Here is a 72,089-nt window from a genome sequence, read left to right as displayed (position 1 = left end):
CGTCCTCACAGTGGTCTGTTATCTGTCTTACAATCGATCTTGGGCCAATTCCTGTATTGGGCCACCTTCCAAACAAAATCTCAAACGTCCTAAGATTTACTCTTCCTCTCCTTCATATACATTAGCACAATTGGAAATTCCTTTGTCCATGTCACCTCCAGTTCCTCACAACATTTTGCCAATTTATTTTTAAGGGTAATTTTCTCTCTTTCCACTACCCCACCGGTCGCTGGGTGGTAGGCACAATGTTGCCTCACCTTTATTTCCAAGTAATTACTGATCTGCTGTAGGGCAATATTTATAAATGGCTTTCCATTGTCGCTGCTTAGCCTTTCAGGGATGCCCCATCTAGGAATTATTTCAGTTAGCAAAGCCTTGGCTACTGCACTGGCATCCTGTTTAGACGTGGGAGCACTTCTACCCCTTGGGAAAACATCAACTATTACCAGGCAATGCCTTTTCCCTTCGCTGGGTGTTAGTTCAATAAAATCCATCTGTAAATGTTCAAAGGGTTTTTGGGATTGGGGGTGTTCTGCCTGATTCATTTGTATTCCCCTCCCACATTATTAGTGGCACAGATAACACATTATTCACATTATTTTAATGAGTAATGAGTAAATCCCTTTCTGTACCAGCGTGCTGAAATATTGTCGTACATCTCCACTTTTGACACATGGTCCTTACCGTGTGTTACATTGGCATAGAAAGGGAATAAAGATAGAGGTAGACAGGGTTTACAATTGGGGCCACACCACACCCATTCCCTCATTCTGCACCCTGCCCTTGTCCATTCACGCTTCTCCTTCGATGTGGCCTGCGACTGTAACTCCCATAAGTCTGCGTTGGATTACAAATATTTGACATACACATGTCAAACTCATCACTTGGTGGCTTATTGGCTGCCGTCCTTGCCGCTCAGTCTACATTTTCATTGCCTTGAGAAATTGAATCATAATTTTTCCTGTGGGCTTCACCTGTACACATAGTGATTGATTTAAGCAATCGGACTGCTTTCAGGAGGTCAGAGATCAGGCAATGTTATGTGATTGGCTTTCCAGTGGATGTCAAGAAGCCCTTGTTTTTCCACAGGGATCCAAAATTATGTACAACCCCGAATGCATATCTGCTGTCGAAGTAAATATTCACTGTTCTTCCTTCGGCCAATTTACATGCCTCAATCAAGGCAATCAGCTCTGCTGCTTGCGCTGACAGATGAGAAGGAAGTGATCCCGCTTTGACTACCTCGTGGGTAGTTGCTACAACATACCAGCCACTGGCCTATCTCTTCGCTTCTGAATGCTGACCTAACCACAATAAAACGCCGTATCCAGATTCTAAATTGGTGAATCCTACACGTCTGGTCTCGGGCTTCAAATGTCATTAATTCCAGCGACACAGTCATGTGGGTCTCCGTCTCCTTATGTGGGGAGAAGACAAGCAGCATTAAGGACGTTACATCGCTTTATTGTCATGTTAGGATTCTGCAATAGCATAGCATTGTATGTGAGCAACGTGCTGCCGATATGTGTGCTGTGTTTTGCTGAGAAAGCAGGAAGGATACTGCATGTGGGACCAGTCGGTTTAATTTAACAAAGCGGACTATGTCCCTGGAAGCTGCAACAGCCATTTCAAATGCAGGCACGACACGGCGGCATTTATGCAATCCTGCCGTAACGGGATCTAAGTTGAGGTGAAAAATAAGCTAATGGCCTCAATTTTCCACACGTAATTCTGCATCAGCACAGATGTCATGCAGGCAAGCTTCTCATCCACTGTACAAAAGGCTTGTTTGGATTTGGAATCCCAGTGTCGGTGTAGTTTGGAGTGCCATTTCAATTTAAAAAAAGCACTCTCGGCCTCAGAGGTCAATGCAACGGACTCTCGCTCTGCAAACCTGAACCATGAGCTATGCCACTTTTGGGCACCTAAACGGTTGCGTAATGCGGGTTAAACATTCTAAGTCGGATCGCATGACCAAAAAGGATAGCAATTGTTTCTTCATGTGAGGCTTTGAATTTTGCTGGTTTGCTTGAACTCTGTCTTGACCAATGACCTTTCCTTGTTCAGATATTAAGTGACCTAAGAACTTCAACTGTTGTTCCACAAGTTGTAGTTTTGCGAGACTAGATGGCAGAGCATCGCAAGCCTACCTTTCTCACTTTGTTTTTAAGTTGATGCTGCGATTAAGCATTCGCTTACATTCTGCAGAAGGGCTGACCCCCCCGGTTAAAACAAGAGTCTCCAGACTCCTGTGTAGAGCCTGTTTCATTATGCTGGGGACTCACAGTAATCTTGAAAATGTCACGTGAAAGTATACTATTTGCCTTTGAATGGAAAAGTGAACCAGAATTGACTGTCGGCGTGTAACGGTACACAAAACAAGGCATTTGCTAAATCTACAATAGAGAGCCATTTACATCCGGTGGAATTTGAGGCAATATAATATAGGGGTTGGGAACATTTGGGGTGTGTGGAACAACAGCGTTCTTGATAACCTGCAGGTCATGAACAAACCTCCATTCCCCCGATTCACCTGGAATGTTTGCCTTTTTGAACGAAAAAAATGGGTGTTCTCACCAGTGATTATTCACGGGGGATTATCACTCCAGCCAATAAGAGAGATTCAAAGACTGGGGTAATTCCTTGCACAGCCTCGGGTTTTAACGGCTCTTTTGCTTTGCAATGACGATATTCAGACTTCGCGGTTATTCTTAAGGGTTCGTATGAGCCCCACATCGTGTTTGCCTTTAGCCCTGAAATCAGTTGGTACCCTTCTTAATCTTGGATCCGAGGCATCTACCATAGGTAAACGCCAGACGACACTCCTGGCGGGGATTACCTGGACTGCCCTGTCTGCCTGAGTTAGCCAATTTAGTTTCTTCCTATATGTCCTTATAACTGCATTGAAGCAGATAACCACACCAACCCTGAAGATACAATCTTTCGTTTTTTGTGCCTGTCGTACCCATGGTCCCAAATTCTGACACCTGACGCTGGATGCCTTCACCAATGATCCGTGAGGAAAAGAGCCTTCCACATAAAAAAAGGGTCTACTTACCGTCACAGATACTTAAAAAAGTTTAAAGTGACAGTTCATCTGTGATCATTCCAATAAAATTCGCACAAAAACAACTGATCTGATTTAACCAATCTCCTGAACCATTCCTTCTCTTATGATTTGTCAGGACCATCGCGGTGTATGTGTGCTGTGCAGTGCAGCATATCTCCAGCAAGAAAATCGGTGTTAATGGGATTAACATGGCTACTTGCTTCCTGGTGAGTGAATCACTCAAGGAACCTATCGTTCTCTGACATGCATCACGGGTCGTGATTCGTATTTTCCAGCCTGCCCTGTTAAATCTTCTTTTTGTATTACCTGCAAGCCCGTCGGGGTACTGCGTAAATCCGACCGCAGTCTCACTATGAGATCCCGAGACATCAGATGTACAGAACAGGATTCCGATAACATAAATGAGAATTGGAATGTTTCCCCATTACTGGTTTCGCACAATAGGGGTGCGGTAAATCTCTCTCGTGTCACGAATCCTGACGCACCCATTAAGTTCAGGAAGCTTCCATTCATCTTTATTTGCGTCGACTCTCTGAACTACCTTGATTTATGACCTGAATACGTTGCCCTTGTATCTTCCAAAAAAGTAAGAGGTGCACCTTCCACATATAACATAGATGTAAACATTGACTTATATGCATGATCGTTGTACTGAAAATATAGTTCACGCTTCGCAAACTCAGTGCTCAGTATTGGGGTGGGACATGTTTCAGTGCCCATAAGGTTAGCAGTAGAGATGAGCATAAGCGAGTATTTGTTGCCAAGCATAAGGCAAAGAGACATACCTGTAACTTTGGGGCTGCCCACCTCCACCTCAGCCTTCCTCCATTAGTCACCCTGCTGCCCAGCCTCCAGAGCCGATTCAGGCTGTCTGGGCGTGCACTGCCTCACTCACTGGTCCATTGCTCTGCAAACAAAGCACCCGCCAGATTTACCTCTGCCAGCCCTTCTTTTCACGCACCACCTCCTTCCAACGGCTGGGCGACCATTTGCATCATAGTAAGCTGAGCTTTATGTGTTTGCTGTTCCATCTTTAATTTCCGTTTTTCCTTCTCTTGGGCTAGAAAGTTTTCAGCATGTAGCGCGCGGAGTCCCATCAAATTCAGGTTTCCCGTGTCCCAGGTAATACATTGGCAAGACGCCTCATGTAATGGGTGCCTGATAGCATTCACATATTCCCTTTAAAGTACAATTCGCTTCTTCTTAACAACACTTCAAGGTCAGTGGCCTGAAACATTTGAGTTCCTTTCCAGATATGGAGTTGTTTTTTTTTCTAATTCCTTGGCTGTTGATATGGTAGTTTACTGGCCTTGTAAGTCTGCTATTAGTTTGGTTTAAATACACATAGATTCTCTTTCTGTCTGCATCACTGGCCCTCTTTAAAGCAAGGCCCTTACTTCTTTTGTTTCCCTGTGCTTTTATTGGTTTCAAAAGAAATGTTAATTTTCCATTGTAATGGACATCACATTATTTTCTCAGGTCGGTGCATAATCGAGGGCCGAAGTGCCTGTAGTGCACCGTAACGTTCTATGTTGTAAGATACATTTCCTGCTGATTTCCGCTGTCTCTCCTCACTGTGGTAACTTCCAGACACATCTTCCAGTGATTTGTCTGCACTTCATTCAATCCAGAAAACTGTAGTTCCTGCTAAGAATGTGATCTCTCTGCAATGGAGAGAGGAAAACAGAGTCGGTGACAAACCTGAGATCACTTTCGTTCAGTCCGGAATCAACAAAAATTACCCCCGTCTTCCAGTGTCCTGTCACTTTAACATTGCATTGTGTACCCAAGCCATCATACCAGTCTCTGGTCTGCTGCAGTTCTTCTTCCAGGCACAGCGCAAGCTGGAAGATCGTCAACTCATTTTCTACTGAAAGACCATGCAGATTTCAGGACCCAACATCGAGGTCAATCATTTTGGATCCTGTCCGCCCTCTTCCACATTTTTCACACACCCATACATCCCATCAGTTCCGAACACGAATCATTGGACTCGAAGCGTTCACTGTCCTTTCTCATCATAGAGGGACAAGAGCTGCTGATTTTGTTCAGACGTTTTGGCATTTCTTCAAAGAACATTTATTTTTCCGTTGTAATCGCAAGACTGCAGGAACCGTCTGTTTGCAGGAGGAGAAGTTCACAGGAGATGAAAATAATGCCAAGGGCTGGACCATTCCCATTGTGAAGGTAGATGAGCTAAGCTGGGGCTATGTAACTAAGCACAGAGAAGGCTGAGTGAGAAACTGATTAACATATTATGAAGAGGATAGATATGTATGAAATGAATAAGGCTTTTCGGGAAGGAATAATAACCAGTGACATAGATGAAAAGCAGGAGAAAAGCGGTTGAGAGGAGATTTAGGAAGAACGCTTTCACCCATAGAGTGTTGTTCGTCTGGAATTTCCTATTTGAACGTGTGGTAACGCTAAGTGTTATGAGGACATTTCAGCAGTAAGTAGCCGAACACTTGAAGATCCAGAGCACACGTGGATAAGGACCAGATTCTGGAAAATGTGACGAGGTCAGACAGACATGAGATGGGTGTCCCGAACGAAATTGTTCTAAGGCAAACTTTTGTGCTGAAAACTGGGTGCGGCCGCGACTCTGTGGTGCAATGGAAAGCGCGTTGAATTTCTACGCCTTTCTTAAGACTGCCATTCAAAAGTTGTGGATGCAAATCTCGTCAGAGTCGAGTTTTAGTTTATGGTTTGAAAGGTGTTCAGACCAGACTCGGCTGCTCATCTGCAAAACCAATAAAATTCATGCAGAAACCCAACTGTCTCAAAATGCAACATTTTCCTCTCAGCGATGAATAACTTCGATGTCTTTTTATGGTAGAGATCGATAAATATGTGTTAGCCACTTGGCAACACGATGATATGGATACGCTGGAAAAAGAGATAAAAGTGCTGTGTGAGCTATGATGGTACATAATGGCGTGGCGGGGCAGAAGCGGTGTTAAGAATGGCCTACTTCTACTCCTTTCTGCTTGAGTCTTTTCTGGCTCAGGTTTTTAAACAATCACAATGAGAACAATGTGAATCTATACCAATCAATATTTTCTGTCTCACCTCCATTTCGCTACCCTCCAAGCTGGAATAGATAGCTCCTGTTTCAGCTTTAGGTCAGACAGTGGAGGATTCTCACAAGTTCTCTCTTAGGCTGAACATCCCTTCACATAGGTTTCCAAGTGGACACATGGAGCAAGCGATTACGTGGATGCTGGGGATTGAGGGACAGATTTCCCTCTTGCTGGGCTAGAATTCTGGCCAAGGTAATGAACGTGAATTTCTGACATTTTGAAACTTACTCTGTATTCTTGCGACTTTACTAATTAAACTAAAATTCAATTTGTCCTTACATAATATGATTATTTTTTCACTATTTATAAAATAAAACCATGCCACGTGCCCTTGGATGTAGTAATGCAGAAGATTGTTGACGTTGTGTACAGTGTGGGTCATTGTGCCGTATGAACATTCCAAAGGATGCTGGTGAAGTACCAGTGAATCGAATTCTCTGACGAATTGATCCCGATAGAATGAAAATCCCGCTACAGTGGCGACATAACATTGCCTGTGATCAACGCAGGAAGCCACGGTAAACGAACACAGAATTCAATTATGCCTATTTTCACCACATTTTACTATGTCATTTTCCTGAACCTGATGCTCCATAATCGATGATCCATCATCAGTATAATCTCCTCTACGCTGTGTTTCATTTCAGACCTTCAGCAAAAAAGGAGTAATTGGTTTGAGGGGCCCAGTGGTAAGATCAGTAGCCATTGGTCATCAGTACACGGCAGCTCCAGTGGTGCAATTCGTCAGTTTGATGTAATTGCACGACAGACTGGAAGTTCGTAAGGTGCCAAAGTTGCACGTTCGGTTCTGGCCAGGTGTTGGTTTTACTGATAGTGACCAGAGATGATTGCAACTTCAAGCTGAAGAACAGTTCAAACACAGAATATTACACCACAATAAAGTTCATTTTGGCCCTAACGTTGCACCGTTGTGATACCAATCTGACTAGTATTTTACCATCATAATCCGCAAGTTTATACAATGACCGTTTCATTGCCCTGAAAGTTGCTGAGTCTACGAGTGTTGAAGGCAAGATGTTCAACACCCTTACTACTCACTGATAAAGGAACCTACCTCGGTATCTATCACCTTCAATTTACATCGATGTGCCCTTGTTCCAAAATGACCATTTGAAGAAAAATGCCTTCACTGTCCACCTTATGGCAACCTCTGATCATCTTCTATGTCTCTCTAAGTTCACCCCTCAAACTTCTTGTCACTATCAAAAACCGCCTCAAGTCCCTCAACCTTTCCTGGTAAGACCATCTCTCCATAGAAGGCAACATCCTAGAAAATGTCCTCTGCAACCTTTCCAATGCTTTCACATCCAGCGTATAATGTGGTGACCAGAAGTGCACGCAACTCTACTAGTGCGGCCACACCAGTTAATTTCTGGAGCTGCAAAGTGATCATTTCGATCTGAAACTGAATCACTCTCCCAAGAAAACCTAACACACCGTACTCCTTGCAAACAAACCTGTCAACGTGGGTGGTAACTTTCCGAGTTTAATATACATGGGCACCGAGATCGCTCTGCACATCTACACTTCCAAGTATATTGCAATTAGCCAAGAACTCTTTATTCTTGTTGCTCCTTCCAAAGTAAATTATCTCACACTTCTCCACATTAAAATCCATTTGCCACTTCTGAGGTCAGCTCTGCAGATTATCCATGCCCTTCTGTAACCATCAGCAGATATTGGCACTATTGGCAACATCGTCGATCTTAATGTTATCTGCAAATTTACGGATCCATCATTCCATGCCCTGATCCCGGTCATTTATAAAAATGACAAACCAACAGCGGACAGGAAAAGGAACCTTGTAGTACACTATCAGTTACTGAACTCCAGGATTATCATTTCCCATGAACTGCCACACTCTGTCTTCTTTCAGCGAGCCAATTTCTGATTCAAACCGCCAAACCATCCTCAATCCCATGACTCTGTATTTCATGCAACAACCGACAGTGCCTTACTGAAAACCATATCCACCACATCAACCACTTTACTCTCATCCACCTGTTTGCTCACCTTCTCAAAGACCTCAATGATGTTTGTGAGGCACAACCTGATATTCATAAAATCGTACTCACTATCCCGAATCAACGTCTTCCTTTTTCGATGATCATAATTCCTATCTCTCATAATCTGTTCCAAAACGTTAGCTGCAAGAAAGCTAAGGATCACTGTTCTATAATTACCAGCGTTGACTCTACTCCCCTTCGTGAATAAGGGGACAATGTTTGCTAAACTCGGGTCTTCTAGCACTAATGACATAAACACTGACGCAATAAAGCTTATAGCCAAAACGTTCTGCAATCTCCTCCCACGATCGGATACATCCCATGAAGTCCAGGGGACAAACCTATTTTTAGACTTTCATGAATTGCTACCAACTCCTCTTTATGAATGTCAATTTTGTTTATTCTAATAGATTGCATCTCAATATTCACTTCGACAACATTGTCTTTTTTATTTTTGATATGATAAAAAAATCCATTCAGCGTCTCTGCTATCCTTGGACCCCGCTGACAACTTCGTACTTCTGATCTTGACAGGCCATAATCATATCCTCGACATTCTTTTATTCTTGAACTATCAATTGAAAGCTTCAGGATTCTTCCTGCCAGACCAAGACTTCTCATGCATCCTCTTCGCTCGAAGTAGCTCTCTCTTTCGGCCCTTCCTGGTTAGCTTTTAATTCCCAAGCGTCCTACCTAAGCCTTCATATCTCATGTTTACATACGCCTCCTTCTCCTTCTTCTCAAGAGATTCAACTTTTTCAGTAAACCCAGCTCCCTGTGTCGACCTCATATTCCCTGCATGACGCATACATATTTACCAAGGACATGCAGTAGCTTTTCCCTGAACAAGCTCCATATTTCAGGTGTGCACAACCCTGGAAGTTACTTTCCACATGCGGTGCATTTTAACTCTTGCCACATCGAATCATAATGGTCTTTCTCCCCGCGATACCTCATGCTCTGCAATACATACCTATTCCTATCCATCACTAAATAAACATAACCGAATTGTGGTCACTATCAACAAAGTGCTCACTTACCTCCAAAGAGAACAGCTGGCTGAGTTCATTACCCATAAGCAAATCCAATGTGGCTTTGCTTCTTGTTGGCCTGTCTACATGCTGCGTCAGGAAACCCTCCTACATACATTGGACAAAAATTGACTGGTTCGAGGTGCTGAACCAATAACATTTCCAATCAATATTTGGAAAGTTAAAGCTCCCCATAACTACTACCATGTCACTTTTGTTCCTATCCAGAATCATCTTTGCAATCTTTTCCTCCATATATCTAGAACATTTTTGTGGTGACCTCTACATTCCTGATTCTAATCTCAGTCCATTCTACCTCAGCAGATTCAGTCACGTCCTCACCAATATCCTTTTTGCTACCAAAACACTGTCCTTGACGAATAATGCCACATCTCCCCCTCTGAAACGACCCTCCTGTTCTGACTGAAAAATCGAAACTGAGGTACCAGGAACAACCATTCTCTTCAGTCCTCCGTTCATGTCTCTGAAATGGCCACAACATCGATTTCCCAGATAACAACACATGGCACCTACCCTATCCCAGATGCTTCCGGCGTTGAAGCAAACACACTTCAAGCCACCTTTATCCTTGCCAGGTTTACACTCTTGTAAACCTGAAACCCTATTTATGACAAAACCACTCACAACTACCTGCAAACTAGAGCTACAATTCAGCTTCCCACTCCGCGGCTGAATTCGTTCAAACCCTCATGAAGAGCTTTGGCAAATTATCCCCTCAGGGTATTCTAGTTCAGATGAAGACCATTCTGTTTGTAAAGGTTCATCGACTCCAGTATGAGCCCCAACTATCCAGGTATCGGAATCTCTCCCTCCTGCACCATCCTTGCAACGACATTTTCAAATGCTGTCTCACTACACTTCACCTCACTACGATGTAGAATGGGCAACAAATCAGAGAGAACTCTGTTTGTTCTAGATTTAAGATGTCACCCTCGATCCCTGAAATTCTGCCATATATCCACATCACTTTTATTACCGATGTTGTTTGTGCATATGTGGACAATGACTTGGGGTTGCCCACCCTCTCCCTTAAGGATCCTGAAAACACGATGCGAGACATCACAAACCCTGGTAGCTGGGAGACAACACAGCAATCATGAGTCTGCCCGATATCCACAGAATCTCAATCTGTTCCCATCGATATGGAGTCCCCAATAACAAATGCTCTCCTCCTCTCTCCCACACTCTTCTGAGAAAAAGGGGCAAACTCTGTGCCAAAGACCTATAACCAATGTCTTTCCCCTCGTAAGTCATCCCGCCCAAAAATAACAAATATGGCATGCATGTTACTGAGGGGCACGGCCACAGCAGATGCCTGCACTGTCTGTCTGTTAGCGTTTCGGCTCCCGACTGTATCCCATCTATCTATTTCTTGTACCTGAAGTGTTACTGCCTCACTATAACGTCGCTCAATTCCACGCAGACTCCAAATGATCTGACATCAAGCTACAGTTCCCGAAAGCAGTTGCCGAGGAGCTGGAGTTGGGTGCACGTCCGCAGATGTGGATATCTGGGACATTATTGAAGACCCTTACCTCTCACATTCTGCAGACAGAAATTTCAAATGTCCGGCAATCCATTCCTAATATTGTCTACATACACACTCTCATATATATATATATATATATGTGTGTGTGTGTGTGTGTGTGTGTGTGTGTGTGTGTGTGTGTGTGTGTGTGTGTGTGTGTGTGTGTGTGTGTGTGTGTGTGTGTATTTTGTGTGTGTGTGTGTGTGTGTGTGTGTGTGTGTGTGTGTGTGTGTGTATATATATGTGAACATATATAAATGTATATAAAAATGTGTGTGCACTTGCATGTATGCGTGTGCATATATATATTAAAAATTTGCAAAAGAAAGTTGATTGAAACGGCATTTATTTTTTTAAAAATGATTTTGTGGAATATTCTGTCGTTGGGAAATACCTCAGTTACTTACAACCAGCAGAAATACTCCCTGAGTAAATATCCATCTCTCAATCGAGATGCAGAGGTGACGTTTGAAGATGTTGACGTTTCTCATATCGCTGATCCTGTGCTGTGTTAAATTCTGGAAAGGATGTTTAGTTCGTTTCATGTTACTTATTTTGTTGCAGCCTCGCACAGGCCATTAAAACAATCCAAAAAGTATCAGATTTATCTCATTGGACAATGTTGTCGGCAAATCTGGAATTGAAATGATGAAGATGTTTCAAGTACTGCTTTAAAGATTATAGGATTCAAACAGGAACATTTTTCGAGTCTTGTCACTGGATATACTGGGAGGAGAGGGTGAGACGCAAATGGTCTCACTCCCTTCTCTGTGATTGCAGCCAAATTACCAAGGCAAAAGATGAAAAGAAAATGGTGCATTCCATCGACAGGTCAGTTCCCACTCACTATAGTGCAATTTCGCTTTGATTGTCGCCATCGTATAAAGGGTTAGGTGAGTGGGGAGATCGGGATTCTGGTGGTAAACTGAGACATTGCGATATTTAATCCCACACTGTTGGCATCACTTTATATCTTAAACCAATTATGCAGCGGACTGAGCTTACCGCCTTCCCTTTAATGCTGAGCTAACAGAAACAGTTCAGTTCTCTTACAATTTATGGAAGTTCACGTAGAACAAGCTGCTAAACATTTCTTCACAACCAGCACTTTCTACACTTAGCCGTACTCAGTTGGAGATGATATGTGGTCTATTTCCAATTAACGGAAACCAATTAGAAATTGTGCACCTAACGCTTACCCGGCCCGGCCGACCAGACTCCCTGTCTTGGTGAAATTCACTCATTATGTTTCTGCACGCATTTTTACAAATACTTTAGAATCAGCTTCTGTCACATTTTTCCTGAAAAATAATCATTTTCGATTTCAATTACTGTAGAATGAAAAAAAAGTGCTCCAAACTTTTCCTTATCATTCATCGCTGGTTTTGAAGTTCGAAAGTCTAGTTATAGATCCATCTGAATGAAGGATTTTCCCTCCTGTTTACTCTCAGCAAATTCACATCATCAGGGAAACTTCCATATGGACGCAACTCAGTTTTACCTGGTTTCACGCCACATGATCTATTCATCTGTTCCACCATCCCATGAAACCCTGCCTTGTCTTTTCTAATGGCGTTATGCCCAGTACTTCGTTGGCTTCCTTTCCATTCTTCCTGACGTCTTTTGATTCCAGTCATCGGCATCCATGGCTTTTATCATCTCTTTTATATCCCAGGGAAGTCCATCTTGAGAAAGAATGCTGTTCCAATGCAACACATGAAAACTCGCTCGAATAATGTATACTGCCATTACCAGTAAAGGGAAGATGGGAGCTAGTTCAGTCACAGGTGAATCGGTTGGTTGTCACACAATGGATCAACCACTGACTGGGAAATGACTGTTTTACTTCACTTTTCTCCCCTCTCTGAACACGTACCAAAACAACACAGTAAGGTATCATAGAATGCCGACAGTTAAGAAACTGCCATTTGATGCAACAAATTCACACCGATCCTCCAGGGATTAACCCTCACAGAACAATTCCTTACCATATTACTCTTCATTTGTTCCTGAATAAGGCACCTTACTGACAGTCGACCCATTTGGATTCATGCCATGTCTTAGGCTCTGTGAGGCAGCAGTGCTAATCAGTGAGCCACCTTGCGGCCCTGCAGCAATATTTCAAGGCACATGCGAACGCGTGTAAAATGCGTTTCCTGTCAAAGATGCTCCGCTTTTGTTGTTGTCATTATCATGAACAATAATCCTAATTCCCTGACCAGGCAATGAAACCAAACCACAGCGGTGATAGTGCTGAATTGTAACCACTAGCTGACATTTAGGACGGCAGGTGCAATTGCATCTTCTCTTCACAGCGTAGTTTTTTTTCCAGCAATGAGACGTTTCTTCCAAAATACTATTCGTGTCACCGAGCTTTTACAGCACAGAATAATGCATTATGTCAATGCCAGCCCATTTAACATCCATCCATTCTCATTTCCAGCTTCCAGTAGCCCGCAGCCTGACTTCTGAAGTGTTCATCTCAAAGAGACGTTCCCTGCAAAGGTTTAATCTTAAATGAAGGAGCGAATGAGACTGAAGTCAGATACCCTTAAATTTGATCATTTGCTGCGGGAGAACAGAACCGCATTTTCAACCAAAGAGGGAAATATACAGACACATCTTGTGAGAATGACTAAGGCCTTAGGAGAGGCCAACATTCAGAAAATGGGGAATTGAACTGTTTGCCTCTTCTTTCTTCACTTCGGGCTTTAAAACCCGATTCTGTTTGCATAAGCAAAGGGGTAAACAGGCAGGCGACTATTCTTCGAGGACTGGCACAGTCGTGAATAATTGGTTCATGCTAATTGTTGAATTCTCCACCTGTTGAGGCAGCCTGGCTAGCTGTGCTCTTCCAGCCTCCTACCTGTTTCATTTGGATTCCAGCAGATTCCTACCTCGACATAAGGAATGGAAGCATTCAGCCGCTTCGCTGTACGTTTTCCTCCCTCACTATTTCACCGTTACTTTACTGCTTCGACTGTATCACGTTGTTCTTCCGGCTAAACTAGGGCATTCTTGGCATCAGATGCTTGTCGTCCTTATGTTCCTCGAAGTAGAAACACAGATGGGGATTTCGAAAGTCAAGCAGATGAGGCTAGGTCCGTGGGGAAAATCACTTCACGATGTTCCCTCAGAAATAATTCCAAGCAACACGGAAAATGCTTCTGTGAATGTTTGTTGTAACAGTTGCAAACACATTTAGCAAGGCGCAAGTAAGATTCGAATACACGACCAAAGGTTGATAAGACCAATGGTCTAGCCTCTGAGGTATGGAGCCACCGGCAAAGAAAGCGTTTTTTCTGACGAACAGAAAATGATGAACTCTAGCACAGCAAATTCCGTCGTCCGAGGTTCGTGATGCAAGCTTCGATTTCTGTTTTAAAATACGACTTGAAACCCATTTCTTTGATCACTTGTTTGACATAACACTTTGTCAGCTTCCCAATATCTCATAATGTGACTGGGATCAAAATTTGTTTAAACTCCCTCCAGAGGAACAGCTTTGAAGTTTCCATTATGTGAAAGGCACAATGTAGTATTGATATCAATTAATTACCCTTAATTTCAACAAAGATTACAGCTTTTCTTCTTCCGTTGTTGACTAATTCGTTTCCTATAGCATTGTGCAATAAACGTAGTGAAGAGATTTCACAATTTATGACCTTGGTAGATGAAGTTTAGGTACCAAACGTGGAACAGTTCAAATCGAACATACTCCGGAGATTGGAATTCCAGGCTATGCAGGTATCTGAGAGTACGTTTTAAAACATAATCTTGGGTGTCGTGTTCACTGGCTGTGTTGGCATTTATTGAATAACACTAATTGCTCTTGAGTGGGCTGGAGGACATGACAGTGATAGACAGAGCGAAGACAGTCAAGAGATTTGCAGAAATGTTAAAAAAAGGTTGAATCTAGCTGCCCGGTAATGGGTGAACAACCCTGGTTGTTAATACTCCCACGTGCAACAGAGTTGTTGAAAGATCTCAGGACTACATCTTTGGGTGAATAACCCGCAATCCCTGCCCTTCCAGCATGTGGGAGCCCGTGTGGAAAGATAAAGCTGCGAAGGCCGCAGTGCACGTTTGGGAAAATGTGCAGTGGTAAAAATATCATTCAGGTCAGGAACAATGGAACACTGAACAGAACGCAAGTGCAACCTTGAATAGTGGCAGAGGGAGTTAGGCCAGAGCAGAGGGGGAATTTGAGAGGACGGATGGAAGTGTGTTACCACCGTTTAATCCAAACGAATGGATGAGAGTTTGAGCTGCAGAAGAGCGGAGACGTGGAAGAGTTAATGATGTTAATGAGGTGCAAGTAGGCTGACATGGTGACGATGGCGATATGTGGTTGAAAGCACAAAACGCGGTGAAGGATGTCACTATGGTTACGACGTGACTCGTTCCGACTCAGACAGTTGCGAGGGAGAAGGTTGAGTCAGTGGCGAGGCATTTTATCCTCGCACATGGTCAATGATGCTTTCCAGCTCATCTCATCCATTTGCCGCAACTCCACTCTCAAAACCTCTCAGACAAGGACAGAGCTCCCTTATTCATCACTTTAAATTCCAGCAACCTCCGCAGACATCATGCCATTCTCCGACATTTCCACCACCTGAAAATGAACCCCACCACCTAAGATGTGTTTCCCTCCCCACCCCTATCCGCTTTCTATAAAGATCATTCCCTCTGCGACTCCCTTGTCAAGTGCACCCCCCTCACCAAACTACCCTCCCCTCCCGCCACATTCTCATTATGGAATTTCCAAAAGGCTTTTGGCGAGGTACAGTATGATGAAAGATGAAAGAGCTCATTTTTGTTTTTAACCTCAGCAGATGGAGAGATATATAATGTTCACTTCGTGGAGAACGAAATGGACCCTACAACTAAATATTGATGTTTATAAAGTCGTTTCCATTGTAAAGGGCAAGTGCTGGAGGACTTGGAAAATATGAAAATGGATATTTCTCTGGGATTTGATCTCATGTATCCCAGAACTTTGTGGCAAGTTAGGGAATGAAACTGTTGGGCCTTTCGTAGAAATAATTGTGTAAGCTATTACTATGAGTGAGGCTCCGAAAAAATGGGGAGTGGCTAATTTTGTGCTTTTGTTAAGAAAGGGTTACATGGTGAATCCTGGAAACGATAGACCTGTGTTTCTGACCGTGGTCTTAAGTAAGATGTTGGATGAAATTATAAACGATCGGCTTTCAATGCATTTGGAGATACAAGGAATAAATGGGAATAACCAGAATGTTTTTGCGCGAGGGAAGTTGTATCTCACAAACATGACTGAGTTTTCGAGGGCAAAACTAATATGATTGATCCGGACAAAGTGGTAGATATTGCTCACTTGAACTTAATAAAAGCTTTTTCAAGGTTCCACATGTTTGCCTGATTCAAAAAAGTGAGATCACAGAGAGTTCGGTGAGATTTCCAATTCGATATAAAATTAGATTAACAGCAGGAGGCTGGGAATAGCAGTGGAAAGTAGTTTTCAGATTGGAGGACTATTACCGATGGTGTCCCACGAGGATCGATGCTTAGCCCACATTCATTTTTTCATTTAAATAAATGATTTAGGTGAGAAGATAAAAAGTGTGGTAAGTAATTTGCAAAATTTGTCGGAAAAGGGACAATAAAAAGGTGATGGAAGATTGTGAAGAGATTTTCTCGTCAGGTCAATTCCTCTCTCTGTCCTCGAGATTTAAAGCGTGGTTGGGGCGTGACAGTGAATGGCCATCCGTCCATCGTACAGACCAGGTTATCAAACGTCCATCTATTCTCGTCCCAGTTTGCAGCATTTGCCCCATAACTTTGAGTGTTCTGACTTTCCAGGGGAAATGTCAATGAGATTCGCTGTGTGACCTTAAATGACACAACGATGGTACTGACGGTTGACTGGGTTGCAACACCTTTGAGAAAAGTATTCTCATGTTCACACTCAGAGGTAGACACGCAGGCACATTCCCTGACAGTGACAAAGTCCTCATAATTATATGCACTCCATGTGCTTTACGTCCGCAAGTTTCTCTGGTGAAAGGCGGCTTTAAGTGGAATACAAGCCACTTCTCCAAAAAATGTGAACCGTTGCTGTGAGCTGCGATATGAAGTGGATACTGAGCTGAAATAGTCCCTCACGCTTCGCAAGTGTAACTTTCAGTAACACAAATCCCACCAAATCAAGGCATCTTGTTCCTGGGATATGACAGGATAGCGCCCAGCAAACATTCCTCACTAAAATTACTGACACACGGCAAACTCTAGACACTTTCACGGCTCGTCTCGTCTCGTTCTGTTTCTGTCCCTGTCACACCTCCAGATTCCTCTTCATGTCTAGTCCCGAGATCAATGAGCTGTTTGCTACAAATGCAGACACATTGAGAAAGTGATCTTTATTTCAAAAGCAGAATCAGGGAATGTAAGCTCACGGCAGGGCAATAAGGCACCACGGTTTCATGTCCTGATTATCGTATAGACTGATTCCACCAATGGGCACCGTACCAGTTATTACCAATTAAAATCTTCCCATGAATACCGTGACTAACAGAAAGTAGCTTCGACCCCTTCCTCGCCGAGGGGCATTTTGCAAACAATGTCCTGTTCCTTCACAAACTGAGTTTTTCTCAGCTGGCCATGGATGCGTCGAGCACAGAAAATGCCCTTTGGCCCACTAAGTCTGCACATTCCAATACAATCCCCTGAACCGTTCTTACCTCATTTGACAGCACTTTGCTCAAAGGCTCAAACGAATTCAGCACTGTAAGTGTTCGACTATATGGGTCTTTCATGCTTTGGAGGTTTCTGCCTTTTCAATCATGACAGGCGGTTGGTTGCAGTTTCCCAAGCTTCCTTATCTGGGTTATATGCATTTTACTTCATCCTGCGATTTGAATTTCAAATAAAAAAGCAGAGAGCAAACATACTTCTAGTTCACTCTCGACTCTCAATCACAGTCAGCAACATGCTTAACTGCATGAGGAACTCACAGTGGAATTAACGCCCATCGCCTCAATCACTTGGCCACACCTGCAGAAGTACGCTACTAAACTGGTTTCAAGTTCTCCCTCCCTGTGGAGCTGAGGGACAGACAATCATTGTTAGGTTTGTTTGAATTGAATCACCACAGCTTCGACAGGGTAAAATGTCAGGATATGTTGAGTAATCAATCTCGATATTTCAAATTATCATTCATTTAGAAGCAAAGATAGAGATTGCAAGATAAACTAAGCATGTTTGGCAGCATCTGGAGATAGAGGAACAGAGACAACGATTCAGAGATTCGTCAGGAGTTTCTCAGAACTCTGTTTTTCTCACAGGGTCTCCCATTCCTGCCGAGTTCCTTGGGCAGTATTTGTTTTAGTCAGAGATTCCCAACATCCGCAACACTTTACTAGCCATTAAACAATAACGAAACACATTTGCCGTTCCTCACTGAATAGGTTTTCCGATTGGGAGCATATTCCCGAATCTACTAAAAACACGAAACTGCACAGCAAAGGAGTCGGATGGATAAGAACAGCGATCGCTCCATGCGTGGGAACACCCTATCGGTTAACAGCCAAACGAGATAATTAATTGCTCCACAGAAACTGGGGAGTTCCTTGTAGCAAGCCCCTTGCAGGATCTCATAAAGAAGACTGTTAGCGAATTCAAGAATTCGCCTGCTCTTCGTGGAATGACAATTGCCCTCGATTGGTTTGACGTTTCCAAAATGAATCCTGGGGCATTCGTTGTGGAAAATGGGAACAGTCTGATCCAACGCCTTGCCAACACAGTCATGTCACCGGGAACCTACTCTCCTAAAACCGGGACCTACTCCCTTCGTGCCTCATGACGAACATATTCCTGACCACGGTAAAACCCCGGAACTGTGCAGCTGAAGAAAAAAGGATGGTGTGATCGTCACTCCCTTGCTGGGTCATGGGAGAACAGCATCTGTCAGTGAAGAGCCGAACGCACTGACTAACATCGCCACAGAGACTGATGAACCAACGGCGTCAATGATCTCCGAATGCAAGCTTTAGTCTGCTCCTTCCCCATGGAAAATACTCCTTAATTAGCTTTACCTTTCAAAAATGAATCCTTGGAAATTCATTCTGAAGACATGGGAATACTCTGCTCCCACCCTCTAAAGACACAACCATGACTCCAGGAACCAGTTCTCCTCCAACCGGGACCGTGTTTCTTCCAGCCTTTCAGTGTCTTGTCTGTGACCGTGTTTTCTCCTTGTCCCGGAGCTGAAATGAGATTTGATGTCCTGACGTGCTGGAACGAGAATCTTTTCAATGTCACAGATAAGTTTATGTCCGTAGAGCATGAGAGTCAAAGCACTGGCCTCCACAAGCAGGGAAAGATTTCTAACCTGTCTCTGCTCAGTCGAACAGTTCATCGTTCATTCGCCTCTGGATCCGCTTCCCAAGGAATATATAAAGATTCAAAAAACTCGATTTCTGCTTTGCTTCTTGACAGTTTCCCCACCTGCCAATTGGCAAATTTTTCCAAGAATCTCTTCACAACCCTTTGCTTTGCACTATGTCCAGAGATAAATAAATCTCACTCTGTGGAGAGATTCCTGACTCTGGGAATGTTTTGTTTGGAGCAAAGAAGTTTAATGGGAGATTTCTTGGGAATGTTTACAATGATGTAGGCGAAAGCGGTGTGGATGGGCGCGTTGATGGTCAGGAGGAACTGCTGCCCCTAACCAGGGCAATTGAAAACACAACTTGTATCAAATAAACTCAGTGAAACCTACATATACACCATGATTTTGTTATTATCTGTGAATAGAGGAACAGAGCTAACGTTTTGAGTCAGATCCGTTTCTCGTTCAGAACACAAGTTTCCTGCGTGTCAACAATTGAGCAGACCTGAGAAAATATCGAGTTGTTGAGACGGGTTTTCTCGAGTTGCAGGGATAACTCATCCAACAGGAAATCATTTAAAATCAACAGTGAGGGGAACATGTTCTGTATTGATGAGAGATAGAGTGGATGGGAAGGATCCATTTCCATGAGCAGAGAGATTAACAATACGGCAATGGTCGAGTAATAAAGATGTTCTTGTATTTTTACAACGCCTTTCAGCACCACTTCAGTCACAGGCACTGAAGTAACTTTGAAGCAGATGTATCATTGTCAAAACTAAAGTGCTAATCTGGGCAGTTTGTTCAACCAGAGGTCAAAAAAGAGCACTGAGAACTGGCCCTGGAGAGGCCAGTGAGATAATGCTTTACCTTAAGCGTTTGTTCCTCTCTGGTCTATATCCAGGATAGTGCAGGACCGGTGGTTCTAATCTCAGGGGAAGGTGTTACACACTAAGACACAGATGAGCTGAATGTTCTCACGTTCAGAGGGTAGCAAGTATGTAGAAGTATTTACAGCAGAAGTCTGGCAAGACTCAGTATATTTAAGCCTTCAATTATCTCTATTAATGGCATGGAGCAAGTGGCAGAGTGAAATGTACACAAATATGCTGACAATTCACACTCGTGGGAGCACATATTATGTTGAGAACGTGGCATTTCGCATAGACATATAGATAGGTTGAATGAATGGGGAATAACTTGTCAGATGCAGTTTCATGTCGGCATTATGAGGTCATGCACTTTGGTCGGAGAAGTCAAAACAAAGAACACTATTAAAACCGAGAGAAAGTAGAAGAAACGTGTGAGACAGAGGAATCTCATGCCTGACACAAACATGTTCAGTATCATATTCTTTCCCTAACAAAAAGGATGGTTTCCTTTCCGAATGCTCACAATGAAAGAGATGGTTTCCAAGGAAAGTAAAAAACCCTGAAACAAATAGCCTAATCGAAAACAAAGGAAAGAATTGAGTCGTTCCAATGGACAACTTTGATGCTTATGGCTCTCTAACATTTGTTTATAATGAAGCTGGAAGTGGGAATTGGGGGAGCTGGGGAGTGAAAGTCAGATCACCCATGATTACTGTCATCCTTCGTGTGTTTTCCTCATTTTATTGTCTGTTTTATTTCGCATTGTGGTTACTGTGAGTGCGCTTGTAAACCACACCGCTGGTGACTTGTTTCCCAGACAGTTCTTCAACACGACTCGTAAGAATTCAACATTATTTTCTCCTGAATCTAGGTAATCTCTAAACGCTGTGCAAATATCACCAGAACCTCGACATTTTCCACGCCTGTCTGCCTTCTTGCAATATCAATTGATTCATCACTGTGCTCCTGCTGCACAAATCAAGAACGACCCAAACCGCATCAATTGCATCGAGGCTGCGAGCGCAGATAACTGCAGCCGCTCCCCAGAGTACTGGCAACTGTGTGATCACAGAAGCACAGATTGTACAGGCAGGAAACCCAAAATAATTACAGTGCCAGAGGCCGTGCCAGGAACAGCACCTGAGAAACAACTGAAACACTCTTTTGAGCTACGGACCTGGTTATATTTCTCAATCAGCAATCGAAGTTTACATTGGTTATGTCAACTGATCCCTCACTCAAGGAATCAACAACTGCTGTAAACGGAGGAGAAAATGAGGACTTTAGATACTGGTCATCAGAGTCTAGAGTCCCGTGCTGGAAAATACAGCAGGTCAGACAGCATCTGAGGAGCAGGAGAATCGATGCTTTGGGTATGTGCCTGATGACTTGCTCATGCCAGAAACGTCCATTCTCCTGCTTCTTGGATGCTGCCTAACCTGCTGTATTTTTTCAGCAACAATGTCTCCATTGCTGCAGACTGTCATACAATCCAAGCTTCCAGGCGCAGAATCAGCAACACTCAGTGTAATGATTCAACCTCTTGAGGACCCCTGACAGTGGTGTTTAGTGTCAAGTAGATCTTCATGAATGCGTGTCGTGAATTGTCTGTCCTGTATAATGTTCCTTGCTCTCACTACGTACAATATTGTGTGACCATATTTGAATTGTACATGATGGGAATTGGGTCCAATGTTCTGGTGAGTTGTTTTCTAAATGTGGCTTTCGGTTTATATTCTCTAATAAATCCGAGTAGTCAAAGGCTCTCCGTTCCGAGACATTTTTCCTTGATGTGCTGGGTCTTAGCATGCCCTCCTAACGTTGTTTGTCTGCAAGGGATTTGCGGGAATATCTATTGTTGTAAAGCATTTCTGGAGGATCCAGAATCAGTTGTACAGAGTGACAATGCACAGACATGACGAGGTCAACAAATTCGACCAGAACAACACAACAATAATTGGACAATAGTGGGCAACCAGAGATTTTCTAGAATGACGAGACTCATCCAATGACTCCATCAAAGAACATGTTGACTTGGACGTAACATACCGGGACTTGCAATGAACGACAAGAAGCATCAACTGAAAGCAGTGGGAAGGAAATCACACCAACTCGAAACGCTACAGGACGCAGAGCTTCATAAGAGTATCATCAGACTTGAGGATGTCACCGAGAAAGGGCAAGAAACTGCTGCAAACCAACTTCCCAAAACTATCTAAAATCCACACAACATCTGCAAACTTCACTGGAACTACAGATCTTTAGACAAACCTTGAAACCCTGAAACAGTCAGGGCCGCCCCAGCGGGAAAATGAACACTTGCATCCCACGTGACAGCTGAGGATACGAAACACCATAGTCCAGTGGACGTTAGAACGAACTGCTCTTGCAAGCTACTTGTGCGTGCTCTTGTCAAAATAACTGCTTGATTATCCTCATCCAATTTTTCATCGTTTGACGTTGTGTGCTTTTAGCATTATAAATTTACATCTGAATATCTCTGAATTTTCTGAGAATTTCTGCCGTTCCAACATTTAGAGACAGTGAGTTCCAGATTCCAACCACTCGTTGTATGATAACGTTTTTTATGTGCAACTACCCAATCCTTTTTACTCTTATCTTAAATCTATGGCTCCTTGGTGATTGATCCCTCCATCACATGTTTCCTTAAGTGTACATAATCCATACCGCTCATCATTTCATACATCTCAATACTGTCTCATCTCAATTTCCCCTGCTTTCAGAAAAACAACGCCAGTCTGTCTAAACTCTTTAATAGTTGAAGTTCTTAAATCCAGATAATATATTGGTAAATCACTTCTGCATCGTTTCCACAGTTTTCATATCACTGGTATAATGTGAATTGCAAAATTACACACAATACTCTAGCGAGAGACAAATGATGACTTGAAATAAATGTGGGGAGACCAGAGACATTGGTCTTTTCCAATAAAGTCATTCCCTCGATACTGTTCTGTGCCCTTTTCATGAACCCAATGCTCCAATGATCTCTGATCCATGTAAATAAAACACTATACGTGAGGATTCAAAACCCAACCACATTGTCTGATAGCATTAAGTGGCTTAATGGTCCTGATGGTGATATTGGGTGACGTTCACCTAACAAGAGTGACAGCTACAGCACAGACTTATCGGTGTCAATGTGAAAGTGAATGTTAATTTTTGAAATGCCCCAGTGACATGGGACGAGGGATGGAAACGGGGAATAGTGATTGTTAAAGGGAGAAAAATCTCCGAGATTGGGTACTGAGAGTGGCGGCTTGAAGCATTAAAACCAACACCTGAGTGAGCATTTTCATCTTAAAATTGATTGTGTCCTTTCTGCGTTTGTTTTGCACAGGTTATGTGGAGTAACATGGAACAAATGCTCATTACAGATACTCGGATTTGAATGGAGGTTGCTTGACTACAACGCAGAGGACGAACCATTATTCGATTACATGAAAAAGCACATTACAAAAAGCCTTTAATGCAATGGCAGATATAGTCGAGGAACCGCATCACATGCACAACAGGAAAGCTCACTGAGATTGGATTGAATCGTCACCTTCGATGTCCCCAGTGGCTGTGGAGATTCCATCATTGAGAATGTTGAAGACTGAATTCGATAGATTTCAATAAAAGATTAAATGCACAGGCGAGAGTTCACAAATATTGTTGAAATATCGGTTTCAATAAACATGAAGTTTCACATCGTAACTTTACCCGTGCCGTGAAACAAGGAAGAAACTATTATTGCACACTCACATCACACCGGTTCCCAGGCCTGGACTCAGTGAAACTGTGTGCGCAGTGGCGAAGATCTGATTGGAAATTGAGAGTGGAATGAATGAGGGGATATCTACTTTGCCTGCCAGTGACAAACTCCATGAACATGCAGTCCTACTGTGAAGGTATAGAGGCGCGTGAAACGCCGAGGCTGGGAGCTCCAAACTCGCTTGGTGAAACTTCTGTTGACATGGCGCAGAGGGCATTGGGTCGTGGGAAAAGATCCTGAGCTATTTTAATCCGAATTGAAATGATCAGATTAGATTCCCTGCACGATGAAAACAGGCCCTTCTGACCAACATGTTCACTACAACCCTCAGAAGATCAACCCATCCCAACCCTATGTTTACCCCTGCCTAATGCACCTAACATTATGGACAATTTAGCATGGCCAATCCACGTGATGTGCATATCTCTTAGATTGTGGGGGGTACCGGAGTACACGGACGAAACAGATACAGACACAGGGAGAACGTGTAAACTCCACACAGTCACCCGAGGCTGGAATCGGACCTGGGAACCGGGTGCTATGAGGCAGCCGTGTGAACCAATGAGCCACCGTGCCACAAATTTGCTCACTGAATTGGCGCCCGCAGCCCTCGACAGCAACTATCTCCAAAGAATCACCACTCTCTGACTGAAGATATTCCTCCACGTCTCATTTCCAAATTGTTATCGCTTCACTTTGTCTCTGTGCCCTCGGGTTCTAGTGTGTCATAGTGGTTGAAACATCTTTGCCACATTGGCTCTGCAAAGGCCTCTCAGCACTCTGTAAATTTCAAATAACTTGAGTCACTGATTCAGGCATCATTGAAACAGACCGCTGTTCCAAACAGTCCATGCTACCATTTACCGAAACTAACGTCGTACCAACTACGTGTACTGGGCCCATATCTTTCTTAACATGTCATATTCATGCACTTATCTCAGTGTCTTTTAAATGTTGTAACTTTATCCACATTCCTACTTCCTATAGAACTTTGCATAGGAAACATACCGTGTAAAATAAAACAAAGTGAACCTCATGTCTTTCTTTCACTTTTGTCCTCACACCTTAAAAATACGCCCACTAGTCCTGAAATACCCCAAAGAAGGAAAGCACCGTTGCAGTTGAGCTAATCTGTACCCCTCAGGATTTTAAAAAGCATTTATACGGTAAACGTCAACCTCCTATGCTCCTTTGAAAGATGTCCCAGCCTATCCATCCTCCCCTTACAGCTCAATCCCTTCATTCCTAGCAACATACTGGTAAATCTCTTCTTAACTCTTTCCAGCTTAATATTCTTCTTTGTCTGACTTGGAAACCAGAACATAGACACAATACTACAGAAGATGCCTCGCCAACATCCTGTACAACCTCAGGATAACGTCGCAACTTCAACACTAAAAACTGAGCAATGCATGAAAGCGTTCTAACAGCATTTTAACGAAGCTGACGATATGTGACACGACTTCCAAAATCCATTCCGTGACCTATTCACGTGTCTATTGCGCAGGACTATTCAAAGCAGTACTTGTAATTGTGCAAGTGTTACATCCCTTTATAACTCAAACGTTATATTTGTTCAAGATAATTTCTCTTTAACATTCATTTAATCATATACCCAAATGATCAATGTCTCTTTTAATCTTCTATAACCTCAGATAACCTTCTTCTCTGTCGACTGTACCACCATGGAGAGTTGTAGCGTCCCTCAGCACAGAAACAGGTCGTTTGGTGCAAACTGGTACATACTGATCATAATGCCGGTCCACATTAACCGCATTTCTCTGCACTTGGACCATATCATTCCAATCCTTTGCTATCCATGTATTTGTCCAAAAGCCTTTTTAAATGTTCTTCGTGTACACACAAAGACTCATGCTGTCATCTCATAAAATGCATGTCGCTCATGTTGGTGTCAACCACAAACTGATGATCCCTGCCTTCCATATTGTCATCTAAAACATTTACATCAGTCACAAACAAAGGAGCCATCACTGTTCCCTGTGGAACACTGCCGGTCACAAGCCTCCAGTCTCATAAACAACACACCAAAATCTCACCCTTTCTCTTGTTGTTTATTGAATTTTGTATCCAATTTGCATACTCACTGTGAACCACATCTGATCTAACTTTACTCGTTAGTCTTCCATGTTGAATTTAGTTAAACGCTTTCCTTAAGCCTAAGTAAGCAAAGATATTTGTTCTTGCCTCATCAATCCTCTTGCCTACTTGATCAAAACCTCACAATTTTGTGAGACCCAGTTTCCACCTCACTAAACCATGCTAATGATCCCCATATATTTCCTGGATTCTGAAAATGCTATCTTCCAAAACCACCTCAAAAAACTTACGAACCGTCAATCTCAAACTCACAAGCCTGGAGATTCCAGTCTTTTCCCTGTATCCATTTTTCAACAAGGTTCGTCAATGTCAGTCATTTTAATACACACCCATACTTAGAGATGACACAATTATTTCAGCAAGGAGTCTTGCAATTTCTGCGCTTACCTCCCATAATGCTTTGGGATACAGTACAAACACAGGGTAAACCTCGATGCTAATTGAAACCAGCAGCACACAAAAATATTTACCCCGTGCTGTAACCTGTGAGAATTCGATAGTCAAAACGTTTCGCAAAGGTCACGATTTAAAGGGAAAATATCAACGTTTTTCTTTATGTCGAACAGAGAATGAAAACTAACAACTGTTTACAACTAGTTTCTCTTCAACCCATCTTTTACCTTCCACTCCGCAATAATTTTCCGATTCTAAAAGATTCCCAATAATGATTTAAAAAGTAATCATGGTTCAAAACCACTCAGCTTTTTCAAGTCTCATTTTGTGGATTTTTCTGGGAAGATTCTCTCCAGGTTTTCCTCGATGTTCTGCCATGCAAACACATTTCCAGGAAGGTACATTTGTAGGATCTCTTGACCTGGACGTCTCTGACGCAATCCTAGCTGTTGAAAATGTCCTGATTTATACCCCAAAACATCCGATTATTTCATTGGCTTTAATATTATCAAAACGTGAAGTTCACACCTGATTTTGATTTCGGATCTTGATTCATAATTTAAGCTGATGGCAATCCAGCTCTGCTGGCTGTTTCGAACAAATGCCACAATGTTCCCTTGGTCAGATCAGGTTGTTCTGTGTCCTTGCAAGCTTTTCAACTCTTTGTTTTCACACCACGTTCAAAACAATACACTAGTCCAGGGTCTGGAGCTTTATACACCTTTTACATTTTCTGACATGTCCAGCAATTATTTTCCTGTAATATGAAATGTTTATCAGTATGTATTTCCATGATTTATGTAGCCTCCTTAAGTCTAACATATCATTGGCGAACAGACTTCCCAAACTGAGTTGTTCCACCTTGCTTGAATCCCTCTAAACACTTTCTCTTCATCTAAACGTCCAAATGTCTTATAAAATAATATAACAGTACCTCCACGTACCAGTTGCTCTAGCAGTTGATTCCATGTGTGCAAGCCATCCTCTTTGTGAAAAGGATGTCTTGTCATTCGGTGTAAATCATACGAGGTCTGGACTCCCAGATCCAAGGGAAAACGAACTTTGCTGTTCGCCTTATCGAGAGCACTCTTGATTTTATGAATCTCTATAAAGTCATCTTCGACCTCCGATGCTGCAGGCAAAGGCTACACAGTCTCTGCTCGTTATATTAAAAATCCAGTCCTGAGAACATGTGGACTCTTTGTTGCATGAGGCCAGACAGACTCGAATGTAATCCAGCCGCTAGAAACATCACCGAATCTCAAATTCTTGATGCTTGGTCAAATAGTTTCGGAAAAGGTATCGTCCTCTTCACATATGGAGAGTGAACATTTGGTCCCACTGTCTCCACAATAAAAAATGACGTGAAAAATTCGTTTATTGCCTCTTCCATCTGCTGAGCTCAAAAGCAATGTCAACCTCCTTGATCTTTCAGGTAATATTTCTCGCGTTGTTCTCTTGCCAGATATGTGCTTGTAAACCCTCTTTGGATTATCTTCAGCCCTGGCAGATTAAATTATTTCATATTCCCTCTTTCCTTCCTGGTCTGCACTTTATTGAAGTCCCTACAAGAAATTCACTTGAACCCTGTTGTCTGTCTGATTTAGGATACTCTTCCGTTTTGATTTGTTCCTCAACACCTTTTTTCAACAATGGTCACGTCTTGTGAGTGTCCAGCCTGACAAATTCAGCTCAGGTTGATAGCATATCTGCCACTGGGAAAATGTTAGTCTGTTATTAAAGTTGGAATAACAGAGCATTAGAAATGCATTATAGAATAAAATGGATTCAGCATGGCTTTGTGCAGACGAAATCAGACCTAACACGTTTACAAGTATTTTCAGATCGTAACAAGCACAATACATTAAGGGGAATGCAGTAAATGGAACATATCCGAATTTCTAAAATTATTCAGAACGGTGTTTTATACGATAGCACTTCACAAGCATAGAAGCATGAACCAACACAGTTGGGGGTATGTATTAGTCAAGGATTGGGGAATGAATGGAGAGGCGAGGTAATGAGGGCATTTTCATGATATTAAACTGTAACTTGCAGATTCCCGGAGCTAACAATATTGGTGCCACAGCTGTTGACAACATGTCCTAATCACCTGCACAACATAAGTTAATGTACTGTTGCTCAGTTTGGAGATGACACAAAATAGATATGGATGCAAGTAATGAGGGCGGCACAGCAACGTTGTGGATGGACAGAATCAGGATAAACAAGTGGACAAAAACGTAGCAGCATATAACATGCAAAAAAAAAGAGGTTTATGCGTTTTGGCAGATATAAATATTAAGTGGGGAAATACACAGCACAAAGCATCAGCATACAGAGCACTTCGCTTCCTTGTACATGAAATATGAAAAGCTAGCATCCAGTTTCAGCAGGTAATCGGGAAGTCAATTAATTTTGTTTCACTTTATTTAAACGGAATGGGGACATATGTTTTTTTCAAAATACACATGGCATTAGTCAGATCAGAGCTGGATTAATCTGAACAAATTTAGTCCCCCTCTTTTAGGAATAGCAGTTCAGGGAAATTTAACACAAATCATCCCGGATATGGGAGGATATTCTCGGGAGATGAAACTGAGAATATTGCCCCTGTACTCATTGGAGTGTAGAATAATGTAACAAGACTTTACTGAGATACATTAGATTATGAGGGACATGATAGGATAATTTAGGAGAGAATAATTCGGCTTGTCTGAGAATCGAAGACCAGAGAACATAGTCTCAGAGTAAGTAGTAACCTATTTAAGAAAGATATGGAGGAATTTCTTTCTCTTCGAGCCGACTGAATATGTGGAAATATTTACTGCAGGCCGCTCTAGAAATTGGCAGCTCAGTGTATCCAAGATTACACTGAGATTAGGGAGGGTGATAAAAAAGGAGGGGGTGTGGCGTTGCTAATTAAAAAATGGTATAATGGCTGCAGAAAGGCAGTTCGAGGGGGATCTGCCTTTGGAGGTAGTACGGGCTGAAATCAGAAATAGGAAAGGAACAGTCACCTTGTTGGGTGTTTACTATAGGCCCGCCAATAGCAGCAGAGATGTGGAGAAACAGATTGGGAACCAGATTTTAGAAAAGTCCAGAAGCCACAGGGTAGTAGTCATGGGCAATTTCAACTTCCCAAATATTGATTAGAAGCTCTTTAGATCAAGTAGACTGGACTGGCCGGTGTTTGTGCAGTGCGTCCAGGAAGCTTTTCTAACTCAGTATGTACATTGGGGTCGGACGAGAGGGGAGGCCATAGAACATAGAACACAGAAGTGTACAGCGCAGTACAGGCCATTCGGCCCTCGATGTTGCGCCGATCCAAGCCCACCTAACCTACACTAGCCCACTATCCTCCATATGCCTATCCAATGCCCGCTTAAATGCCCAGAATGAGGGAGATGGAAATGTATTGCTGGAGAAGCGCAGCAGGTCAGGCAGCATCTAGGGAACAGGAGAATCGACGTTTCGGGCATTAGCCCTTCTTCAGGAATGAAGAAAGTTTGTCCAGCAGGCTAAGATAAAAGATAGGGAGGAGGGACTTGGGGGAGGGGCGTCGGAAATGTGATAGGTGGAAAAAGGTCAAGGTGAGGGTGATAGGTCAGACTGTGGTGGGGGCGGAGAGGTCGGGAAGAAGATTGCAGGTTAGGGAGGCGGTGCTGAATTTGATGGATTTGACTGAGATAGGCTGGGGGGAGGGGAAATGAGGAAACTGGTGAAATCCGAGTTCATCCCTTGTGGTTGGAGGGTTCCTAGCCTGAAGATGAGGCGTTCTTCCTCCAACCGTCGTTTCGCTGTGGTCTGACGATGGAGGAGTCCAAAGACATGCATTTCCTTGGTGGAGTGGGAGGGGGAATTGAAATGTTGAGCTACAGGGTGGTTGGGTTGGTTGTCCGGGTTTCCCAGAGGTGTTCTCTGAAACGCTCCGCAAGTAGGCGGCCTGTCTCCCCAATATAGAGGAGGCCACATCGGGTACAGAGGATGCAATAGATGATATGTGTGGAGGTACAGGCGAATCTGTGGCGGATATGGAAGTTTGCTTTGGGGCCTTGGAGGGAGGTGAGAGGGGAGGTGTGGGTGCAAGTCTTGCACCTCCTGCGGTTGCAGGGGAAGGTGCCGGGAGTGGAGGTTGGGTTGATGGGGGGTGTCGATTCTCCTGTTCCCTAGATGCTGCCTGACCTGCTGCGCTTCTCCAGCAACACATTTCCATCTCTGATCTCCAGCATCTGCAGACCTCATTTTCTCTTCAAAGATTTCAACCTACTGCAAACCCTCTTACAAGGATGCCTTCCTTGAAGAAGCTCTCTTTCTCCCTCTACAAAGGTTTCAGTGAGTCCCTTTCTCACTGCACCCTCCAGGTCATCTCCACTGCTCAGAAGCTCTTCAGCCACATTCTCAAACAGACTCACTACCACAGCCACATCTCCTTCCTCAGCACTTGCCTACGGAACCAACTTATCCCGCACGGACTCCGGACTATGTGCCGACCAACAAAACTTGGACCCAACCAGGACAACCAGTACCTACAACAAATCCGAAGCCTCCAGCAACAGACGTCCCTCCGGATACTCCGCTCCACACTTGCAGCCATGCGCCGCTACCTACATTCCCTGCAACTCGACCTACCCCAACTCAGGACAACACTCTCACAAACCTGCAAAGGACCTCTACTGTTCTTCATCCACAGAAGGATCCATAAACTAAACAAACAGTTCTTCCTGGCCATATCAGAAATCAAAGACAGTAAGTACCAAAAACTTTCATGTACTTACCCCCACACTCCAGATTCCTCACCTGTTCGAGAACCTTCCATCGGCCTCCGAAATCAGTCTGGCGCCATTACACACGCGGCCGCTACATCGCCCGCTGCAATACCTGCCGCCGCCGCCGACGATGACGTCACCTCCGCCCCCAACGACCTCGCAGCCTCCGCGATCGCCGCCAAAACAACCGCCTCCGCGATCACCATGAAGACAATCGCCGGCAGATTCGCGATCTCCGCGGCTATGGGGAATAACTCTGTCTCTGCGGTCGCCACAGCCACTACCGCCCCCACTGACGTCACTGAACTACAGGCCCACAACGCCGCATGTGTCTCCGCCCCCACGCTGATCTCCACGCCTAACCCCGCCCCCCCGGCGAGTTCCGTCACCTCGCCTAACCCCGCCCCTTCGCCGACCTCCGACTTCATGCCTAACCCCGCCCCCACGCCTATTTCCGTCACCACGTCTAACCCCGCCCCTTCGCCTATCGCCATCACCACGCCCGACCCCGCCCCCACGCCGATCTCGGTCCCCGCCCCCAGACCTAACCCCGCCCCCACACCCAGCTCCAGCCCCACACCAGGTCCGAGCTCCCATCCCTGCCGTGTTTTCACTATCCCTCCAGACCTACCCCTCTGTGAGGATGAAAGATCAGTCCTCAGCAGAGGCCTCACCTTCATTCCCCTATGCTCCCGGATTGATGAATTCAACACGCGGCGTGACATTGAACAATTCTTCCGCCGCCTTCGCCTCCGCGCCTATTTCTTTAACCAAGACTCCCGCCCACCCTCTGACGACCCCTTCTCCCGCCTCCAACACACCCCATCCACCTGGACACCCCGTGCTGGCCTCCTACCTGCCCTCGACCTGTTCATATCCAACTGCCGCCGCAATATTAACCGCCACCTGAACTCCCCCACCCCTCTCACCCACTCCAACCTCTCACCTTCGGAACGCGCAGCCCTCCACTCCCTCCGTTGCAACCCTAACCTCACTATCAAACCAGCAGACAAGGGAGGCGCGGTAGTAGTTTGGCGCACCGACCTCCACACCGCTGAGGCCAAACGCCAGCTCGCAGATACCTCCTCCTACTGCCCCCTTGATCATGACCCCACCCCCACCACCAAACCATCATCTCCCAGACCGTCCATAACCTCATCACCTCGGGGGATCTCCCATCCACCGCCTCCAACCTCATAGTCCCACAACCCCGCACCTCCCGCTTCTACCTCCTGCCCAAAATCCACAAACCTGACTGCCCCAGCCGACCCATTGTCTCCGCCTGCTCCTGCCCCACCGAACTCATCTCCGCATACCTTGACATCGTCCTGTCCCCCTTAGTCCAAGAACTCCCCACCTACGTTCAGGACACCACCGATGCCCTCCACCTGCTCCATGATTTTCGCTTCCCCGGTCCCCAACGCTTTATTTTCACCATGGACATCCAGTCCCTGTACACCTCCATCCCCCATCACGAAGGACTCAAAGCCCTCCGCTTCTTTCTTTCCCGCCGTACCGACCAGTACCCTTCCACTGACACCCTCCTTCGACTGACTGAACTGGTCCTAACCCTGAACAACTTCTCTTTCCAATCCTCCCACTTCCTCCAAACGAAAGGAGTAGCCATGGGCACCCGCATGGGCCCCAGCTATGCCTGCCTCTTCGTAGGATATGTGGAACAATCCATCTTCCGCAACTACACTGGCCCCACCCCCACCTTTTCCTCCGCTACATCGATGACTGTATCGGCGCCGCCTCGTGCTCCCTCGAGGAGGTTGAACAATTCATCCAATTCACCAACACCTTCCACCCCGACCTCAAATTCACCTGGACAGTCTCAGATTCCTCCCTCCCCTTCCTCGACCTTTCTATTTCTATCTCAGGCGACCGAATCAACACGGACATCTACTACAAACCGACCGACTCCCACAGCTACCTGGACTACACCTCCTCCCATCCTGCCCCCTGTAAAAACGCCATCCCATTCTCCCAATTCCTTCGACTCCGCCGCATCTGCTCCCAGGAGGACCAGTTCCAAAAACGCACATCCCAGATGGCCTCCTTCTTCAAGGACCGCAATTTCCCCCCCGACGTGGTCGACGATGCCCTACACCCCATCTCTTCCACTTCCCGATCCTCCGCCCTTGAACCCCGCCCCTCCAACCGCCACCAGGACAGAACCCCACTGGTCCTCACCTACCACCCCACTAACCTCCATGTACAGCGCATCATCCGCCATCATTTCCGCCACCTCCAAACGGACCCCACCACCAAGGATATATTTCCCTCCCCTCCCCTATCAGCATTCCGTAAAGACCACTCCCTCCGTGACTCCCTCGTCAGATCCACACCCCCCACTAACCCAACCTCCACTCCCGGCACCTTCCCCTGCAACCGCAGGAGGTGCAAGACTTGCGCCCACACCTCCCCCCTCACCTCCCTCCAAGGCCCCAAAGGAAACTTCCATATCCGCCACAGATTCACCTGTACCTCCACACATATCATCTATTGCATCCTGTACACCCGATGTGGCCTCCTCTATATTGGGGAGACAGGCCGCCTACTTGCGGAGCGTTTCAGAGAACACCTCTGGGACACCCGGACCAACCAACCCAACCACCCTGTAGCTCAACATTTCAATTCCCCCTCCCACTCCACCAAGGATATGCAGGTCTTTGGACTCCTCCATCGTCAGACCACAGCGAAACGACGGTTGGAGGAAGAACGCCTCATCTTCCGGCTAGGAACCCTCCAACCACAAGGGATGAACTCGGATTTCACCAGTTTCCTTATTTCCCCTCCCCCCAGCCTGTCTCAGTCAAATCCTTCAAATTCAGCACCGCCTTCCTAACTTGCAATCTTCTTCCCGACCTCTCCGCCCCCACCCCAGTCTGACCTATCACCCTCACCTTGACCTCTTTCCACCTATCACATTTCCGACGCCCCTCCCCCAAGTCCCTCCTCCCTATCTTTTATCTTAGACTGCTGGACCAACTTTCCTCATTCTGGAAGAAGGGCTAATGCCCGAAACGTCGATTCTCCTGTTTCCTAGATGCTGCCTGACCTGCTGCGCTTTTCCAGCAACACATTTCCATCTCTGATCTCCAGCATCTGCAGACCTCACTTTCTCCTTTACAGTGACCATAAGAGCTGTAGTGGTTTTACAGTGACCATAAGAGCTGCAGTGGTTTTGCAGTGACCATAAGTTCTGTAGGAGTTTTACAATGACCATAAGAACTAAAGTGTTTTTGCAGTGACCATAAGAGCTGCAATGTTTTTGCAGTGACCATAAGAGCTATAGGGGTTTTGCAGTAATCGTAAGGGCTGTAGTGTTTCATAGTGACCATTAGAGCTGTAGGGGTTTGACAGTGACCATAATAGCTGTAGTGGTTTTACAGCGACAATACGAGCTGTAGTATTTAACAGTGACCATAAGAGCTGTAATGGTTTTACAGTGACCATAAGAGGTGCAGTGTTTTACAGTGACCATAAAAGCTGCAGTGATTTTACAGTGACCGTAAGAGCTGTAGTGGTTTTACAGTGACCATAAGAGCTGTAGTTGATTTACAGTGACCAAAAGAGCTGTAGGGGTTTTACAGTGACCAAAAGAGCTGTAGTGGTTTTACAGTGACCATAAGAGCTGTAGGGGTTTTGCAGTGACCATAAGAGCTGTAGGGGTTTTGCAGTGACCTTAAGAGCTTTAGTGTTTTACAGTGACAATAAGAGCTGTCGCGGTTTTACAGTGACCTTAAGAGCTGTAGTGGTTTTACAGGGACCCTAAGAGCTGTAGGGGTTTTACAGTGACCATTAGAGCTGCTGTGGATTTACAGTGACCATAAAAGTTGTAGTAGTTTTGCGGTGACCATAATAGCTGTAGTGGTTTTACAGGGACCATGAGAGGTGTAGTGTTTTGCAGTGACCATAAGAGCTGTAGGGGTTTTGCAGTGACCATAAGGGCTGCAGTGTTTTACAGTGACCATAAGAGCAGCAGTGATTTTACAGTGACCGTAAGAGCTGTAGTGGTTTTACAGTGATCATAAGAGCTGTAGTTCATTTACAGTGACCAAAGAGATGTAGGGGTTTTACAGTGACCATAAGAGCTGCAGTGGTTTTACAGTGACCATAAATGTTGTAGTGGTTTTGCATTGACCATAATAGCTGTAGTGGTTTTACAGTGACAATAAGAGCTGTAGTATTTAACAATGACCATAAGAGCTGTTGTTGTGTTACATTGACCATAAGAGCTGCAGGGGTTTGTCAGTGACCATTGGAGCTGCAGTGATTTTACAGTGACCATAAGAGCTGTAGTGGGTTTGCAGTGACCATAAGAGCGGTAGTATTTAACAGTGACCATAAGAGCTGTAGTGGTTTTACAGTGACCATAAGAGCTGCAGTGTTTTACAGTGACCCTAAGAGATGTAGTGGTTGTACCGTGACCATAAGAGCTGCAGTGATTTTACAGTGACCGTAAGAGATGTAGGGGTTTTACAGTGTCCATAAGAGCTGTAGTGGTTTTACAGGGACCAAAGAGATGTAGGGGTTTTACAGTGACCATAAGAGCTGCAGTGGTTTTGCCGTGACAGTAAGAGCTGTAGTGGTTTTACAGTGACCATAAGAGCTGCAGTGATTTTACAGTGACCATAAGTGCTGTAGTGGTTTTACAGTGACCATAAGTACTGTAGTTGATTTAAAGTGACCATAAGAGCTGTAGGGGTTTTACAGTGACCGTAGGAGCTACAGTGGTTTTACAGTGACCATTAGAGCTGTAGATGTTTTACAGAGACCATAAGCGCTGTAAGGGTTTGACAGTGACCATAAGAGCTGTGGTGGTTTTATAGTGACCATAAGAGTTGTAGGGCCTTTACAGTGACCATAAGAGCTGTAGTGGTTTTACAGTGACCATAAGAGTTTAGATTAGATTACTTACAGTGTGGAAACAGGCCCTTCGGCCCAACAAGTCCACACTGACCCGCCGAAGCGCAACCCACCCATACCCCTACATTTACCCCTTACCTAACACTACGGGCAATTTAGCATGGCCAATTCACCTGACCTGCACATTTTTGGACTGTGGGAGGAAACCGGAGCACCTGGAGGAAACCCACGCAGACACGGGGAGAACATGCAAACTCCACACAGTCAGTTGCCTGAGGCAGGAATTGAACCCAGGTCTCTGGCGCTGTGAGGCAGCAGTGCTAACCACTGTGCCACCGTGCTGCCCAGGTATGGTCACTGCAAAACTACTACAGCTCTTTATGGTAGTGTTTTTGCAGTGATCATTAGAGCTGTAGTGGTTTTACAGTGACCATAAGAGCTGTAGTGGTTTTACAGTGACCATAAGAGCTGCAGTGGCTTTGCAGTGACCATAAGAGCTGTAGGGCCTTTACAGTGACCATAAGAGCTGCAGTGGTTTTACAGTGACCATAAGAGCTGCAGTGGTTTTGCAGTGACCATAAGATCTGTAGGGGTTTTACAATGACCATAAGAGCTGAAGTGTTTTTGCAGTGACCATAAGAGCTGCAGTGTTTTTGCAGTGACCATAAGAGCTGTAGTGGTTTTGCAGTGACCATAAGAGCTGTAGTGTTTTGCAGTGACCATAAGAGCTGTAGGGGTTTTGCAGTAACCGTAAGGGCTGTAGTGTTTCATAGTGACCATAAGAGCTGTAGGGGTTTTACAGTGATCATAAGAGCTGCAGTGGTTTTACAGTGACCATAAATGTTGTAGTGGTTTTACAGTGACAATAAGAGCTGTTGTATTTAACAGTGACCATAAGAGCTGTAATGGTTTTACAGTGACCATAAGAGCTGCAGTGATTTTACAGTGACCATAAGAGCCGTAGTGGTTTTGCAGTGACCGTAAGATCTTTAGTGTTTTACAGTGACTATAAGAGCTGTCGGGGTTTTACAGTGACCTTAAGAGCTGTAGTGGTTTTACAGGGACCCTAAGAGCTGTAGGGGTTTTACAGTGACCATAGGAGCTGCAGTGGTTTTGCAGTGACATAAGAGCTGTAGGGGTTTTGCAGTGACCGTAAGAGCTTTAGTGTTTTACAGTGACTATAAGAGCTGTAGGGGTTTTGCAGTGACCGTAAGAGCTTTAGTGTTTTACAGTGACTATAAGAGCTGTAGGGGTTTTACAGTGACCTTAAGAGCTGTAGTGGTTTTACAGGGACCCTAAGAGCTGCAGTGGTTTTACAGTGACCATAAAAGTTGTAGTGGTTTTGCGGTGACCATAATAGCTGTATTGGTTTTACAGGGACCATGAGAGGTGTAGTGTTTTGCAGTGACCATAAGAGCTGTAGGGGTTTTGCAGTGACCATAAGGGCTGCAGTGGTTTTCCAGTGAACATAACAGCTGCAGTGGTTTTAAGTGAGCATAAGAGCTGCAGTGGTTTTACAGAGACCATAGGAGCTGCAGTGGTTTTGCAGTGACCATTAGAGCTGCAGTGGTTTTACAGTGACCATAAGAGCTGTCATGGTTTTACAGTGACCATTAGACCTGTAGTAGTTTTACAGTGACCATAAGAGCTGCAGTGTTTTACAGTGACCCTAAGAGATGTAGTGGTTGTACCGTGACCATAAGAGCTGCAGTGATTTTACAGTGACCATAAGAGATGTAGGGGTTTTAGAGTGTCCATAAGAGCTGTAGTGTTTTTACAGGGACCAAAGAGATGTAGGGGTTTTACAGTGACCATAAGAGCTGCAGTGGTTTTGCCGTGACAGTAAGAGCTGTAGTGGTTTTACAGTGACCATAAGAGCTGCAGTGATTTTACAGTGACCATAAGTGCTGTAGTGGTTTTACAGTGACCATAAGAGCTGTAGTTGATTTAAAGTGACCATAAGAGCTGTAGGGGTTTTACAGTGACCATAAGAGCTGTAGATGTTTTACAGATACCATAAGCGCTGTAGGGGTTTGACAGTGACCATAAGAGCTGTGGTGGTTTTATAGTGACCATAAGAGTTGTAGTGTTTTTGCAGTGATCATTAGAGCTGTAGTGGTGTTACAGTGACGATAAGAGCTGCAGTGTTTTTGCAGTGACCATAAGAGCTGTAGTGGTTTTGCAGTGATCATTAGAGCTGTAGTGTTTTACAGTGACCATAAGAGCTGTGGTGGTTTTATTGTGACCATAAGAGTTGTAGTGTTTTTGCAGTGATCATTAGATCTGTAGGGGTTTTACAATGACCATAAGAGCTGAAGTGTTTTTGCAGTGACCATAAGAGCTGTAGTGGTTTTGCAGTGACCATAAGAGCTGTAGTGTTATTCAGTGACCATAAGAGCTGTAGTGTTTTGCAGTGACCATAAGAGCTGTAGTGTTTTGCAGTGACCATAAGAGCTGTAGGGGTTTTGCAGTAACCGTAAGGGCTGTAGTGTTTCATAGTGACCATAAGAGCTGTAGGGGTTTTACAGTGATCATAAGAGCTGCAGTGGTTTTACAGTGACCATAAATGTTGTAGTGGTTTTACAGTGACAATAAGAGCTGTAGTATTTAACAGTGACCATAAGAGCTGTAATGGTTTTACAGTGACCATAAGAGCTGCAGTGATTTTACAGTGACCATAAGAGCTGTAGTGGTTTTGCAGTGACCGTAAGAGCTTTAGTGTTTTACAGTGACTATAAGAGCTGTCGGGGTTTTACAGTGACCTTAAGAGCTGTAGTGGTTTTACAGGGACCATAAGAGCTGTAATGGTTTTACAGTGACCATAAGAGCTGCAGTGATTTTACAGTGACCATAAGAGCTGTAGGGGTTTTGCAGTGACCGTAAGAGCTTTAGTGTTTTACAGTGACTATAAGAGCTGTAGGGGTTTTACAGTGACCTTAAGAGCTGTAGTGATTTTACAGGGACGCTAAGAGCTGCAGTGGTTTTACAGTGACCATAAAAGTTGTAGTGGTTTTGCGGTGACCATAATAGCTGTATTGGTTTTACAGGGACCATGAGAGGTGTAGTGTTTTGCAGTGACCATAAGAGCTGTAGGGGTTTTGCAGTGACCATAAGGGCTGCAGTGGTTTTCCAGTAAACATAAGAGCTGCAGTGGTTTTAAGTGAGCATAAGAGCTGTAGTGGTTTTACAGAGACCATAGGAGCTGCAGTGGTTTTGCAGTGACCATTAGAGCTGCAGTGGTTTTGCAGTGACCATAAGAGCTCTGGTGCTTTTACAGTGACCATAAGAGCTGTCATGGTTTTGCAGTGACCATTAGACCTGTAGTAGCTTTACAGTGACCATAAGAGCTGCAGTGATTTTACAGTGACCATAAGAGCTGCAGTGGGTTTACAGTGACCATAACAGCTGTAGTGGTTTTACAGTAACCATAAGAGCTGCAGCGGTTTTACAGTTACCATAACAGCTGTAGTGGTTTTACAGTGACCATAACAGTTGCAGCGGTTTTACAGTTACCATAAGAGCTGTCGTGATTTTACAGTGACCATAAGAGCTGTAGGGGTTTTACAGTGACCATACGAGCTTTTGGCGTTTTCCTGTGATCATAAGAGCTGTAGGGGTTTAACAGTGACCATAAGAGCTGCAGGGGATGACTGCGCAGGTTACGAACTGGCTGCAACCAGGTAACTCTATGCACAGACGAAGGTAAGAAAATTGCTCTTTAAGTATTGCCTTGGTGGTCGGGACAAAACCTTAAGTGGTCGGGCAATGTACGAGAAGTACGGGGGAATTGGCGAGATCTAAATCAAAGTATATGTGAATGGAAATAGCCCGTGTCACAAGGGCTAGTAGCTGAAGGGCTGCTGAGGGTGCACTTTGTAATTAATTTATGGCCAGACGTCTAGCAAAATTGTAAAATGTTAGAAGACTTGTTTTCAGAATCTCGCTTCTGTGAGATACAGTGTGTGTGTGAGTTTGTGTGTGTGTGTGAGAGAGAGAAGCTGTACAGCTCGTAGAAAGTTTAACCGTCTGTGATCCGGTTTGAATGCACATTTGTTTGTTGGTGATTGAATGTTAACAGTTGAAGTCTCAAAATAAAGCATATAATTGGTCAGATTAATCGGAGGAGTACGGTGTCTAGTCAGGACCCTGAAGGGGTTGTGGAAGAAGGTGACTCATTAAGATTAATTAAATTTGCAATTTTGGGAGGCATGGGGAATTGCCTGTGTAGCGATCATCTGTAAATAATGTTAAAGGGGAGTAGATTCCGCCCGATAGTCTTTGGGGAGAATGTTGGCTAATTGGGAAAACCACTCCCGGACGCGGGAGAAAGATAAGACTACAATGGTAAAATATTGTTGTTGCGTTTGGACGAGAGGAAGTATTAAGGCGCCTGCTATTTTTTTTTGGCCCAAGTATGGGTTCGATGAGGATTGGCTGTGTCAAGATTTTAATATCTATGTCAATCGAAAAGAACCTACAGCCTAAAAGAATCTGATGAAGCGGCTAGTTGGATAGGGAGCGGGGGAGTAAAATTATGTCCCATGAATACAGAGGAATTCGTGAAAGAACGAAAGAAAAGAATGAAAAAGGGGAGCCACAATGGGATCCCTTAATGTGTTTGCGGCCCCCATATACTACTCCCCGGAATGAGCCTACAGCTGCCGAAGTAGAACCGAGTCCAGTCATAGAAAACGGAATGGACTCTGAACTAAAAGATGCAGAACCTGGGCGGGGTGGGGGGGTGGGGGGTTGCTCAGAATCACTCGAGTCTCCACACGTAAAGTAGGGACAGAGATAATGGAAAATGTAAAATTATGTCCCTTACGAGAGGTTCCGATTGGGGAAGAAACAATCGGATATGTAAATACTCCCTTAACTAGCAATGACGTTAGCGTCTTTAAAAAGGAAATGAAAGGTTTAACATAAATTCTCGAATGTTGACCCACATTGAAAAAATAATGACAGAGACGACAGGGAGTCAATGCGAGATCTCAGAGAAATGGTAATATTAGGAATTAAAGAGGCAGTACCTAGATCACAAAACTTTGTTAAGGCCTTTGAGTACGACAAGAAAAGGATGAAACCCCTTCTGCATTTCTTCAAAGGCTCAAGGAGGCCACAAGTAAGTATTCGGGAATGGATCCCGATAATCCGGTAGCACAGGGACTCTTAAAGGTCCAGTTTGTAACTAAATCACGGCCGGACATACAAAAGAAATTACAGAAATTAGATGGATGGAGTGAAAGACAGATGGAAGTACTGTTACGTGAGGCACAGAAAGTGTATGTGAAAAGGGAAGACTAGAGGCAGAAATAGAAAACCAAAATGATGGTGGCGGCAGTAGAAGAAATAACAAAAATCAAAATGGGATCAAGGGATGACAGGAAGGATAGGGAAGGATACGAAAGACAAGGGTCAGATACCTGAGAAAGGAGGCAACAGGCAGGGTGTTATCATTGCAGGAATGTAAGGCAATTTTAAACGGGAATGCCTGGAATTAGCACGAGAAAGGGAAGCCATTTCCCTAATGACCTTAGATGAAGTTTAGAGGAATCAGGGGTTCCTTCCTCTTGAGACCCACCAGGAAGCCTTGGTAAAACTAAAGATGGGATCAAAAAGGGAGGAGAAAGTATTTTTGGTAGATACGGGAGCGGCACAGTCATCCCTAAGTTTCATACCTACTGGCGTTAAATTAACTAACCAAAGAATCAGGGTTTTTAGAGTAAATAAGATGAAGCATTTTTAGTACCCATTTTTGAGCCAACTTTAATTACAGGAAGTAGTGAAGGAATACCAGGACAATTCTTATATATCCCTGACATCGGGAGCAATTTACTGGGTAGAGATTTGATTATTAAAGTAGGCCTAAAAATAGAGGTAGAAAATCGTAATGTGACTGTAAAAATGGCCATGTTAACACCGAGTGATGAAAAACAAATCCATCCTGATGTATGGGCAAAAGATGGTAATCCAGGTCGGTTAAATATTGATCCGCTAAGGATTACGCTGAAACAAGAAAATAAGATAGTTCATGTAAAACAATACCTGATATCCTTAAACGGCCGCAGAGGTCTACGACCAGTTATAGAGTCGTTGATAAAAACTGGGTTATTGGAACCATGCATGTCACCCTTTAATACTCCGATATTGCCTGTCCGCAAACCAGACGGAACCTATCGACTGGTGCAGGATCTTAGAGCAGTAAATCAATTGGTTCGAACACAGCACCCAATGGTACCCAATCCAAAACGTTTGTTAGGTAAAATACCGTGTGACTATCGCTGGTTTAGTGTGATAGATTTAAAAGATGCATTCTGGGCTTGTCCTCTTGCCACAGAAAGCCGTGACATATTTGCTTTCGAATGGGAGGATCCATACACGGGTAGAAAACAGCATTTCCGCTGGACGGTACTTTCCCAGGGATTTACAGAATCACCTAATTTATTTGGACAAGTACTGGAGCAAGTCCTTGAACAATTTACAATGCCCAAGGGGACGATACTGTTACAATATGTGGATGATCTACTTGTATCTGGACTAAAAAGAAATGAGGGAGCGAGGCTACCAAGAGACTGTTAGATTTCCTAGGGAAACAGGGTCTAAAGGTATCCAAAAATAAATTACAATGTGTAGAAAAAGAGAGGTAAAATACTTAAGGAAATCTCATCAGTGGAGGCACTAGGCGCATTAACCCCGAAAGGATTAAAGGAATAACAGAACTACCCCTACCGACCACCAAAAGAGAGTTCCGGAATTTCTTGGGGCTAGTGGGCTATTGTAGATTATGGATAGAAGCGTACGCCAAGAAAACGAAGGGGTTATATTACAAATTGACAAAATCTGAACATGAAAACCTACAATGGACAGAAAAAGAAAAGGTGGGATGACAGGAATTAAAACGAAACATGATGCAACCTCCCGTCTTAGCCCTCCCTTTCCTTGAGAAACCCTTCCACCTTTTTGTGACAGTAAATAATAGAGCAGCAGTAGGAGTGCTAACCCAGAAAACAGGAGGAAAGAAACAACCCATAGCCTTCTTGTCCAAAATTCTAGACCCTGTCTCGAGAGGTTGGCCTGAGTGCATACAGGCAGTCGCGGCCACTCCCATTCTAGTAGAGGAGAGCCGCAAACTAACCTTGGGAGGAGCGCTAGTTGTTAGCACTCCCCATCAAGTCAGAACAGTGTTAAATCAAAAGGCAGGAAGATGGTTGACAGACTCAAGAATTCTAAAATATGAAGCTATCCTCTTGGAGAGAGACGACCTGGTGTTAACAACAGACGCTTGTTTGAACTCAGCCACCTTCATGTGGAAGAGACAACCCCTAGACACGCGAGAAGTAGAACATGACTGTTGAGATATTATCGAGTATCAGACCAGAACAAGAGCAGACTTAAAGGATATTCTCCTACATGAAGGAGATAGGCTGTTTATGATGGTCGTCAAGAGTACCACAAAGAAGAAGACATAGTGGATATGCAGTAGTAGACGGTAGTGAAAACCGCACAGTTGAGGCTGACCGGTGACCTAATACGTGGTCAACCCAAACTTGCGAATTATATGCCTTAAACCAGGCCTTAAAGCGATTAGAAAATCGGGATGGGACAATTTACACTGACTCTAAGTATGCCAGTGGGATGGTCCATACCTTCGGTAAAATATGGCAAGAACATGGTCTAATCAATAGCCGGGGAAAGGAATTAATACACGAAGAGTTGATAGGACAGATGTTGAAACGTTTGGAATTACTCCGGGAAATAGCTATTGTCCATGTACCTGGGCATCAGAAGGGGAACAATCTGGAAGCAAGAGGGGTATTACCAACTGTAGAGTTCAATGATAAGTTTTTTTTAAAAGAATTATATTGTGGCGCTCGGTTTTTTATGTCTGTCCTTAGGGAGAAGGGTCTGTTGACCCAGACACCTCCACTTGAGTTTTCTGTACATCGAATACAGCCGGGTGATTGAGTCCTGATCAAAACCTGGAAAGATACCAAACTGCACCCAAGCTGGGAGGGACCATCCCGAACCCTCCTGACTACTGAAACAGCCATTCGAACTGCTGAAAAAGGGTGGAGCCATCACACTCGCGCTAAGGGTCCGGTAGACGCTCCTTCTTCCTCGGCGGAGTGGCACGTTCATCCTACAGAGGACCCTGTGAAAATCAAGCTGAGCAGAAAGACTGAACTGAAATAAGAGACTTTTAAAACTGCTGCCATTAATTGTAAGTCCTGTGTGGGTTCACCTTTCCCAGACGCGAGAGAAAGGGGTGGGTGAGTAGGGGGATATTATTATCAAATAGGTACCATGAGTAGAGTGACCAACTTCATCCTCTTGGTGTTAAGGCTTTACAAAATAGGGGTGGCATGTTCGAAACTATTAAAAATCCCTGAATCTGAATACCCGCAGGTAACAAAGAGTAATGTTTGCAGCCTAGTAGATTGTGGAGATGTAAAGGATCAGAGAGAATATAGTTCCTTTACAATCAATGAGTCTCCAGACGCAAATGCAGGAAACATTTGGTGTACAAGGATCGCCACCTGGCATCACTATTCATAGAGATCCCTTCCGCCCGTTCCCGGAATGTACTGATGAGAAATGCAACCCAATATACCTCACTATTAAAAATACCTCCTCTGAAGAATCCTTTCCTGCTCGCTTTCTTCCTCCCCGTGAAAATGGGATTCGACCCCTCATCAACAACTTTATGATCTTAAAGGAAGCTCCTGAGGTTCCGCTGAAAATATGTAGGGGTGCAGTGACTGGGAGGTACTCTGGGGAGTGTTTTGTTGGCTGCTGCTTTCAAATAATGGTAGAAAAGGGAAAGCGAAAAGAATAAGAACCTTATATCCCTGACAGTGACCTGAATCTGGTAAAAGTTATAGAGGTCAAAGAACTAAGACAGATCCTTGAAATAGAAACTGGATAGAGTGATACAAATGCCTGGGTGGAATGGGTGAATATACGGTAAAAAGCATGAACAAAAGCAATTGATATGCATGTGCCTCAGGTAGACCAGTGGATCGGGTGGTTCCCTTTCCGCTCGGGTGGAAACAAGACAGGGCCAGTATACTATGCATGATAGCCCTGTACCAGGATGAGACGGCGTGGGGAAACCCTGGTTGCCCGTCATTGCTGTCTATGTTTCCTTCCCTAAAGGGGAGAGAATTAAAAACTCCCCCTATGTTTCCGAATGTGGTTGGGAATCATACCTCCTGTGTACAGAGGAATGTAACAGACCAATCCAGATTTCTAGGAGACCGAACGCTATGCTCGGAAATTGAATCAGTTTCCCAGTGAGGAAGGAACTATTCAGCCTTAAAAATACCCACGGATTTGTGGTGGTACTGTGGTGGGAAGACTTCAAGACCCACTATGCCCTCTCGCTGGCGAGTCACTTGTGCAATTGTACAATTGGCAATTCCATTTACCTTGGCATTTGTGAAAGAGGAGAAGGTAGTGAAGGAGGATGAGCGAAGCAAGAGATCGATATTGGGGACTTTCTTTCATGACAGGATTTATCTTGACTCCATAGGGGTTCCTAGAGGGGTGCCTGACGAGTTTAAGGCTCGCAACCAGATTGCAGCAGGTTTTGAATCATCCCTATTTTGGTGGGTAACAATTAACAAAAATGTAGATTGAATAAACTACATTTTTTAATAACCAACAAATATTTATAAACTATACTAGAGATGCAGTCAAGGGAGTTGGCGAACACCTTGATACCACTAGCAGGATGGCTTGGGAAAACAGACTAGCCCTGAACATGATTCGAGCCGAAAAGGTGGTGCATGTGTAATGTTAGGGAGAAGTTGCTGTACCTTTATTCCGAATAACACAGCACCTGATGGATCCATCACTCGCGCATTGCAAGGATTGACCACCCTCTTCGAGGAATTGGCTAAGAATTCAGGAGCGGGCACGTCACTCACAGGATGGCTGGAATCATGGTTTGGGAAGTGGAAAGGGGTGGTGGTCTCCGTTCTCACATCCTTGATAATAGTGACAGTGTTAGCAACTACAGTAGGTTGTTGTAGTATACCTTGTGTACGAGGATTAGCCCAACGATTAATTGAAACAGCTTTAGTGAAACAAATGACCCTGCAGGGTAATCAAGCTGAGGGACTCCACCTCCTGAACAACAAGGGAATTTTGGAGCTGGACATAATAAATGAGGGTGCAGCGAACGAACAGCGAAGGGAGAGCTAGAGGTTACTTCATGAATTTGAGAAACCAAAATGATTGTGAACCTCATCACTTTAGGGTGTGAAAAGGGCAGATGGTCCCCAAACTGGGAGTCGAACCCTGGGTGCCTGGGTGAAAACCAGGAACCCTAGTGTATAGTAAAGAAAATAGAAGTGGAGATTAATTTAGATAAAGAGAAGTCCCGTAGCGGGGAGAGGTGACCTCATGCAGCGCAAAGATATAACTATGTACATGTTCCAGTGCTCATTGCTCACCTGCCTAATGCATCTGAAGCTGTTTCTTGCAAGATATAAGATTGTGAACCTCATAGCCAAGAAAGCGTAAGAGGGCAGGAAATAAGAAAATGGATTAAAGAAGACTTAGTAAGTGCAGAAACTACAGATTTAAAAAAGGGGGGATTGTGGGAAATAAGAAATGTAGTTTTCTGCAGGTGATATAGAAATGTAATTGTTGTAAGTGCTAGTGGAGTGTAATTTCTGCAGGGGGGAGCGGTGAGACATTATACAAACGGTCATGGAATTCTTGTAGCATGTAGTATACCTGAAGGTTAAGACTTTAATGAATATAGGGGGTCTTGACGAGGCTGAATGGACTGATCCTGTTGCTGCATCACAGGATACTGGTGCCTCATGGCCTAATCTGGGTGCAGTGTTATAGACTATAGAGGCTGATTGGCCTCCTCCTGTAACTGTATATCAGGATTCAGGTGCTGAATAACCTCGTCCTGTTCTGTTGTAACAGGGTCAAAGTCCTGAATACCCTTCTGCTGTTCTTGCGTTACAGGCTGGTGAAATGGAATTGGTGCGTAATTGGCTTCTGTTGCTGACTCCTTCCGGTGTTCTATGTAAAAAAAATCAGGTCACTTTTCATTCTTGTAAACTCTAATGCGTATTGGATCACCGGATAATCCTTTCCTTGTAAGTTAACTGCTTCATTGCAGGAATCAGTTGAAGGAAGCATCTCTGATCTGCTTCCAATATAGCAATATCTTTTCTTCAGCGAGGAGACTAAATCTGTGCACACTACTCCAGAAGTGATCTGATTATGATCCTGTACAGCATCAGCAACACTTTACCAGTCTGCTGTAAGGTTCCCACCCAGGCTAGAGCACTCTCAGCTCTCTGAGGAAATGCATAGCATTGTTGAAAGATCATTGTCCTTCTCTACTCCACCAGCATAACGGGAGATCTGGTGAAAATGTCATAATAACACTTGAGAAGAATGAATAACGTGACGAGATTGTCTCAATGTTCAAATAGGCTTCACCAAATATCTCTCCTGAATCTAACATTAATCTTCTAAAAGGCCACATCGCTCAGATTCCACAGAATCTAATAAGTTGAAGCTTAGAAACAGCAAGGAGAAGCAAAGATTGATGGAAATTACATGTCAAAGTGAAAGTTGCAATACAAATGTTGGGTATGATATAAAACAGGAAATTAGATATCCAGGTTTGTTGTACCGCAGGAATAATAAACAGTTTCAGGCTACATCTAAACTGTGGTAACCCACGTGAATAATAATGCTGGGAAAATGGATTTCATTAGCGTATTTGAGATGGTTTCCTTTAACAGTATGTTGTACTGAGGTAGAGGTGAGGCTGTTTTGAAAACGATGTTATGTGATCAGAAGAGCTAATTGAGTACCCTGCTGAAAAGGAGGTTTCTGGAATATTAATAACAATATATTGAATTTTATATGACGTCTGAATACAAAGCACTTGTTTTTGAAATTGTGGTTCTAAACCTGAGTCATGCAATTCACGAAAGTATGAGGCACAAATTAGCTTCAGTGAAGTGGAGAAGTGCATGAAAAACATTTGCTGGAAGACAGGTAATGGTTGTTGTTTAAATAAACACCTTAAAATGTACAATATACATGTGTCCACCACAGTTCAAACAGCAAAGGGGTAAGGTGACTTAACAATAGTTCACAAAAGAAGTTAAAGATTGCATTAGATCAAAGGAAGCAGCTCAGAAAAATGCCAGATATTGTTGTAAGCCATGGATTCAGAGACATTTGAGGACAAATGAACTGATAAGGAAATAAAAGAAACTGCAAATTACCAAGAAACATAAGGATGACTAAACGGTTCTCTCGATACTTGATGGGAAACTGAAGACAACGGCACGTATGGAATGGGGAATATCCACACAAGATAATTTCTTGCAGAGAACTAGGAAGTTACAGAAAAACTAAGCAGCTACTTTCATGTCTATCCTATTAGAGGCAAGATTAGCTGATGGAGAAACTCAGTCTATGCTTTCCAGTGATTAACAAAATAAAAGGAGATCGCAGTGAAGCTTAGAAAGTTCACACAGAGAAACGGACTGACACAGGGGCATGGAAAAGTGCTGCCAGGCAAGGTTAGGGAGCATCCCAAGATGTTCTCCACATATATCAATCAGATCAAAATAACCAGGAAACAACTAGCGCCCATTAGAGACCAAGGGAACACTCTATGTATGAAGCTAGAGAACATGAGAGCTCCATATCTGTTTTACTTGGAGAAGGAGGAGCAGGGACAGAATTCAAGAAGTTGGATTGGGAAGCTCTGAAACAGACTGATATAAGATGTAAGCAGGAATTGGAGGCTTTGGCTGATATAAAATTGGAATGATTGACAGGTGTGAATGAGTTGTACCACAGGCTGCTGTTGGAGACAAAGGACAAAAGGCCCTGACTCAAATTTCTAAGTCGAATCTGGCCACAGGGAAGTTGGAGATGTCAGAAGACTGAAGAACAACTAATGTGGTCACACTTTATGGGAAGAAAGATGGAAATATACCGGGGAATTGTAGACCAGTCAGTAGTAGATCAGTGTTAGGCCAAGTATTGGAGAAAATGGGAAAGGAGAAAATTGATCTTATTTAGAGAGGCAAGGTTTGATCACTGATAGTCAGCATGACATCATCAGAGGGAAGTCATACCAAATGAAATTTATTGTATAGTTTCGAGCATTTTGTTTATGTGGGTTTTCAACAAGGCCACTGACAAAGCCTCATATCGGAAACTGATTAAAAAAAAGAGTCATGATATCCATTTAACTTAGTAAGTTACATCAAACATTGTCTGATTGGCAAGCGACAGAGGGTGGTGGCGGAAGACTGTTTGTGTAACTGGTGACCAGTGTCTGCTGGTGTACCACAGTGATGATGAGCTTATTCTCGAAACATCGAATTTCCTGCTTTTCAGATGCTGGCTGATCTGCTGTGCTTTTCCAGCAACACGCTTTTTGACTGAGGTTAATAGGTTAGTTAAGAAGGCAGCGGGAACCGTAGGCACAGCCTTCATTCACCAATATATACATTGTCAGAGCTATACAAGTCTATGGTTAGGCCACGATGGAACACTGTGCGTAGTTCTGCGAGCCTTATTACAGGAAGGATGTGATTGTAGTGGACGGGTGCAGAGGAGATGCACCAGGATGTTCCCTGGGATGGAGCATATTAACTATGGAGAGAGGCTGGATAAGCTCAGTTTGCTTACTTTGGAGCAGAGAAGGCTGAGGGGAATGTGATTCAGAAGGATAAGATTATGAGGGATATTTTCAGAAAGAGTTTTGCTGAAGTCCCAAGTCCAGTGTGTAAAATCAAACCTTATGGGATTGTGGAAAATATTTGGACATGGTTTCAGAATGGGACAGCTGGCAGGAAAGAGTGAGTAAAAGTTTTTTGATTTTGATTTTATGACCAAGTGTATTTTACAGGTTAAATGCAATAAAATACAGCGAAACGTTTTCGCATGTTGCCACAAAGTGGTGCCATTTTGAATAATTGAAGAAAATTGAATAAACAGATGATACAGCTTGAAGAGAGTTGATGGGTTGAGAACCAGCTCCTCACCATCGACCACCCCTGCAACTCAATCCCTCCATGACAGCTACATCACCATCTACACCAGACTCCAGGAACATTGAAGTTGCTGATCCTCAGGAAACCATGTTTGCCACTGGGCTGATACTCCTCCATCACCGGCTCATTGCCCCCTGTGCCAGACGGTTCCAATGTCAGAGGCATGTCTCTTACTGCTGGACCCACCTCATCAATGTTACCATGATGGCCTTCCACTATCCGCTACATCACCACCAGTGCAGGACCCAATCAGCAACAAGTCTCCAATCCTCAGACAAGACCATTTGCTGCTGGGCCCTATCCCATCCACGTTACCTCTGCTGATGTAGCAGCTGCCAATTCCACGTCATGTGCTTGCATCGGAGAAGTAAGTAAGGTCTCACTCTCCTCCTCACTGGGCTCAGCTTGAGGTACAAATCCCTGGGTCCAGCTTGAGGCCAGTAAGTTACAGAGTTAAAAGTAGGGGAGAAAATAAGAAAAAGAAAGCAGGTCAGAGTGTACAAGCTCCAGCAAAGGAGCCCTTAGTCAGGAATAAAAGGATCCTTTTATTGGAGATGAAGGTTCGTGGAGTATCTGAGGAATATGTCCTTGGGTCCCAACTATTCGTAAACATCTCAAACATTTGGTTGATGGAATCAATTGCAATATCTTTCAGTCTGCTGTGGGAGAAATGCAATGAGGAGATTCTCGACCATAATGAGAACGTGGGAGGCTCACTGTGTTGAATGACCTCCTCCTTTCTCGATGTTTCTGTACAGTCTGTGGGAAAGCTCAGTAAATATTGTCACAAGCTCTCAGATGTTAGGAAGGAGGTCACTGCAGGGTCGACAGGACTGTGTTTCCCGTTCCCCTTTCTGATAACGAGGCTGGTGCCGGCAGTTCTGTCGGGTTATCCTTTAAGACCTCGGAGCAGTTTGATACAATTGAGTGTCTTGCTTGGCTGTTTTTTCAGAGACCATTGAAGAGTTTATCACATGGCTGTGTGTCTGGAGTCACTTTGCGACCGGAACAGGAAAGCACGGGAGATTCAGTTCCTGAAAGTACATTGGGGAAGCAAATTGATGTTTACAATCGACATTGGCTTCAAGGTCACTGTTACTGACACCAAATTTTAGATCTCGACATTTGATTAATTGCTTTAACTTCCACCAGCTGCCAGAGCATTAGCCTTGTCTTGACTAGTAATCCAGTGACATTTCCACAACAGCACCATTTCCACATGGGGACCTATCGGAAACCACAAGAAATAGGTAATTTTTGTGCTGCTTGACAGCTCTGTCAAAAAGAACTCTCACCAATCTGACTGTTGTGATGGAAGTGAGGGGGTGATATTGGTAATACTGTAATTATCTTCCACTTAAGTGACTTGTCATAGTAATTTTCTATATTGCCAGATTGATGTCAGAATCGGAGATGAAATGAAACAGCTTGTTGTACATTGCCCGTATCGTATCTACTGTGTTCAAGTGTTTCTTCATGTCACATAGAGCGAAATAAATCTATGATTCTGTGAGCACCCTGACGAGGTGAGTTGAATCATAAAATCAACACTTCTGGCTGAGTATGGTGTAGATACGAATCATTGTCTATTGCCCTGATGTGCAGGGCTGTTCCATTATTTAGGATGGGGACATGTGTATGACCCTGTCCTGCAGTGAGTTGATTAATCCATTTATGACTGGGTGTGGCAGGACTGCAGAGCTTCGATCTGATCTGTTCGTCTTGGGATCATTGCGCCCTCTCTATCAGCTGTTAGTTCTGCTATTTGGAATGTAACCAGGCAAGTGTGGTATATTTAACGGGTTGTCATCAGTTTTAGGTACACATGGTTCTGACCCTGGCATGTTTACCCACACTCGTCACTGAGCTAAAGATCAGCTTGATGGTAATGTTAGACTGACGGATTATCCGTGGCAAAAAGTTATAGATTATAGTTAAATATAATTCTGCTTCTGCTGTTGCTGTGGTCTACAGCACCACATGGAATACCCGTTTGAGCTGAAATAACTCCAATACAGTTCTGCTGCCTGTTCCGCAGTGCACACCGAGACCCATTCACACATCAGCCATGTACACAGTGACCTACTCTGATTTCTGACGTGGTACACGTCCAATTTTATATTTTCATTCCACTGAGGGTCTCTCCATGGTGTCACACTTACAGTTTGTCTCATTCCTCAACACGCTTTAATATATTCACCTGAATCCTTTCCCTTCCAGTATGTTCTACATTCTGTGTTTAGAGTGAATACATCTCCCTCTGTTTCTCTCCCTGACTAGGAGTAAGAGTTCTGTAGTGTCAGTGATGCCAGCCTTATGTAGTTTCAGAAGCAATGAATTTGTGCATCTTGTGTTATCTTTCACTTTCCGGTATTTGGCGCTCCAGGTTGGACAGGTGATTTGAGTAATGTTGAGACACATCTTTGAAACATGTTGAAATTGCTGGGGAAGTTAAGCAGGTCTGGCAGCATCTGTGGAGTGAAAGCAGAGTTAATCATTGGTTCCAGTGATCGTTCTTCAAAGTTCACAGATTCTTTTTTGTTCTGGTTTCAGATTTCCGGTATCCACAGTTATTTGTTTTATTGAAAATGTGTTTTGTTCATTTCTGGAGAAACACAGCAGAGCTGCAGCATCTACGGAGACAGAGAAACAGAGTTAGCGTTTCAACTCCAGTGTGACACTTCTTCAGAACAGGAAACGATTGGAAAATGGGTTTTTTTAATCCTTTGCCAGAAGTAGAAGAAGGGTGACGGGAAACAAACGGTATGGAAGCGCAATGCCACTGACGAATGGACTTTTGTATTGTATTCAATTCCTCTGCCATTCCATTGCTTCCCATAACTATTCAAGCTTCATTTTCCAACATTCCTTTGTTTGCTGTACTCCCTGTCTTCCTTGTTATATGTCTAAAAATCTCTTTCAATGTTCTTTTACATGATTAACAAGTGTAATATCAGATTTCACCCTCTCATCCCATTTGCTGTTCTTAGTTATCCGTGCTGGAATTTATAGACTTCATAATCGTCTAGATTCCCAGTAATCTTCACCACATTGTGCGCATTTTCTTTTACTTTTATGCGGTCCTGAGTTGGTTATCACACACGGCTGCCTAGTCTTCCGCTGAATATCTTACTTGGGATGAATTTCTGATGCGCTGCTGAATTATCTCTAGAAACTCCTATCATTGCTGCTTCGCCATCTTCCCGTGCTCAGCTCCCCTTCCAATTAACTCTGGCCAACGCCACCGTCATGTCTTTTTAGTTACATTACTCCATTACAAGCCATCTCAACCAAGAGTGAGCAATGGATGTAAACTGAATGAGGGAGGTTTGAGACATGGGACACGAAGAACGATTGGAGGACTTATTAACTAGATGGAAAGACACAGAGAGCGAGAGAAAGAGAGAGAGGGACAGTGAGAGAATATAGACGTGGAGATGTAAAAAATAGAGAAGTCGACATGATTGATAGAAGTGGATGTACTTCCGTATTTGGTTTGACAATTCCTGTTTGTCGTTGTCCTTTTTACAGTGTATTTGCAACAGATTAATATGTTGAAACCCTGGATTTGATGCCAGAACTTTTATCTCCATCAATATGACAGGCACCAACTGTTGACAGAACCCAGTATATATTTCCTGTTAGAAAATGGATTAACTGAAACAAGTTGGAACACCAGAAGCAGGAATGTATAACATCCATCCCGATAAGAATGAGAGATTAGATCAGGAAATGCCAGAAAGGGCAGGAGGCAGAGGGTACGTTGATAGAAGGGGAACATAACATCTCAGCTGAAAATTAAATTTAATAACATATTAATATTTTATAAATCGCATGCATCATTTTTGTTGACTATGTCGCTCTTGTTCATTCTGAATATATTGCACACATATGAATAGTCTTATCTATCTGCACACACACACTGATCAATCATTGTTCAGCCATTCCATTTCAAATGATTCTGTTTTGTTTTGCATTGTCATTTGCCATTCCTTCTTCCGAATATATTCTGTTTCTTTCTCTGCATTTTATTTTATTCTGTCTGTCAAGAAGACACTGGGGACTGAGGGGATGTCACTTTACTCCTCATCAGTCTCCACGTCCACTGTCTTCTATTCCTTTCTGTTTCTTAACCCATGACAAATACGTACAGTGTCTGACCCTTCAATCCCAATAAACAGGTCAATTTTAAACAAAACATTTACTTTTGCGCTAAGGCTTCAAAAAAATCTAAAAAAGAAAAGGCATACAAATTGTGCAATAAGATGTTTGCATCTTTACAAACAGATTATAGAATTGCATTGTATAAACGATAAACAATTAACTGATAAGAGCTGTGAGTGTAAAATCCAGGGGAATCCGAATTTCTTGTGTATGTTCAGGGCAGTTGTGCCCAGAGATAGTTTTCATATTGGAAGTTGTTATGGCGGAGGATACATCTCGATTGACGCTATATAATGATAACTATTCAGGCAGGTTACTATCCATCCTCGCTATTGTTGGTGTTCCTGGTGAGTCTATCTCTGCCCATTTACTAATTCTCTAACCCGTTGTAAACATCATCGCTTTCTCTGTAGTGTATATTTGGCAAAGATCCAAACTATTGTCTTCGCTTTCAATCACAATCTCCATTTCTATACCATGAATTTCAAATCCTTTGCTTACAAACATCTGAGGAGAAACGCATGTGTTCATAACCACGATTACCCCATTTTATCCTGAAGTGATTTATATCTCAATATTCCGTCTACCACAAAACCTGTCCACTCACACCTTCACAATATCCCCAGTCTCCACTTCTGCCTCAACACTGTTTCTGAATAAACCATCTTCGACACCTTTCCAGTTACAATTCTCTTCTGGCAACTCTTCTCGTTATACGCATTTTGATCACAAACTTTCTTTTACCTCGATTGGACCTATGCCAGGTGCAAAGTGTGAAGTCAGTTTGATACTAAAATGAGTTTCAGCATAACCTGTAACCTCACACGAGGGAGACGACTATGCTGTCAGTGACCAGGAAGTGACAGTTTCATTGAACTGTCTTGATTCTAGAACTTTCTGAGGAGGAGTGGGTGTCATGTCCAACATTTCCCAATTGCAGTGCTCCGAGGTATTCGCACAGTGATGGAATACATCTTTGCTTCCTGCTGAGAGTAATAACTTCACGCTGTCTCCACAATGGAAGGTACCGAAAATCTTCTGGAAATAATATGGGACAGATTGGCTGGTGAAAATAAGAACATGTGCATGATTAGAATTAATAAAGTGGACTTACTCAAAAACTAATTGAATTGAAGTTTGGCAAGTTACTGCATCAAATGAGCTCCATCCCAAAGTTTTCAGGGGAGTGGCAATACAGCTAGTGAAAGTGATGTAGAGTCATACAGGACAGAAAAAGACCCTTCGGTCCAACCTGTCCATGCTGACTATTCCAATTCCAAACTAACTTAGTATAATTTGCCCGCACTTGGCCCATATCCGTCCAAACCTTTCCTATTCATGTACTTATCCAAATGTCTTTTAACCGTTGTAATGACAAGAAATACGTATTGATTAACCTTCAAAATTCGTTAGACTCTGGAAATTCTCGTTCCTGCAGACTGGAAAGTAGTTATTCTAATCCTAAATATTTAAAACCGGAATGGGAGGGAAACGAAAAAAAATGGGTGCCTTGATGTCAGGACTGAGGAAATTATTAGAGCCTTTTATGAGAAATTTTATAATTAGACACTTGAGAAATCATGATGTGACTTGGCAGAGTCAGCTTAGATTTAGAAACCGGAAATCGTCGTTGAGAAACCTGTGGAGTTTGTGTCAGATGATGCATCCACAAGAGAGTACGAGTGGGAGTGGTGTATGCGAATTTGCAGAATACTTTTTTACATTGTTGCTAACAAGTGAACAAAGGAAGTTGGAGTACATTGATAAGTTGCAGACGGGGTCATCTGGATATACCACATAGATTGAGAATTGGTCAATGGAAGTAATACAGTGCTTCTTGCACTTTTATGGACTGAAGGCAGTTATTCATGGGATATCACAAGTTTCAGTGTCAGAACCACAACAATTTGCAAGGCATAGAAATGATTTGGATGTGAGAAATAAACAGCATGCATCTCATTTTGTGTTGATTAAATCGTACTAGGTTGATAAGTGTTGTTTTTCAAAAGGACCTGAATGTCCTTGATCATGAGTCACCAAAAATAGCACATCCAAGGCCGTAAGTATTGAGCACCTTGTACAGTATGCTGCCCTTCATTGCAATATGATTCAAGTGTATAAGTAAAGCCGTATTCCCGTATTTGTAGGGTATTGATGAGAGAGTATTTGGGGCACTGTGAATAGGCATGATCTCCTTTGTTAGGCACGATCTCATTAACACAGACACAGCAGTCTAATCCATGAGATGATGACACCATGACGAGATGGTGATGGAACTGGGTATTTAATTGGCGTGGTAGGAGACAAAAGAGGGATGATTCTGTTGAAACTTGAGGGTTAGCAACGATCGCATATTTCTAAAAGATACACTGTTAGGTTGAGAAATAATTAATTTATTAGATGCGCCTAAGTCCAGTGAAAGCTTTATTTGCGAGCAGTACATGCAGATGACAGTAAGCATGGACACACAGATAATAGGGTGAAAAATAATCTTGGACACAGCAAGGCGTGCAGGTTACAATACGTAGGACATATAAACAAACACGATCAACATGAAAAAGATCATCATTATTTGGAGTTACAGAGTCCATTCATCAGTCTAATATAGCATTCCTAATACTCTATGTACCTGAATTAACTCTCCCTACATTAATGTGCCGCTGGGATGAGATCCTACAAGAAACCTTTAGGGAGTTAGGAGCCAAGTTAAAAAGTAGGACCTCAGAGGTAGTAATCTCAGGATTGCTACTCGTGTCAAGTGCGAGTCAGAGTAGCAAAGATAGAATAATCAGGAAGAATGCGTGGCTTGAGAGATGTTGCAGGTGGGAGTGGTCCAGATGTTTGGGATATTGGGACCGGTTCTCGCGGAGGTGGGAATATTACAAAATGGGTAGGACTGGAGCCAATGTCCGATGGAGTGCATTTGCTAACGCTGTTAGGAATGGTTTAAACTAATGTGGCAGGGGATCGGGAAACAAATGAGGAGTTTGGAGAACAGAAAGGAGGTAGTAACTAAAGCCTAATAACTAGGGCAGCATGGTGGCACAGTGGTTAGCACTATTACCTCACAGTGCCAGAGACCTGGGTTCAATTCCCACCTCAGACAACTGCCTGTGTGGAGTTTGCACATTCTCATCGTGTCTGCGTGGGTTTTCTCCGGGTGTTCCGGTTTCCTCCCACAGTCCAAAAATGTGGAGGTTAGGTGAATTGGCCATGCTAAATTGCCCGTAGTGTTAGGTGAAGGGGTAAACGTAGGGGCATGGGTCTGGGTGTGTTGCTCTTCGGAGGGTCGGTGTGAACTTGTTGGGCCGAAGGGCCTGTTTCTACACTGTAAGTAATCTAATCTAAACAAGATAATGAAATCAGCATGACCGAGGGGAAGCGGAGGATGAACAAAGAGGGACTTGTAGTTTTAATGCAAGAAGTATAGTAGATAAGGCAGATGAATTTATGGCTTGGAATAGTACCTGGGAATATAATGTTATTAATATTACTGAGACTTTTTGAGGGAATGGCGTGATTGGCAACTAAACATCTCAGGACATTAATGCTTCACGCGGGATAAAGCGGAAGGGAAAAGGGGTGGAGGAGAAGCGTCACTGGTCAAAGAACATATCACAGCTGTGCTGAAAGAGTGCACCCTGGAAGATTCGAGCAGTGAGGCATTATGGGCACATCTTAGAAATAAAAAAGGTGCGGTAACAATGCTGGGATTGTACTACAGACCTCCCAACACCAATCGAGGTACAAATATATAGATAGATCACAGAAAGATGTAGGAGCAACAGGATGGTGGTGATAGGAGATTTTAATTTTCCCAACATTGTCTGGGATTCACTGAGTGTTAGAGGTCTAGATGGAGCAGAATTTGTAAGGACCATCCAGGAGCATTGTCTAGAGCAGTGTAGAAATAGTTCAACTCGGGAAGCGGCCATGCTAGACCTGGTGTTGGGAACTGAGCCCACCCAGGTAGTGGAAGTTACAGTGGGGGATTACTTTGGGAATAATGATTACAATTACTTTAGTTTTACAATAGTCATGGAGAAAGATGAGAGTGGTCCGAAAGGAAGAGTGCTAAACTGGGGGAAGGCCAACTATAGCAAAATTCGGGAAGAGTGGAGAACGTGGATTGGGAACAGCTGTTTGAAGGGAAATACGCATTTGATATGTGGAAGGCTTTTGAAGAGAGGTTAATTATTGTTCAGGAGAGATATGTCCCTGTGAAAATTATGGATAGAAATGGAAAGGGTAGGAAAACATGGATGACAAGTGATATTGTGAGACTAGCTAAGAGGAAAAGGAATGTGTACATAATGTCTAGGCACATGAAGATAGAGGAAGCCTTGGAAGAATATTGTGAATGTAGGATCAATCTGAAATGAGGAATTAAGAGGGCGAAAAGAGGTCATGAGATATCCTTAGCGAGCAGGATTAAGGAAAACCGCAAAGCTTTTTGGTCATATATAACGAACAAGAGGGTAATGAGATAAAGGGTTGACCCACTCAAGGACAAAGCAGGAAAGATATGCATGGAAGCAGAGAAATCAGGAGAGATTCTTAACGAATCGGTATGGAGAGGGGCATGGTGGATGTTGCGGTTAGGGCTAGATGTTTAATTACTCTTGGTAAAGTCTGCGTAAAGAAGGAGGAAGTGTGAATTCCAGAAGACATTAAGATGGACAAGTCCCCAGGTCTGGATGGGAACTACGCCAGGTTACTGAGGGAAGCGAGAGAGGAATTAGCTGAGGCTTTAACAGATATTTTTGCAGCTTCCTTGAACACGGGGGAGGTCCCTGGGGAATGGAGAATTGCTAATGGCGATTCCTTGTTTAAGGAATAATCCAGGTAATTACAGACCTGTGAGCCTGATGTCAGTGATAGGGAAGCTACTGGAGAAGATACTGAGGGATAGGATATATACCCAGTTGGGATAAAATGACTTCTCAGTGCTAGGTAGCATGGTTTAGTGCAGGTAAGGTAATGGCTTACAAACTTAATAGAATTGTTTGAAGAGGTGACAAAGTTGATTGATGAGGGAAGGGATATAGATATCATACAGATGGACTTTAGTAAGGCGTTTGATAAATTTCCCCATTGTAGGCTGATGAAGAAGGTGAGGTTGCATGGGTGTTCTAGCTAGATGGATAGAGAATTGGTTCGGCAACAGGAGACAGAGAGGAATGATGGAAGGGAGCTTCTCAAAATGGAGATCTGTGACCAGTGGTGTCCCACAGGGACCATTGCTGGGACCATTGTTTTTTGTAGTATACATAAATGATTTGGAGGAAGGTGTAGCTTGTTTCATTAGCATGTTTGCAGGTGACACTAAGATTGGTGGAATAGCAGACAGTGACGGGGACGGTCCGAGAATACAGCAGGATATAGATAGATTGGGGAGATGGGCAGTGAAATGACAGATGGAGTTCAATCTGGAAAAATGTGAGGCAATGCATTTTGGACGATCCAATTCAAGAGCGAACTGTGCAGTAAATAAAAATCTATTGGGGAAAATTGATGTACAGAGACGTCTAGGTGTCCAGGTCCATTGTTCCCTGAAGGTGGCAAGGCAGATCAGTAGAGTGGTCAAGAAGGTATACGGCATGGTTTCCTTCATTAGACCTGGTATTGAATATAAGATTTTGCAGGTTGTGTTACAGTTGTATAAGACTTTAGTTAATTCACATTTGGATTACTGCATACAGTCTGGTCGCCACACGAGCAAAACGATGTGTATGCTTTGGAGAGGGTGCAGAGGAGGATCACTAGGATGTTGCCTGGTATATAGAGTGTCAGCCATGAAGAGAGATTGAACAAATTAGGATTATTTTCATTAGATAGACGGTGGTTGAGGGGGAACCTGATCCTTGGATGGCGAGGAATATTGAGGCTCTGGTAAGGACAGTAAAGAAGGCATACATTGGGTTTAAGATATCGGGCTTCAGTCAATCCTTAGATGACTACACAAAGTGTAGAAGCACCCTTAAGAAGGGAATCAGAAGCCCAAAAACAAGCATGAAATGGATCTCTCAGAAAAAGATGAAAGACAATCCAAGAGGTTCTCTAGCCATATTAAGAGTAGAAACGTGACTCAGGAGAGAATAGGTCCCCTTCCTGATGAGCATGGCTGTCGTTGTGTGGAATCACCAGGAGGTGGGGTGAATTGTTTAATGAATACTTCTCCTCCATGCTTACGCACGAGCAAATGATGCATACTAAGGAAATAAGAAAAACAAGTGGGAATGTTTTGGCCCGCATACATATTACCAGAGTGGAGGTATTTGCTACCTTAAATCACAATAAGGTGAATAAATCCCCTGGGCAAGAGCATGTCCATTCTCGGATGTTATAAGGCTAGGGAAGAAGTTGCAGAGGCCCTTGCACAGTTTTTTGCTTCATCGTTTGCCACTGGAGTGGTTGATTAAGAAAGATAGCAAAGACAAGCCAGGGAACTCTTCATCAGTGAGCGTAACATCAGCCTTAGGCAAGTTGTTGGAGATGATAATGAGAGACAGGATGAACCAACATTTGGAAATTCAAGGTCTAATTAGAAATACTCAGCACGGATTTGTTTGCGGGAAATCATGTCTGAAAAATCTTTTAAATTGTTTTTAAGAGATAACTGCGAGAATAGATAAGGGTAGGACAATGGATGATCTGTATACGGACTGTAGTAAGACTATTGACAAGGTCCCATACGGCAGGTTAGTCAGTGAGTTTAGGTGAAATGGGACCCAGAGAGAGCTAGCTAATTGGATTCAAAATTGGCTCGATGGTAAGAAGCAGAGGGTGATGGCTGAAGACTGTTTCTCAGACTGGACGTCTACAACTAATGGTGCGCCACAGGTGTCGGTGCTGAGACCTTTGTTATTTGTTATTTACATAAATGTTTCGAATGTGAATATACAAGGCATGATGAAGGCCATAAGACATAGGAGCAGAAATTGAAATATTCAGCCCATCGAGTCTGCCCCACTATTCAGTCATGGTTAGTAAGTATCTGAACCTCATTCTTCTGCTTTCTCGCCATAACCCTTGATCCCCTTGACAATCAAGAACGTGTCCATCTCAGTCTTATATATACTCATTAACCTGGCATCTACAGCCTTCTGTGGCATTCAATTTCATGGATTCCTCACTCTCTGGCTGAAGATTTGGTCTTATCTCCATTCTAAAAGCTGTTCCTTTTACTCTAAGGCTGTGCCCTCAGGTCCTACTCTATTCTACCAATGGAAACATCTTCACAACATCTATTCTGTCCAGACTATTCAGTATTTGGTATATTTCAATTAGATCTCCCCTCATCCTTCTAAAATACATTGAGTAAAGATCCAGAGTCCTCAAAGTTTTCTCATATGTCAAGCTTTTCATTCCTGAGACCATTCTCGTGAAACTCCTTTGAACAAGTTCCAAGTCCAGTGCATCTGCTCTGTGATATGGGGCCCAAAACTGCACAACATACTTCAAGTACTCCCAAGAAGGTTACTACATTTATGGATGATACAGAATTAGGAGGTATCATTGATAGCGATGAACGTTATCAGAAATCATAGAGGGATTTTAATCTGATGGGGAAGTGAGCTGAGGATTGGCAACAGCACTTAAATGCAGATAAGTCGGAGGTGTTACACTTTGGAAAGTAAAACAAAGATAGGGTAATACAGTAAATGGTCAGGTTCTGAGGAATGTTGTGGAACAGAGGGACCTCGGATCACAAGTCCATATTTCACTGGAAGAGGCATCACGGGTAGACAGGGCGGCAAAGAAGGCATTTACCATGCTGGCCTTCATCGTTCAAAGCATTGAATATAGGAGTTGGGACATTATGCTACCATTCCGTAAGCCGGTGGTGAGGCCACACTTGGAGTATTGTGTACCGTTTTGGTCGTCCTGTTAACCTGAAAAGAGTGCAAAGAAGTTTGACAAGGATGTAGTAGTTATGAAAACTGCGCCTACAGGTACAGCACAGGGATTATCTATTTCATTGGGAACAACGAAGTTAGTCGCTTTGTCTTGGCTGACGACAATAATATCCGCGTTTAGATTAGATAATGGAGGGGGCTTCCCAATATGAAGCAGGCCTGTCTTCGTGACTACCCTGAAAGTATGGGTAGTCCATAGCTGCAAAATATGGTCGCACTGGGCTCTTAGGTTGAAAGCTGTTCAATAAAAAGTGGTGGGTCTTTCAGTAAGAGAAGCGATTATTGTCCCAGACTGGTTCCATCCATCCCACAATTGAGAAGATGGAGGTGCTATTAGGGGTCTCATAGTAAGGTGTGTAACATTATAAATATCACAAAGAGCCTGAATACCAACAATAACAGAGACACACTCCTCCAGTAGGCATATGCATGAGTTGCGAGGTGGCACAGGGAAGCAGTAGCGGTTGGTACATTGGACCAAGGCACATGTAATAAACATAGTCACATTCACTTAAGTGCATCCCCATCCTGTATAGTTGTAACAAATTGGATAGGCTTCCCCGGACTTATTATAGGAATGCCACAGGCTAGCAGGTGGGATAAGTAATAATCAAAGGAAAAATTATATCCGATAAATGCTTAACAGGTATTCCATACTCCGTAGTTGGGATTCAGGAGGGGGAAAGGGGTCAAAGAGTCCTTTGCTGATGTGAGGGCGTAACAGACCACTTCATGCTGGCTGAATATTTTATGATGACTTTGCAAAAGCAAATTGTTAGTGAAGGGCGACATCGCCCCCTTTCTCTTTTGCGACGTGCTGATTTAGGCCTCTTTTAGTAGAGGCAACGCTTCCCAGGAACACCGAAAGGACAAATGAAATCAAATTGGCACAAAAAAACCTTGACAGGGTAAAGACCATTGAGACTTGTTCTGTAAATGAACTGTCCGATCTTCTTGGTGCAGTTGACCATTTCGGCAGTCATTCTTGGTAACATTCCATGCATCAAAGGAATCAGTTTCTCGGGCACGTAAGGACACCTTTTTAGCTTAAACGGTACACAGTTTCTGGTTGTTCAGGATCACACGGGTAAACAGCCCCCTCTTCAGCACTAATGCTGGCGACAACAAGTCCACATAACAGACTAAGTTCGATCTTCATCACAATGGTCGTTGTGCATTAAGGATTAGGGTATGTAAAACAGAAGAAGAATTACGATTCGGAACATGCAGCTATATCATAGTAGTCTGGATTGTTACCAACTGGTTCTGGCTCGTCTTCCAGTTCCCCATCGTCTCCCTCTCCATCATCACCGCCACCACAATCCAGCCCACCCCCGCTAACCCCGGAAGGGGCTCATCTAATGACCTTGGAATGATGAAGGTGAACCGAGGCGGAATGCCCAGCGACCTTTACAGCAGTGAGACTGGTGTGGAGACCCTGGAAGGGCCCTTGCCGTTGAGATTGGAGGCTGCAGCTTGTCCAAATCATGATGAGAATAAAAGAGTTGGGATATTCAACAGTTGGGACATTGTTGAGTGAGGGGAGTTTCTCATGAGCAGCACAGACCTTAGAGTGAAGATCTCCCAAAACGTTGGTCAAAGAAAGAACACAGGATGACATATCATCAGTCATGTGTTTGAAAGGAATAGGGGAGGAACTATCATTCCAAGGCGAGAGGAAGCTCGACCTCGGATGATTTCGGCTGGGGACAAGCGAGTTTTCCCTACAGGAGTTTCTTGTAGGTGGAACAATACCAGAGGCTCCGCCCTAACCCAGGAAAGACCTATATCAGAAGTCCATTTGGCAAGTTTAGTTTTCAGACTCTAGTCACCATGCTCTACGAGCCCTGCAGCCTGTGGGCAATAAGCACAATGAAGTTGGTAGTGGATCCCAAAATGAGAGCATAATTCCTCATTAATATCTCCAATAAAATGGGGGGGGGGGGGGCATTGTCAGAACGTAGACAAAAGCTAATAAAGCAGGTCATAATCTCCTTGAGTAAAATATTTACAACAGTTTTAGCAGTGGCGTTGGAAGTGGGGTAAGCTTCAACCCATCAAGGAAAACAAAATCAACAATGACCAAAACATAATTATAATGCTGACAACTTTTCAACTCAATGAAGTCTTTAAATATCTTTTGCAGTTGGCATTAGTTTGTCAGAGGTCGACTTACACTTGGCAGAGAACATAGAACATAGAAAGTACAGCACAGAACAGGCCCTTTGACCCACCTTGTTGTGCCGAGATTTAATCCTAATGTAAAATGTAGTAACTGAACCTAAGCACCCCTCAACTCACTGCTATCCATGTGCATGAATAGCAGTCGCTTAAATGTCCCCAATAACTCTGCTTCCACCACTACCTCTGGTGACGCATTCCATGCATTCACAACTCTCTGTGTCAAAAAGAAAATGCCACTGACATCTACTTTATACCTTCCTCCTAACATCTTCAAACTATGAGTTCTCGTACCAGTCAATCCTGACCTGGGGAAACTTCTCTGGCTATTGACTCTATCTATTCTTCTCATTATTTTGTACACCTCTATCAGGTCTCCTCTCATCCTCCTTCTCTCCAGAAAGAAAAGTCCGAGCCTATTCAATCTTTCTTCATAAGGCAATCCCTCCAGTGCAAGGAGCATCCTGGTAAACCTTCTTTGCACCCTCTCCCAAGCCTCTGTATCTTTCCTATAGTAGGGCGACCAGAAATGGACACAATATTCCAAGTATTGCCTCACCAGGGACTTGTAGAGCTGCAGCAAAACTTCACGGCGCTGAAACTCTATACCCCGCTAATGAAAGCCAAAACACCATATGCTATCTTAACAACCCTATCCACTTGTGTGGCAACTTTGAGGGATCTATGCACTTGCACACCCAGATCCCTCTGTTCTTCCACATGGCCAAGAATCCTGTCTTTCATCCTATATTCAACATTCGATTATGTGTCTGATTCTGTGTATATCTATTTAAGGGCTGGAGATAGGGTGGTGGTAAAGGGTTGTGCGTGTGTATTTCTGTGTATATCTGCTCAATGATAGAAGAATAGGGTGGTGGTGGAGGGTTGTGTATGTGTATTTCTGTGCATATCTGTTTAATGACAGGAGACAGAGTTGGTGTGGTGGTGTTTGCGTATGTTTCTTTGTATATGTGCTTAATGGCAGGAGGCAGGGTGGTGGTATATGTGTTTCTGTGTATATCTGTTCAATGGCAGGAGGCACGTTGTTCATGGAATGTTGTGCGTGTGTGTGTTTCTGCGTATATCTATTTAATGGCAGGAGACAGGGTGGTGGTGGAGGGTTTGTATGTATGTGCGTTTTTGTGTTTAAGGGCAGTAGGCAGGGTATTCGTGGAAGGTCGTGTGTGTGTATTTCCGTGCATAACTGTTTGATGGCAGGAGACAGGGTGGTGAAGGAGGTTTGAGTGAGTGTGTGTGTGCGTTTCTGTGTATATGTGCTTAATGGCACGAGAGAGTTTGGTGTGAGTATGTTATTGTTTATATCTGTCCAATGGCAGGAGCAGGGTGTTCATGGAGTGTTGTGTGTGTGGGTGTTTCTGAGTATATCCTTTTAATGGCAGGAGAAGGGTGGTGGTGGAGGGTAGATGTCTGTGTTTCTGTGTCGAAGTGCTTACTGGTAGGACACAGGGTGGTGGTGGAGGGTCGTGTGCGTGTGTGTTTCTGTTAATGTCTGTTAAATGGCAGGAGACAGGGTGGTGGTGGTGGAGGGGTGTGTGTGTGTTTCTATGTATATCTGTTTAATGCTAGGAGACAGAGTGTTGGTGGAGGGTTGTCGTGTGTTTTTTTTTTCCTGTGTCTGTCTGTTTAATGTTGATGTTAGGGTGGTGGTGCAGGGATGTGTATGTTTTGCTGTATGTATCTGCTTAATGAAAGGAGACAGACTGGTGGTGGAGGGTTGTGTGTGTGTCTGTTTCTGTGTATGTCTGATTAATTGCAGGAAACAGGCTGGCGGTGGAGCGTTCTATATGTATGTGTGTTGCTGTGTATATCTGTTTTAAAGGCTGGAGACAGTGTGGTGGTGGAGGGTTGTGCGTGTGTGTTTCTGTGTATATCTGATTAACGGTAGGAAACACGGTGGTGGTCGGGGATATGTGTGTTTGCGTATATACCTGCTTAATGGCAGGAGACAGGGTGGTGATGGAGGGTATAGTGTCTGTGTTTCAGTGTCTATGTGCTTACTGGCAGGAGACAGGATGGTAGTGGAAGGTTGTGTATGCATGTGCGGTTCTGCGTATATCAGTTTAAGGTCAGTAGGCAGGGTGTTCATAGAACATAGAACATAGATCATTACAGTGCAGTACAGGCCCTTCGGCCCTCGATGTTGCGCCGACCTATCATGCCAATCTGAAGCCCATCTAATTTATACTATTCCATGGACGTCATTATGCTTGTCCAATGACGACTTAATGTACTTAAAGTTGGCAAATCTACTACCGTTGCAGGCAAAGCATTCCATACCCTTACTAATCTCTGAGTAAAGAAATTGCCTCTGGCATCTGTCCTATATCTGTCACCCCTCAATTTAAAGCTATGCCCCCTTGTGGTCGCTGTCACCATACTTGGAAAAAAGACTCGCCCTGTCCACCCGATCTAACCCTTTGATTATCTTATATGTTTCTATTAAGTCACCTCTCAACCTTCTTCTCTCCAACGAAAACAGTCTCAAGTCCCTCAGACTTTCCTCGGAAGACCTTCCCTCCATACCAGGCAACATCCTAGCAAATCTCGTCTGCACCCTTTCCAAAGCTTCCACATCCTTCTTATAATGCGGTGACCAGAACTGTACACAATACTCCTAGTGCGGCCGCACTAGAGTTTTGCACAGCTGTAGCATAACCTCATTATTCCAAAACTCGATCCCTCAATTAAAAAAAAGCTAAATCACTTATTCCTTCTTAACAATACAGTCAACCTGGGTGGCAACTTTCAAGGATCTGTGTACCTGCGCACCGAGATCTCTCTGCTCATCTACACTACCAAGAATCATACCATTAGCCCAATACTTTGCGTTCCGGTTACTCCGACCAAAGTGAATCACCTTACACTTGTCTGCATTAAACTCAATTTGCCTCTCTGTAATCTACAACATCTTTCGTCACAATCCACAACTCCACCGACCTTAGTGTCATCTGCAAATTTACTAACCCACCCTTCCACGCCCTCATCCAGGTCGTTTATAAAAATGACGAACAGCAGTGGACCCAACACCGACCCTTGCGGCAATCACTGGTAACTGCACTCCAGGATGAACATTACCTATCAACCACCACCCTCTGTCTTCTTTCAGCAAGCCAATTACTGATCCAAACTGCTATAACTCCCACAATCCCATTCCTCCGCATTTCGTACAATAGCCTATTGTGGGGAACCTTATCGAACGCCTCGCTGAAATCCATACACACCACATCAACCGGTTTACTCTCATCTACCTGTTTGGTCACCTTCTCAAAGAACTCAATACGGTTTGTGAGGCACGACCTAGCCTTCACAAAACTGTGCGGACTATCCATAATCAAATTATAAATCCTATCTCTTATAACCTTTTCCAACACTTTACAAACAACTGAAGTAAAGCTCCCTGGTCTACAATTACCAGGGTTGTCTCTACTCCCCTTCTTGAACGGGGAACCACATTTGCTATCCTCCAGTCTCCAAGCACTATTCCTGTAGACAATGACGATTTAAAGATCAATGCCAAAGCTCGGCAATCTCCTCCCTGGCTTCCCAGAGGTTCCGAGGATAAACCTCATCCGGTCCAGGGGACTTATCTATTTTCACACCCTGCAGGATTTCCAATACCTCTTCCGTGTGAACCTCAATCCCACCCAGTCTAGTTGCCTGGATCTCAGTATTCTTCTCGGCAACATCGTTGTTTTCTAGAGTGAATACTGTAGAAAAAATATACATTTAGTGCTTCCCCTATCTCCTCTGACTCCTCACACAACTTCCCATTAATATCCTTGATTGGCCCTAATCTTACTCTTGTCATTCTTTTATTCCTTAAATACCTATAGAAAGCCTTAGGGTTTACCCTGATCCTATCCGCCAACAATTTCTCATGACTCCTCCTGGCTCTTCTGAGCTTCTCTCTTTCGGTCTTTTCTGGCGACCTTATAACGCTCAAGCGCCCTAACTGAGTTTTCACATCTCATCCGAACAAAACCCTCCCTCTTCCTCTTGACCAGAGATTCCACGTCCTTCGGAAACCACGGTTCCGGCGCTCTACAGGGTCCTGCCTGTTGACAGGTACATACTTATCTCGGGTACACAGGAGCTATACCTTGAATTAGCTCCACATTCCTAATATGTCCATCCCCTGCAGGTTCCTTCCCCATCCTACGCTTCCTAAATCTTGCTAATCGCATCGTAACTGCCGTTCCCTCAGCTGTAAATTTCGTGGAAGGTTGTGCGTCTGTGTATTTCCGTGTATAACTGTTTGATGACAGGAGACGGGTGGTCAAGGAGGTTTGAGTGAGTGTGTGTGTATGTGTGAGTGTATTTCTGTGTATATGTGGTTAATGGCACGAGACAGTTTGGTGTATCTGTGTTTTTTTGTGTATATCCGACCAATGGCAGGAGATAGAGTGTTCATGGAGTGTTGCGTGTGCTTGTGTGTGTGTGTGTGTGTTTCTGCATATATCTGTTTCATGGCAGGGGACAGGGTGGTGGTGGAGAGTAGATTGTCTGAGTTTCTGTGTCTTTGTGCTTACTGGTTGGAGACAGTGTGGTGGTGGAGGGTTTTGTGTGTGTGTGTGTGTGTGTGTGTGTGTGTGTGTGTGTGTGTGTGTGTGTGTGTGTGTGTGTGTGTGTGTGTGTGTGTGTGTGTGTGTGTGTGTGTGTGTGTGTGTGTGTGTGTGTGTGTGTGTGTGTGTTTCTGTGTATATCTGTTTAATGCCAGGAGACAGAGTGATGGTAATGTTGGGTGTCTGTTTGTGTGTTTTATTTTCTGTGTCTGTCTGTTTAATGGTAGGTGATAGGGTGGTGGTGCAGAGTTGTGTGTTTTTCTGTATATATCTGCTTAATGACAGGAGACAGACTGGTGGTGGTGGGGGATTGTGTACGTGTGTGTTTCTGTGTATATTCGATGAATTGCAGGAAACAGGGCGGTGGTGGAGGGTTGTCCGTGTGTTTCCGTGTATATCTCTTTATGGGTAGGAGACAGGGTGGTCGTGGAGGGTTGTGTGTGTGTGTTTCTGTAAATATCTGTTTAAGGGCTGGAGGCAGAGTGATTGTGGTGTATTATGCATGTGTTTCTGTGTATATCTGATTAACGGCAGGAAACAGACTGGTGGTCCAGGGATGTGTGTGTTGGTTTCTGTGTCTATCTGTTTAATGTCAGGAGGCAGGGTGGTTGTGGTGGGTTGTGTGCGTGTGTGTTTCTGTGTATACCTATTTAAGGGCTAGAGACAGAGTGGTGGTGGAGGGTGCTGTGTGCATGTTTCTGTGTATAACTGTTTCCTGGCAGGTGTCAAGTTGGTGGTGGAGGGTTGTGTGTGTGTTTCTGTGAATATGTGCTTATTGCAGTAGACATGGTGGTGTGTGTGTGTGTTTCTGTGTATATACCTGTTAATGGCAGGAGACAGGGTGGTGTTGGAGGGTAGAGTGTATTTTTTTCTGTGTCTATGTGCTTACTGGCAGGAGTTAGTGTGGTGGTGGAGGGTTGTATATGTATGTGTGTTTCTGCGTATATCTGTTTAAGGTGGGTAGGCAGGATGTTCGTGGAAGGTTGTATGTGTGTTTCTGTGTATATCTGTTTACTGGCAGGAGACAGGGTGGTGCTCGAGGGTGGTGTGTGCGTGTTTCTGTATATACCTGTTTAATTGCAGGAGACAGGGTAGTGGTGGAGGGTGGTATGCGTTTGTTTCTGATTATATCTGTTTCATGGCAAGAGACATGGTGGCGGTTGAGGGTTTTGCTTGTGTTTCTATGTATATCTGCTTAATGGCAGGCAACAAGATGTTGGTCAGGGGTTTTGTGTCTGTGTGCGTTTCTGTGTCCATCTGTTTAATGGCAGAAAATGATTTGATGGTTAACAGTTGTGTGTTTGTGTATTTCTACGTATATCTGTTTAATGGCAGGAGACAGAGTTGTGGTGGAGGTGTGTGTGTGTGTGTGTGTGTGTGTGTGTGTGTGTGTGTGTGTGTGTGTGTGTGTGTGTGTGTGTGTGTGTGTGTGTGTGTGTGTGTGTGTGTGTGTGTGTGTGTGTGTGTGTGTGTGTGTGTGTGTGTGTATGTCTGTTTAATGGCAGGAGACAGGGTGATGGTGTTGAGATGTCTTTGTGTTTCTGTTTATATCTGTTTAATCGCCGGAAAGTGTGTGATGGTGGAGGGTTATATGTGTGTGTTTATATGTATATTTGATTAATGGCAGCAAACAGGGTGGTGGTGGATGGTTCTGTTTGTGTGTGTGTTTCTAAACAGATACACACACTCACACCTTCAACAGCAATTTATTTCCAGTTTAGTGGCAGGAGACAAGGTGGTGGTGGAGTGTATTGTGTGTGTTTGTGTGTATATCTACTTAATGGCAGGAAATAAGGTGGTGGTGGAGGGTTGTGTGTGTGTGTGTTTCTGCATACATCGGTTGAATGGCGGGTGACAGGGTGGTAGTGGAGTGTTGAGTGCATGCGTGTCTGTATTTATCTGTTGAATTGCAGGAGACAGGGTAGTAGTGGAGGGTTATATGTGCGTATTTCTGTATATATCTGTTGATTCGCAGGAGACAGGGAGGTAGTGGAGGGTTTTGTGTGTGTGTGTGTGTTTCTATATATATCTGTTTAATTGCAGGAGACAGGATGGTAGTAGAAGGTTGTGTGTGTGTTTCTGTCTATAATTGATTTATGGAAGCAAACAGGGTGGTGGTGGAGGGTTCTCTATGTGTGTGTTTATGTCTATATCTGTTTAATTGCAGGAGACGGGTTGGTGGTGGAGGCTGGTATGTGTTTGTTTCTGAGTATATCTGTTTCATGGCAGGAGACATGATGGCGATTGTTGGTTGTGCGTGTATGTCTGTGCATATATGCTTAATGGCAGAAAACAATGTGTGGCGTGCCGTTGTGTGTGTATTTCTATGTATATCTGTTTAATGGCAGGAGACAGGGTTGTGGTGGAGGGTGGTGTGTGTGTCTTTCTGTGTATATCTGTTTAATGATAGGCGAGAGAGTGGTCGTGGTGGTGTGTGTGTGTTTTTGTGTATATCTGTTTAATGACAGGAGACAGTGTGGTGGAGGATTGTCTGGATGTTTCTGCAAATATCCGTATAATTGTAGGAGACAGGGTAGTTTTGGAGGTTGGTGAGTGTGTGTTTCTGTATATAACTGTTTAATGAATGTAGACAGGATGGTCGTGGAGGGTTGTATGTGTGTTTCAGTGTATATCTGCTTAATGACAGAAAACAAATTAGTGGTCAATGGTTGTGTGTGCGTGTGTGTTTCTGTGTCTATATGTTTAATGGCAGGAGACAGGGTGGTGATGAAGATATGCGTTTATACCTCTGTATATATCTGTTTAATTGCAGGAGACAGGGTGCTGGAGGAAGGTGGTGTGTCTTTGCGTTTGTGTGTATATGTGTTTAAATGCAGGAGACAGAGTGGTGTTGGAGGAATGGGTGTGCGTGTTTTTGCGTGTTTAATGACAAGTGACTGGGTGGTGCTGGAGGGTTGTCTATATGTTTCTGTAAATAGCTGTTTAATTGCTTAATGACTGGAAACAAATTGCTGTTGAAGGTGTGAGTGTGTGTATGTTTCTGTGTATGTCTGTTTAATGGCAGAAAACAATGTGGTGGTGGAGGGTTGTGTGTGTGCTTCTGTGTATGTCTGTTTAATGGCAGGAGACAGGGTGTTGGTGTCGAGATGTGTTGCTTCTGTTTATACCTGTTTAATCACCAGAGAGTGTGTGATGGTGGACCATTGTGTGTGTGAGTGTGTGTGTGTGTATTTCTGTGTAGATCTGTGTAATGGCAGGAGACAGGATGGTCGTGAGGGCTGTATGTGTGTGTTT

The sequence above is a fragment of the Chiloscyllium plagiosum genome, unplaced genomic scaffold (genome assembly GCF_037043375.1).
Source record: "Chiloscyllium plagiosum isolate Xiang-an unplaced genomic scaffold, Cpla_swu_hap1 HiC_scaffold_24, whole genome shotgun sequence".
Taxonomy (NCBI): Eukaryota; Metazoa; Chordata; class Chondrichthyes; order Orectolobiformes; family Hemiscylliidae; genus Chiloscyllium; species Chiloscyllium plagiosum.
This window is presented reverse-complemented; position numbering follows the sequence as displayed.